General features: G+C 44.5%; 1 protein-coding gene and 1 long non-coding RNA gene across 3 annotated transcripts; one reads left to right on the plus strand and one right to left on the minus strand.

Annotated features, from left to right (window-relative positions):
* Positions 1-17,974: 17,974 nt before the first annotated feature.
* LOC136540431 (uncharacterized) lies at positions 17,975-20,389 on the minus strand. Of its 2 annotated transcripts, none has more exons than XR_010779953.1 (4): positions 19,748-20,389; positions 18,567-18,696; positions 18,266-18,445; positions 17,975-18,113 (listed from the first exon to the last, which is right to left on the minus strand). It is a non-coding gene; the product is annotated as an uncharacterized lncRNA (long non-coding RNA). The 2 variants fall into 2 exon arrangements; XR_010779954.1 differs by having other exon boundaries at positions 18,567-18,910; positions 19,748-19,792.
* Positions 20,390-29,797: 9,408 nt separating this feature from the next.
* On the plus strand, positions 29,798-35,076 carry LOC136540432 (QWRF motif-containing protein 2-like). The gene is made up of 6 exons (XM_066532438.1): positions 29,798-31,386; positions 33,005-33,124; positions 33,237-33,353; positions 33,433-33,522; positions 34,393-34,500; positions 34,590-35,076. Exons 1-6 carry the CDS (start codon positions 30,205-30,207, stop codon positions 34,656-34,658), a joined length of 1,686 nt encoding a protein of 561 aa, XP_066388535.1. The 5' UTR covers positions 29,798-30,204; the 3' UTR covers positions 34,659-35,076.
* Positions 35,077-72,089: the final 37,013 nt, after the last annotated feature.

The following is a 72,089-nucleotide window of genomic DNA, read 5'->3' on the forward strand; positions in this document are numbered from 1 at the left end:
CATCAGCTGCAGAATTCTCAGAGCCTTTCTTATAAATGATTTTATAATTTAGTCCTAGCAATTTAGTATAAGCCTTCAACTGACATGGTGTAGTCAATCTTTGATTAGTTAGATTCTCAAGACTCCTCTGATCAGTTTTAATATGAAATTGGGCATGTTGAAGATAAGATCTCCAATGATCTACAACCATCAAGATAGCAAGACATTCCTTCTCATATGTTGATAAGCCTTGATTCTTAGGTCTCAAAGCTTTACTGATATATGCTATAGGATGACCCTCTTGCTGTAGGATAGCCCCAATGCCTTTTGTTGAAGCATCAGTCTCTATAATGAACAATTTAGAGAAGTCTGGCAATTGGAGAATAGGAGCAATAGTTAAGGCTTGCTTGAGCTGATCAAAGGCAGTTTGATAGATAGAGGTCCACACAAAAATAGTGCCTTTTTAACAGTTCAGTCAATGGCTTAGCTATGGTACCAAAATGTTGCACAAATTTTTTGTAGTACCCAGCCAACCTCAGAAAACCTCTGACATCTTTCACAGTTATAGGCACAGGCCATTGTTGAACATCTTGAATTTTCTTGGGGTCAGTAGCAACACCATCACTACTAATAATGTGCCCCAAATACTTGAGTTGTTGAGCAAAGGAGCATTTAGACAGCTTAATTCTAATTCCATGCTGCTGCAGGAGCTGAAACACTTGCTGAAGGATGTTAAGATGACTATCCCAAGTGGATGCATAGACCAATATGTCATCAATAAAAATAACTACACCTTTTCTGAGCAAGGGTGCCAAGATATAATTCATCTTCTGTTGAAATGTGGCTGACCCACCTGTGACTCCATATGACATGAACGTATACTCATAGTGGACGTGATGTGTCTGAAAAGTTGTCTTATATTGATCAGTTTCTTCCATAAGTATCTGGGGATACCCAGTAGTCATATCTAGACTAGTGAACCACTTGGCTCCAGTCAATTCATCCAGAATTTCATCAATTACAGGTAAAGGAAACTTGTTTTTGACAGTCAAAGCATTGAGTTTCCTGTAGTCCACACACATTCTCCAATCTCTAGTTTTCTTCTTAACTACCAGCATAGGAGAAGCAAAAGGGCTGTTACTCTCCCTAATTAGACCATTCTACAACAATTCTTGTACCTGCTTCTCTATTTCATCCTTCTGTGCTGGGTTATAATGATATGACCTTAACCTAAAAGGTTGAGCTCCAGGAATTAATGGAATGGTGTGACTGATATGTCGTTTTGGTGGCAAACCAATAGGTTTAGCAAACAACTCTTCATACTAAGCTATTAGATCATGAAGACTAGCAGGCCAACTGCTAGATATAGACTGGGGCTCCAATTGAAACATTTCTAGAATACACCAAAGTTGATCAGTTGAACACAACTCCAAAACGTCAGATGCAGTAATAGCGGGGCATTGTTGAAGATTGGGCTGTAATCTAGTCAATTGAATCTTCTGACCAGAATGAGAGAATGAAAGCCACTTGTTTCTCCAATGGATTTCCATGGGACTATATTGGCTCAACCAATCCATGCCAAATATTATGTCATAGCACTGCAAGGGCAATATCTTCATATTGACCAAAAAAAGTATGACCCTAAATAATCACTAGATAGTTAAGCAACTCATGAGTGCACTATAACAGGGTGCCATTAGCCACTCTAATTTGAACAGGTTCAAGCAATGGAGTCCAATTAGGAAGACAACTGGCTAGTGTATGATTGATGAAACTGCTAGTACCACCAGAATCCACTAATAATACCATAGATTGTTGATACAATGTGCCGGCTAACTTGATAGTCTGATGGCAATCAGTACCTTACATAGCAGACCAAGACAATTCCATCAAGTCTTCACCTAAATTAGAGCTATGCTTGTTAGGTTCACTCTAGTGAGATTTCTTCTTCTTTAGGTAAGTTGCCACAACTCTTCCACAGGATTTAGAGCTACAGTGGTGGAACATTTATGTGCTGGATTCCACTTATCATCAGTATTTGAAACACAATCCTTTGGCCCTTCTATATGATTTGATGTTCTGAAGCTTATCTTCCAACCCTAATGGTTTAGAAGGCTCTATAGGTTTTTGAGCTCCAGTTGAATTTGCCCTAGCCATGGCTCTTGCAGGAGACATTGGTGAATAAGATAGTCTTGCATAAGAACTCCAAGTAGATGATCCCCAATCTTGTCATTTGCCACCCTTGGAAGGAATATCTAGTAGCACCTCTTCCTGTAATATAGCAAGGGAGCAAGCAGCATCCAAACTTAGTCAAATGGAGCTGATTGAATATTATCTTGCAACCCATCAATAAAACAACTAATGATGACATGAGGGCTGAAGTTGGGGTCATGGGCAAGTATTTGGTGGATGAAGTCATCAAATTGCTCAATATATAAGGAAACTGTGGAGGTTTGTTTGAGCCTAAAGAATTGACAATTTAAGTGGCTTTGCTGATCTCGCTCAAAGCATTGACAAATGGTGGCACAAAGTTCAGGCCAAGTAGCATGCTGTAACATCCCCGGTGTTACACTACACAGCCATTTGCTAAAACACTGCATGTGCAACATGTTTATATGATAGTGTATGAATTATAACGTGTAAATCAATTTCTGTGACTCAAAACGTTCATCGAAAACATGAAACAAATGTTATATTTTATGTCGCGTTATGTCACTTAGGGTTCTAAATAAATTTCTATTGAACGAGAATGTTATAGAACGCATATACAAAACTTTAATAAAGTTTATAGTACAAACTTCGTAGGTGGCGGTGAAATACTTGCGATTGAGAAATGAATTCCCTAGCTAGCATGGTTGGTAGCTTGGAAATCAAAGTTGACGCAAACCCGAACAAAAACTTAGTCAATTTCTTAAGTTAGAAAACGGTGTGACGAGGCTAAGTTTGGAAATTTTTATAGGAGAATCGGATTTTATGGTCTTAGGCTTCATTTTAGTAGCTTGACATACCATCTCGAGCGTTAAATAGTTGGTTTAGCAATTGGATCATTGAGTTGGATTTTTCAGCAGCTTTAAAACCATGCATGGTACGTTACCAACGGCTGCTATGTTTGGACGTGGTCACCCTTTGCCTCGGCTCAGCGCGCTGCGCTGGTTCACCGACGCGCATGCTCACACACGCTGCACGTGTGCCACCACGCTAGATGGGCATGCCGCTGGCTCCACGCTGCGATCCACTGCCCTGTTGCCATACCCCGGTACGCACTCACGCTCCCACTCACGCACGCACGCGTGCCGTGCTAGCGGGTCTAGCCGCTCTGCAATCGCCGTCGCATCGAGCTGCGTCACTGATCGCGCTGCGCTCCAACCGCTGACCCTTCATGGCTGCACACGCGTGGGCTTGCCTTACCTGACGTCGCCACCATGTTCGTGCCCAATGCCGTGCCACGCTGTTGCTTCCCCGGACCGGTGCCAGCCACTGCGGTGCGCAGGGCCAAGCCGCCATCGTATTGCGAGTCGTGGCACTGCAGTCGCGCGTCATCATGCTAGACTCATATGCGCATGTGGAACCATCACTCGTCGCACTATCATCCTCTCCCATTAAGTGACCGCGCCATGTCAATCTTCTCGTCACATCGCCTTGATTAGCGTCGCGCCAACCGGCCGAGCCACGCCAAGGCAAACCGCAGAGCTAGCCCCATCCTTATAATTGCGCACGTCTGGAGGTTGATTTGGAGTCCAGCCTCGTGCCAAGCTTGTCACTGTTGCAGCCGTACGGTGTTGGGGTTTCAATTGGAGGTTTCCCCAGCCGTCGACCCCCTTAAGTCCAAACACCATCTTCCATCTAATTGGCCTTGCATAGTCCACCTCTGTCCAATTAGCCGAGCACCCAACTAGCTCTGGTAGTTAGCTTGCGATTGGAGTCGTTCCGACATGTCGTCATCCTCCAGTGAGTTAATGTGAGGCATTCTCCTCATGGCGGTCCGTCATGGCCGTCGAGGCGGGTGCTCGGCCAGGGCATCGCTCCTTGATCCTTTGTCTCAATTGAGCAATGCAATTGCATCTCCTTGACTTGGTTGACTCGCCCGTGCAGCGGTTTCGCCAATGGAGCAGTTGGTCACCGAGAACGCCTTCACCATAGTCGGCGTGAACTAGAGCAACCCCACGCACATGGCCAACCACCTTGACAAGCCTCATGACTTCGTTCATCCCATCTATTACGTCTCTGGTGAGGCCCTCTTGCTCCTAGGGTAGATGGCTAAGTCGGTTAGGGCCGAGGCTCGTCGGAGTGCGTGGCCACCGCTAACGAACGCGGTGTTGCTGCTGTGTCTATGGCCGGTTTGATTGGGAGTAGAACCGGTACATCTAGGACCTCTAGGATGTTAGCGGTACGCTAGGCATGGAGTCTAGGCAGTGATGGTAGTGCTGGGCTAGAGGTTTTTACCGGCGTCAGTGTCACCGCGGCCAAACCCCACCATGGTGCGTGGCCACGTCTCTGTGTGGCATCAATCGTGGTGTTTATTACCTCTATTGAATGCGCTTGTGATGAGGAGTGTCGCGGTGGTGAGGAGTGCTGTCGAGGAGGTCCGTGCTCGTCGGCATTGGCCAAAGATGTTGTGGCCTCTGTTAAGTTTTGACCAGGGACCTTGAAACGTGAATTCGAAGTAAACCGGGGGATTAAGTGCGAGCATTAGAGAGAGAGTTAAATAGTGAAAAGGACTGTGGGTTCATTTAGTTGAAAGCTAGGGTCTCTTTTGCATAATCACCGACGCACGCGTGGGTCTCCCCGCGTTGGGCCGCGACGGTGTGCTGCGCAGTGCGCGCGCACAGGGCGCTGGAGTGGGCCGAGCTGCTCGCTTGCGGGCCGCGCTGAGGAATTTGGTTTTCCATTTTTAGTGAATTAATAAATGTTTATTCAATTTAGTTTTGAGCTGAACTTTGAAAAATGATAGTAAATGTTGTAGGTATCCAAAAATAGTGAAACAAAATTTGTTAGGTTCACAAAAATGTTATCTATCTGTTGGTGTAGTTAGTTTATAGTTAGATGTGATAATGATAGGTTCATAAATTTAATTTAGAAAGCTTAGTATTAGTTAGCTTAATATTTGTAGGAATTTTTGTGGCAAATCGGTGATAGCTATAGCCATGAAATTTTTATAGTAGGCTCATTAGATTATTATGTACTCACTGTAAAATTTATAGCACTAGAGTAGATTGATAAATAGAGTAGCTAGTACTCCTCGTTTTATCATATATAGAGTAAATCGGTATTAAGAGTAAGGATGCCTTTAGTTGCTAAGATAGTACCTGCCATGCTTCATACTTGGGTAACTTAGCACATTAATCAGTAGAACTAGCTTAGTAGCTTGATAGATGTATTTTTTATTTTAAGAGTTGTTGTTGTTATATTACTGAGTGTTGTATCATCATTTCATGCATATAAATTATGAGTTGGTAGAGTTCGTGTCTGCGGATGAATATGACTATGAGGAGGTCATTAAGGAGTACGAGGAGAAGATTCTCGTACAGGAGAGAGCCTCGGAGTCGTTTGTTGCAGACTTTGTTGACCCATCGCCTGCCTAAGGCAAGCTCCGATGCATAACCCTTATTTTAAATGATCACTATATATATATATATATATATATATATATATATATATATATATATATATATATATATATATATATATATATGATGTGCACTTACGTTACAGGTATTTTATTAAAACTACATACATAAATATAACTACCTATGAGTTTTACTAGTATAGGTCGAGTAGCTGCTATGCTCAAGATTTCGGTAGCGTGAGTAACCTGCCGTTACTCACAATAGGTGATAATTATGATCACTCATGATAAAATGGTGGAAAAAAATGGTGACCGAGCAGGGATATAATTTGGGTATTGGTGGGTGTAAGAGGTTGTGTCCTATGGCCAATAGGGCATAGCTTGGTTACACTTTTTCCCTGTCTGTGTCGATTAAGGACCGACTATTGTATTGGACGCTAGGCAAGTCACAGACTTTTTATTCCGAGTACATACTTGGGTATGGACGCAGGAAAGACTCGTTGCTCTCTTGTCATGGGTTCTGGCTCTTTCTAGACCGAATGATTATAGGCGGGGATGGTGGAGGTTCTTGCACCGTACTGAGTTCGGGACTTAGGAGCGGAGGCTTGGAGTCTAAGTTTGGACGGGGACCTGGACCCCGGGACAGGAGAGTGATGGGTTGGTCTTGCTTGCGCCTGGGGTACAAGTGGGGCATGTGTTTTTGGGGTACCCAGCTAGGCATTGATTAGCGAATCGCCAAGAAATCCGGTACGGCTTGTCTAAACTCTAGCACCGTAGTAAGAACTAAAAGATGAAAGATGATGAAATGGAACTGATTGCTCAACTCTTGCTTGAAAGTAGAACAGGTGCTTACATAGAATGGCTAGATAATAAATTAATCATGGCTGCTAATAATAACATAAATAAGGACTCACTATTAGTATTGCTTTCTGCAAAAAGAAAACTAGCAAACCATAAAGTTTATCATATTTCTTAGAGTCGGGGCATTATTTCCACTAGTCGGATAAGTCTTGTGAGTACATTGTGCACTTAGGGTTTATTTACCCCTATTGTAGGTACTGCTTGAGACATAGCCGTTGTGTGAAGGATTCTTCTAGTGGGCACAGACGGATCCTCGTTCATTATCGATAGATGTTTATTTTTATTCCGCTGTTTAATATTCCGTACTCTGACTTTAGAAATGTAATAATGTAATTTTTAAGAACTCTAGATGTATGAAATGGATTAAGTATTGTAACTCGTTCTCATTATTAGATCCTTGGAGAAAATGTGAATCTTTCGGGCTCTCCCTTGGGGTGTGCCTGACGGATATCGCCCGCTATAGCTTGCTTTCAGGGTGCTTAGTGTCTAGTGGAAGACAAGTACCTCCGTAAGTGTGTTATTTCGAACGGTTCTGCCACACACGCTGAAGAATGGTTTCTACAGATTGGGACCAAAACGCCACGGAACCCACAAAATTCATGATGCCCAGCTTGACCCACATGTTAGGATGAATGGCATACACATCAAAATAGGATTCACATTGCTTTTGTCAGAGCTTTGGGTTTTTACCATCAAACTTCGGAAACTCAAACTGAGGTATAGCTTTGGTCATGTCAAAGTATAACTGAGGCTCATATGAACCAACATAAGGATGAGGATAGGTGTTCGCACCTTTGACCGAGGTAGGCACGAAGGTGGTGACCACCCTGTTGCCAATGCCCCGGTTACTGGTTTCGACGCCGGCGCCAATAGGCTGTTGTGTGTCCCAAGAAGAAGCCGCATGCTAGCGAGGAGCCACGGACTTCGTGAGGTCGATGTTCTCCACATCGTAGATGCAGGAGGCTGCCGTGGTTGGTGGAGGTTGAGCCATGAGCTGATCCACCTTCTGCTGTAGATTGACGACGGAGTGACGAAGCTCGTCAACCTTGGCATCGATCTGCGGTCGCCACACGCCAACATCATGAATTGCCACGATATTATCATTGAGCGTGCGCTGGATCGAGGAGTTCCACACATGCAACTCCTTCAACATCTGAGTCAGGTTACTGAGTTGAGATTCCATCAGGCCGATGTGCTTCTGGTCTCGGGTTTGATACTGAGGGCGAAGCAGGTAGTCTGGGACTGTCGCTAGGATGGATCTGGAAGCAGAGAACACTCGAACAGGGCGAAACAATGGAATCAGGGTGCTCGCTCGGGGAACGATTGCCGACCAACTCGACCTTGGCACGGACATATGGATCCTCGTGATCAACGCTGAAAACGACGACGAGATCGCCGCCGCCGTACGCCTGCGGGATCGAGTGACCTCCGATACCAATTGTTACGACACTGCTTAGCAATTCACTGGTTTAGAACGAATTCAACACGGAGATTGAGTGGGTTTGGGGATACATCGAGCAGTGCTCGCTATCGCTCCAGATGCAGCCGACTGGTTCTGTTCTGTGTCCCCCCCCCCCCCCCCCCCCCCTCTTCTTCCTCACATCCCAGATAACGTCTCTCACTTGCCGACTCCGCATGCCAGGCTACGGCTTCGTCCAACTTAGGCCGAGATACTTGCTGTTGCCATGTACCTTCCTCTTGGGCCTTTCTTGACAGCTATAAGTCTTGTCCTTATCTACTTAGGATAATTATCTAGAGTAGTTGGTGGCTATGTCAGCTCTTATCTTTATTCCTAGCATCTACTTTAGCATCTCTAGAATATGTTGTAGCTTTCTTAAGGCTCAAGCAAGCTATCCTATATGTATCCCCAATCTGCCATAATTGTGGCATGGCTAATGAAATCTGAAATTCAGCCCTAAACCTGTGTTTTGGTTCTAACATTTCTGGCTGCATTCCTTCTTTGTTTCCCGTCCATCATTAGCTTCGCCGTCATCCGTGCCTCCCTCAGGTTCAGGTTCAGACACCGGCTTCATCGTGACAATGACGTAGGCATGTAGCTATGCTGACTCAATATTTATTAGTCATATCTGGTTGTTCCAATTTCTTTAGTTGAATTAGCTGACTGCAACCTCGCATTGCTGAACCTGTTTTCTATATATATGCTGCCAGGTGTTTGGTTACGTCTATGAGTCTATATAATTCTTAGATAATGGAATAGCAATTGCAGTCTAATGCATGACTCTGTTTTGGTCTCTGTTTCCTTTGTTCATCACATCTCTGAAACAGGTAGGGGGTTGTTTATTTGATTGGAACAGTTGTTGTTTAAATAATACATTCAGATTCAGCTAGCTTTGCCTCTAGACAAACAAGCAACTAAACAAAGGAACTTGTTACGTCGTGTTGATCACATGCTGATTCTTTTATTGCTGCTTTGCCTTAGAAACTACGAGTGCTTAGTTTCAGCCTTTCAGGACGACTCTATATACGAATACGATTGTTAGTCAGAACAAGCAAAGCCTACCGGAGCAGTGTCCTCAACCTGCAACATGTGTTGAAATGAAAAGCATATCTGAACAAGTGAATGCAGTGCCATCAGGCGGCAGTTCTGAATGTGACAAATCAAGTTTCCATTTGACTCTCTGTTCTGATCCATTCAACTCAATTACTCATTTTACTAGCTACGGGAAAATAGATAAAAAAGGCATATTATTTTATCTATCATGAACTAGTCATATAGGGGCGTGATAACTGATATCATGTTGAAATATAGATGTTACTAGCCACCTATATGATGCAATCTTCCAGTTCCACAGAGATGGTCGTTAGGATTTCCAGGATTGCTTTTAACTTAATCTCGGACAAGCAGAACAGACTAATGGCAATGGTTTCCATTAGTGGCCTCTTCCTTTCAAGCTTTTCTCAATTGTCATCCCACTGACAAAGACACACCAAACGATAAAAAAAACGTACCCAGTGCAGAGAGCTCCCGCTCTGCGCGGAGTCTGGGGAAGGGTGTCAGTGGCAAACCTTACCTTCGCCTGTGCAATGCGAAGAGACCGCGACTCGAACCCGGGACCTTCCAGTCACAGGTGGTAAGACTCTACCGCTTGCACCAGGCCCGCCCTTCAAAGACACACCAAACGATGCCACACATATATATACTTTTATTAAAAACTCTTGGTTTGATTTATTTTACGATATATGTCATTATTCTGGCAATCAAAATTTAGTATATGTCGAAAGCAAATTTGACCAAACTGAACTTTGTGCCAAAAAAGTATGTTTCTACACAAAGACTCCGTTTAGGTAGCACGAAAGTGTATCCCAAGTCTAAAGGAAGTAGAATGAGCATGGAGAATACCTCATGTTGAGCTTAGAAAAATACATTCATTTTCACATGCTGAGAAAAGAATCAAAATATTGTCATCAACTTGGATAAAGCTTGAATGACATGAGACCTAATCACCAAGCATCACTTGCAACAACTCTGATTACCATCATGACATGTATGTTCCTTCTGTTTCAAGGAATACCACCATTAGCATTCTAGTTAGATCGACACACCCCATGCATTACAGAATCTTTAAACCATGAAGCATGCAGTTGGTGATCAGTTATCACTAGGGAGTGGGGCATAATTACCTCTCCACTGACAACCTCCATCAGAATTCAGAACTGAAGAATGAATCAGAACCTCAGAAGGCTCTCTTGGGTTCTGGTGCTAACTGACCAAATTGTGTTTTATTGGTGACCCGTACATTCATTGATGGATCTATTACTACTAACTAACTAGCTAACTAGCATTATCATCAGACAACTCTGATGGCTGAGCACCGATGTTAAAACTCAGCAATCAGCAGTCGCTGCTGGGTGACACTTCAGCTAATGCTGACTTTTGTCAAAGTGAAAGCCTGATGGTTTGCTGCTTGTTTCTTTGAACAGTGTTCTTAGTACCTGGATACAGTCACATAAGTTGTTAAGAAGCTGTTGTTGCAGTGAACAGTTTAATTTTTTTCAGAAAATAGATGTGTCCACTGATCGCCTGCTGTACTATGTAGACATTTCTCCAATAGCTTTAGTTACATCGTCCTATCAGACCGAGTCCAAAGTAGTTTCTTGGATAGTTAACATCGTAGATCCTTTGCATGATTCATCATTTTAAATAGCACCTGTCCTGCGTCTTGAAATGAAGCCTGTTTTCACTCTCATGTTCATGCCTGTCCATCCAAATCCTTGTAGATTATGAATTCCTGTATCCAAAGAGGAAATGTATTGCAGATTTGCATTGGATGATATCTGTAACCCATATGTTTAACAAATTAGAAATTTACAACCAACATTTCTTCCTATACAGCAAGAAGGACCTGCCTCACTATCTTCTTAAGGTTGTATTATTCCATTTAGCGGAGCTTTCAAAGAGAAAAGTGGATTCAGCTTTAACAAATTCCTAAGTTTCAGATGAGAATAGATTTCAATACTTGTCAAGCACTACAAACAAGGTCTACTTTCCTTGGTCCATATGTGAAGCGACTGCATTTTGGATTCTTTGAGTGGTCCGTGTCCAGTATAAACAAAGATTTTTTTTCAGGACTATGGAATGGATACTTCCTTGCCATGAAGTATGGGCTTAACCAAACAACTAAGTCGAATAATGATCTCAACAAATTGGAGCATTGAATTCCAAGCTTGTCGAACTTTACTTTGTGCTGTCTTAAATAAATGGCTGTACCATCCTTTGTAACTTGTACGCATGGAGCATGGCTAACACAGAGCGTCAAGCAATGATGAAGCCGTTCGTCTCCATGGATACAAGAGGAATAATGCAATGAACGTAACTGCAAGCAAGGTGTATTTTTTCGCAGAAGATGGCTGATGAACATGAACTCGTGGATAAGGTCAGCAAGAGACTGCATGTATGTATAGTGTATATGGACATACAGAGAAGAGTCAAGTTCCGCGCACACGCTTTAGCTGTTGCCAATTGAGATTGCAAATTGTTGTCCTCGTCTGAAAGTTTGTGCGCGTAGTTGTTGCCACAGCAAATGGTGATGCCCCTTATCTCAAAGTCACTCGCATTCTTCGTAGTCACGCCGTGCTGATGCAAAGGCATACGCATCATAATGCATAAACAATTATTCCAGCCGTGCACAGCTTAGCATAGCAGCTCGAGAGTATGATTGCACATATATCCCACAAGCTCTCTTTTTTTTCTGTAGTATTCGGTATGAAGCCGCGTGAAGATTCGCTTGAGCTTATTCATAACTACTTATCAGTCATGGAATAATATTTTTTTTCACAATATTTTAGCATAAGCATTAGTACAATGGAGTGTTTGGATCCGCTGACTAAAGTCTAGGAGGTGTCACGTAGGGATATCGCATAGGGTATTCGGATACTAATAAAAAAACAAATTATAGAATCTGTCAGTAATCCGCGAGACGAATTTATTAAGCCTGATTAATCTATCATTAGCATATATTTACTGTAGCACCACGTTGTCAAATCATGGGCTAATTAGGCTTAAAAGATTCGTCTCGTAAATTAATCGTAAATTGTGCATTTAGTTTCGTAAATAATCTATATTTAATATTCTATACATATGTCAAATATTTGATAAAACAACGACTAAAATTTAGAAGATGAACCTAACACCTATAAGCTAAATTTCAGCGTCAGCGAACAGAGTGACGGTACTAAGTCCTCTTTTCTTTTCCTGCATGCCACTTCTGCGTGATACTAGTACATAGTGATTAAAAAAAGGAGATCTAGTTTGTTAAGAGTGAGAGAGTCTGTTAGACGAGTACATCAAACTTAAATGCTCACGTTCAGTGAAAGGTACCTGACTACGGTTCCGCGTACCATTTGCTGTAGAGGCAATTCGTCAGTACAGTACCTCAAACTGAACTTCTCAGTTACTACTATCCCAGTAAATGAGGCACTGTTTAGTTTCTAAAAAAATTTAACTTCTACCATAAAAGAGCGTGTTTGCACACATGCATGAAGTACTAAATGTAGATGAAAAAAAACTAATTGCATAGTTCTCGGCAAAATCGCGAGACGAATCTTTTAAGCCTAATTAGTCCATGAAAAGCCTTAAGTGCTACAGTAATCACTAATGACCGATTAATTAGTATCATTAGATTTGTCTCGCGGTTTCCTAGGTTCTGTAATTTGTTTTTTTATTAGTATAAAAAACCCCTCCTAACTTTCTTTCGACACATCTGATGTGACACCCAAAATTTTTTACCTCCCCCCACTAAACACACCCTGAGATGAGTGATGAAGAGATGAGTGATGAACTGTCTGGCTTCTTCAATGTTCTAGTGCTGGCACTGATCAAAGTCAGTGAGTCACATGCTGTAACACTATTATAATTCCATACCAGCTTTAGTCATTTAAACTACTGTGACACTGGATAAAAGACTACAGATCTTCATGAACCCTCGCCAGTGCAATGGTCCAGCTCTTCTAAGACGCTGTCACTTTTACGGTCCGCAGCAGCAGCAGAGCAGCCAGATACCGGCCCTTTGCGCACATGCGCTAGCACATGGCTAAATGCCAATGGGGTTCTGTATTTGCAAATTAAAACATATGTTTTTGGGAAAGTAGATACGCTGTTACATACAGATACAGCTTGTAAATGAACAGGGATACTAATGTGACCCCAAAACTGAATTGATTAAAGGCATACTAAAAAAGATAGAACCTCCTTAGAAGCAAATGGGGAGGACAAGGAAAAGGTACTATTGTGCAGAGAGGGGAGGGAACAGTGTGGGGCCTCACAAAGCTTAATCTGCAAATAATGGCCGCCTTTAAGGGCCCTAAAGCTGATGCTTGCTGGGTTTTGGAGTCTCATTTGTGAGGTTCGGTCGATTATACAGGCAGGCAGGACAAGGAGGTTGGACTGCAGCTGCCGATCGAGCTGCTCCTGGCGTTTCTGGTTCCGGTCGCCAACTACAGCAGCGGACCCAGGATTTAGTAGCAGTGTATGCATATGGCAAGAAAATATTTGGATAAATAACATAAAAAATTTACCTCTGGATTTAACAGAACATAGCAAAGACAAAAAGATTTGAATTTTGATTACCTCTGGACGAAGAAATCAAATCGAGATCGGACAGTCGTACTTCGGAGCAGAGAACTGGAGCAGTCGGGCTCGCCAGCTCCTGCGGCTCGGGTTGCGCCGAGCGAGCAGCTCTGGCTCCGCAGCTACCGGGGGGAGGGGGCGCCGGCGCCGCGGCGCGATTCCGCGTCCGTCGAACGGTCCAAGCTGCTGTCTGCCCTACCCCTACGGTAGCCTGATGGGTTTGGGGAGTGGGGAATTGGGGATTTGGCAGTGGGAAGGTCAGATGGGCCATTGGGCCGTCCGGCTAGGTGTGGCATGTGGGCTACTTTCAGTTAGACGCGAATTACAGCGAGAAAATAGTGAAGAATTGCAATTTTGAGACCTTAACTATATTGTACATGTATATACCTCCAAGAACTATTAAAAATTTTCTTAAAAATATTGGGTATGCCCGGAAATACCCGGACACAACTATAGCTCCGCCCATGCATCAGGTACCGCGGAAACCTTTGCACCCCCTGAAAGTTCAGATTTGCTTTCTACTGCTGTGGCGGTTTGGGTTCTGATTCGGTTTCTTTCGGAGCCTTGAGATGCTCGATCTTGCGAGCTTTCGACATTGCTTTGCTTCTCCTTGCGCCTTTTTCTCCCTTTTATTTAAGGAGCATCTCTGAATATATCAACTGAATGCAATGCATTTGAGTTGTATATAAGCTGTCAGCAAGATGCAGCTCTGCTCAAGATCTTTTTCTGGTTGACGAGTATGTATGGCCCTTGCAAAACGATCATAGGCCCAGAGCCACTTTTATTTGAGGAGATCTCCTCATTTTTAGCTTTCTCAGTATTAACAGACCAATACCACTCACAACCAAGAATTTTGTTTTTCGTTTCAGCAGAACAGCTGCTAGGTTTTCAGAGCAAATATAGTATTGGTAGAAGAGGTAGAATAGTACCGAGTTTCAATACTTTCCCTCACGTGTAGGCTTACTCGCAACTCAGATGTGGAATACTATGTAGAATTTGAGGCCTCCTGTCCTGTCTGGATAGCATATTATACTAGAACAAATAGTTCGTTCACTCACAGAGCATCCAAGAAATCTACGTAGTGATGACTGATGACCACGTACTCTACAAGAGCACACGTTCTAGTTTATGTTCGTCGGGATCGATACAGCAGTTGCGGCCATCGGTGTCAGGTAGGAAAGGATGGTACTTTGGTGCTTTCAGAGAGACGTCGGTGTGTGTGGTAGCAGTTTTTGTGACGTTTACATACGCGAATCACACACACGCGCTAGTAGTAGTGTGAGGCACGTACTCATCACCTAGCCACAAAAGCCAAAGACAATACAGGAACGAAACGTCCACGAGAGCTCACGATTGTTGTCGCATCCTTGTCACCGGGATCGTTGCTCGTGTCGTCATCTTCTTGGGCTCTTGGCCCTGCCCCTGTAAATCGCCATCGGAATATCTGCATAGCTTCTCAGTTACTGATGGTTTCTTCCAAGAATTTTCCAAGACGCTGGAGCGCCGAGACCGAGATGCTGAGACGCTAACGATGTCTGCGGGATCAGAAGGGCTCTCCGACTGCAGCTTGGCAGAATCTCTCCGGAAAAAAAAAACGTATGTGCGCTGGGCTTCTCTTGCCGCTCTGTTGTTGTCTGCGTGAGTGAAAACTGACACACGTATGATATTTTCAGACGAGACACAAGCACGTCCAAAGCACATGGTTACAACCTTATCCTAGCTACAGTGCCTGCAAGTACTGTATATAATGCATGCACGCATTGCAAAATAAGCACATGTGTACTGTTGGGAGTACTAGAGGCCTGAACCGTAGGCAAAACACAATCATGGAACTTTGACGCCTTCCCCTGTCCGATCTCCTGTCCACTGCCTTGCCGCCATCATCTCCATGTAAGGAAGGGTGAATGAAGCATTGGAGCTGATCATTGGGGGTGGATCTGTTCTTGTCCAGGATATGGGAGAACACAGAATATGCAATGTTTTATGGGTAGTACTGTTACTGTACTTGATGTCTGTCTTTTGTGAGGGTATGGAATCTTTCTTGGATTATTTTTGGCCGATCCACACTGCTCTTGGACAAATTCAGGCCACATGGCTTTTGCATGATCTGTGAAGGAACCCCGGACCCCGGTGGTAGTAGTTCCTTCCGGCACATTCGTTGTCGTCATGTTAGGTCAATTTGGAGGGGGAGCGAGAGAGAGCCCATTACTAGCTCAGTGGGTGTGCCCTGCGGGTGTACAGGCCACCCGTCCGGGTTAGATGCCCAGCATCGGCACCGGGTGTCTCATCGGGAACAGTGTATCTCTTAATTACTCTGTTTGTTTGTGGGTTTCAGTCAGCCCAAATCAGCCAGCCAACAGTGTTTTTCTCTCACAATAAACCAGCACCAGCCAGCCTAAACCAGCTCAGAAACCAACCAGCGAACAGGCCGAATAATTTTCGTAGCCTAGCACGGATGTGTCATCACTTTCATATCTTTCAACTGTGCTTTCTTAGCCTTAGATATATGTTATAGGTCTAGCTTGTGCACTTAGATGTGTGTGAGTGTGTTAGGGTGTGTACGTGTGGTGTGAGTAAGTGCATGAGTTCAGATACTACATCATGTAATCGAAGACTGAGGCAATAAAAAAAATGGAGGTGGGAGAGAGAGCGCTAGAAGTAAGTCTGGGCGTTCGGTTAACCGAAACTGATCGGTTCGGTTCTTCAGCTAATTCGGTTACCTGAGAAGAAGGGATCGATTGGTTACTTTGAAAATACGGAACCGAGGAATTTCGGTTTCGGGTAAATCGGTTCGGTTTCGGTTCTAACCGATGGAATCGAATTTTTCAGGAACAAAAAACAACCCATTCAATTGCAAATTTCGATAGCATTTTGCCTGATTTTCATGTAGTCAAAAGGGACAATTTAAACAGCAATGCAGCATAAAACAACAATACACCACATATATGTTATTGTTCTCTCAAATATTCAAGCATAGAGCATTATTCAAGCCTGCATTCTAGGGGCCTTTACATAGTTCGGTTATTTCAGGTCAATTCGGTTAACCGAGTGCGGGAACCGAATTAACCGTAATAATTTTGGTTCCTAGGAACCTGGAACCGATCCTGGGACCGAATATTTCGGTTTCGGTTACTTCGGTTTCGGTTTCGGTTTCGGTTAGTTCGGTTCGGTTCTATGTTCTCGGTTTTTTTTTCAAATTGAGCTAGAAGGTGGCTGTGACTGTGACCGTAGTACAATTTCTGTTGTCACTCACAAATTCTGTGTTTAGTACGCGAAATTTGGGAATTTGGCTACTGTAGCACTTTCGTTTTTATTTGGCAATTAGTGTTCAATTATGTACTAATTAGGTTCAAAACGTTCGTCTCGCGATTTCCAGCCAAACTGTGTAATTAGTTTTTTTTTTGTCTATATTTAATGCTCCATACACGTATCGTAAGATTCGATGTAATGGTTACTGTAGTATTTTTTGGGAAACTTTTTAGAAAGTAAATACAGCCAAAGCACATTGGACTTGGTAGTAGCACAAACCAGGGCCCACGCCAGGTGTACGTCCGTGGCAGGGCCAGCCAGCACGCATGCCGCGGTTAAAACTTCAACGGATGCGACGACGAGGAGGAGAAGACAGATCGAGCCGGCGGGGAAGACGGCGAGACAGAAGAATCCTGCCCGTGTAGCCAGCGTTCTGTTGTTTGAGTCTTACTTTTTCATATTTTTTTTCACAACAAATTAATCAGATACTTTTAAGCATAACTTATCAGCCTAGGCCGGTGGTCCAAACTCACCGGGGAGCGAGGACGGGGAGCATGCGGTTTTCGGCCCCTTTTCCCCGTCCGTTCCACCCATTGCCGCGGTGGCTCGGCGTGCCGTGCGGCTACTGGCTTGGCGCATGTGCGCGCGCTATCCCTTGGTGCTCCGGTTCCCCTCACCATGCCCAAACGCCCTTGCCTTCCCGCACGGTTGGATGGAAAAACAGATAGGGGCTCTTGCGTTTGTACCCTTGTTTTGTATCGAAATTGTGATTTTGCCCCTATTTTTTTGACTTTGTGAATTTACCCCTACTGTGCCATTCACGAAGCACCAGTTTGCCCCTGCTCCGTCATCCACCCCTAACGGTGTTAAACTTTGTACAAAAGGACATAAATGCCCATGCGATTTTACCCCTGTTTGTTATGCCTAATTGTGATTTTACCCTGATTTGGAATTAGAATTTTTTATTGTATGTCTTATTGCAATTATTTGAACTCTGATTTAATATTGATAAATATTCAAAATTTTGGCAGCACATTTGCTATATTTTGCTAGCATCGTGACAACAATATGAAGCACATATAAAACACATAAGAAAAATCATGGAGAACCACAGCATTTCAAAGTCTACCATACAGCATGTCAACATGTCCACAAAAGTTGTGAAAAAAAAAACATGTCCACAAAAGCTACAGGTCTACACCATGTCACATGTCCACAAAGCACAGCACCATGTCAACATATCCACAAAAGAAACAAGTCTGCACCATGTACACATGTGCACAAAAGCTACATCCATCTCATTTAAGGACCACCTAGAGACCTAACAAACTAGCTAGCCTTCCTCCTGTTCGCCCTCCTCTTCCCCTCCCTCTGAAAAGCATTGAACAGGTTGGTTAGTAATGATTACATCAACAAATAAGTGCATGGATCATGATAGTGTGTAATTACATTACTGTAGAGAATAGCAAACTATGATAGGTTGGCAGGCAGAACTAAAATGTGAGAGGACACTGAAACAATACCTGATCAGCCAGGTCATATATCAACTTTGAGTCTTCACCATACTTGCCCATAAGGGTTTCTCTCAGCTCAAATACTGGTGTATCAAGTGCAGTAGCACCATGCATTTTGAATACACTAGTTATAATTGAAAATGCTCGCTCCCTTATCGCCATTTGCTCTTTCCCAAAGTCACGTGTACCCTAACAGGAGTAAGCATAAACATTTAGAAAAACGAGGAAAGGGAACAACATTACAATCTGAATACTACTAATCAGACCATACAAATAAAACAGCACTATCCGCGAATAGTATGATTCTCACCTTTGGAATTTTAGGCAATCTCCTGACTTCATTGCTCTCAACAATCTCCTTCACCTTCTCCACAAGGGACTCCAATCCGGGACATTTGGGATCAAATAGCGAGAAGATATATGGGATAATCAGAGATAACCTGAAGAAGGAAATCAGTCCATTCTTGACTATGTGCTCTAGAACAACTGAAGAGGTGAATATTTTTCCTCTTTTTTTGGTAATTTTAACAAGACAGAAATTATAATCAGCAAGAGAGTGCTAATTAAATTGAAATATTGTCCATAATGCAGTATGTAGGGACATCCTGGGATGAATTGCAACACATTAGGCAGGCAGTCGGGTTCCTGGTATGCCTGAAAACATGCAGTTATTTCAACAGTTATACTAGTTTGATCTGTCTACTTATTAAATGAATTCATATTACAGGTTTTGCATCAGAAGTCACACAAAACCCTGGAGGAAATCACAAATGAGCTTTGCCCTGTAAGCTATAAAGAAAGCATCTTATAAGCGCTTAGATTTTCTTCAAGCTAGCAAGTACAAAATGTTGTGTTTTCACAGGTTTTGAGCATAACTCAAATATATCGCATAGCAACGATGTTCTGGGACGACAAGTATGGCGCACAACGTCTATCTCAAGAGGTAAGTGCATGCCTGCTAACTTCACATGATTAAACATATACGCAATTCCAAGTGCATTCAGCTTACTGAATGCGTGAAATGCATCTATGCGTTGCTAAAGAGAACATCTTAACAAGAGTCAACTTTATTTCAGGTCATTAGAAAGATGAGAACGATGACAACAGATGACTCAATAACTACTCCAAATAGTTCTTTCTTGCTAGATGACGACTCAAGGTATGATCAGTAGTTCAGTACTAAGATGTGAACATGCATGCAGTAGATAACACAACTGAATCTGCAACCGTTATGACTCATCTAACGCCCAAATGAATGAAAATGCAGCATACCAATATCATTGGATGATATAGCTCGACTGATGGGCGACATTGATCCATCTGATGTGGAACCGCCCCCACTACTAAGGCAGAATTCTCAGTTTCACTTTCTTCTACAGCAGCACACAGACTGACTGATATTTACAGATATAAAGAGTAAAACGGTACAGTTACATATTTATCCTAACGAACTAACCAACCATCGCCAGGGGAAAGGGAGGGTCGCATTACCTGACGGATGACGGCTGAAGCCCCGGGCGGTGCTCCCAATCCCAACCATGGAATGGAATCCCCTCCCCTCCCCTCCCTTCCCACCTGCCTTTTCCCTCTCTCGTCTCCGGTGATTGATTGGACTCAGTCACTCAGATGCGGCGTGCTAGGCCGCTGGGCGTCTGCGTCGGGGGGAAACAGAGCGTCACTCGGGCCCGCCCGGGCGGGACTTAGAGCAACGGCGCGCGTGGTGGGGGCGGGGGCGCCCCCGGCGGCCGCGCCGACAAGCTTGGAGCCGAAGACGAGGACCTTGATGTCCCCGCGCTCGGCCTCGCACGACAGCGCGGCGACGGCGTCGGCGACGCGGGCCAGCGGCGCAGCGCAGCAGTCGATCAGCGCCGCGAGCGCGACGGCGGTGGGCGCGGATGCCGCGGCCACCGTGGCCTCGTCGCGGGAGCCCAGCGGCAGCGCGGCGGCGAGGTCGAGCGAGCCCGCGAGGCGGGCGGCCGTGGCGGCGGTGACGAGCGCGGAGGCGGAGTCGGACGACGTGAGGACCAGCTTGTTCAACAGCACCGCCGCAGCGGCGCGGGACCTGCCGCCGGGAGCCGTTGCCGCACCGTGCGCCGTGCGCTGCCAACGCCGCCGCCGCCGCCAGATGCCCCGACGCCCCGGTCTATGCAGCCGGCCCGTGAGAAAGGCGAGGCTGAATACAAGGATAAGGGGGCAATTGGGTCTTTTTGCCTTTGTTTTTTTCAGATTTTGAATTTTTTTAATTCATTTATTCCATGACCATTTGACGGCATCCAAACCAGGGGTAAACGGACGATTCAATTCAAAATAGCAAGGGCAAAATCACAAAGTTGAAAAAACAAGGGTAAAATCACAATTGGACTTCTACATAAGGGCAAGAACACCATTTTCCCAAACAGATACTAGTCCTTGCCGAGGCCATCACCGGCCAACCACAATCTCGTTGGCCTGTAGTACTAAGTCTTATTTAATTCCTCTGCCTAAAGTTTATTCACTGACCCATCGAATACATAAATATTAAATATAGACTAAAAAATAATTAATTACACAGTTTATGACTAATCTTTTAAACCTAATTAGTCTATAATTTGACAATATGATACTACAGTAACACATATGCTAACGACGGATTAATTAGACTTAATAAATTTGTCTCGCAGATTACTAACGGATTCTGTAATTTATTTTTTTATTAGTATCCGAATACCACATATGACATCTAGGACAACCAAAAACTTAGGTCCTAAATTTAAATCAGGTTCTGAGTGTAAAAGAGCCATGGTCCAATCCGGTGAGGGATCCCGTTGTGCATGCAGCATGCTGCAGCACTCTTTCCATCTCCAACCCGTCCTTCCCAGCTGACCCGTCACTTGTGAGCCTGACAGCTGGTCTTCACAGTTTCACTGTAGCCTCAGCTGACGCTGACGCTGCAATAGTCGGTCTGTCTGTCCGTTAGACTGTCTCCCATGGACGACAGACCCAAACTCAAAATGGTCACGGATGGTACTGTATCCACTTATAACATAATATATATATATATATATATATATATATGCTAGACCTATTTTGGATTACAAGGCACAATTTTAATATAAGTATACTCTCTTCTAGAGACTCATTTGCAAAAAGAGTCTCTTTTTTTAGTCCTGTTATTAGAGAAGACTAAAAATAGGTATTAAACCATTTGATTATAGCGCTACCCAAATATAAAATAGCTCTTGTATTTTGGATTATGTCTGTCGGGTACCATGAAAAGGGGTCCCGTAAGCAAGAACCGAAAAAAATCGCTTAGACCTTATAAAAATCAACGCCAAGAGACAACCACCGGCAAACCCCGACCTTATCCGCGGCTCGGCTGGATCGCCCGGCCCACCTCGAACAATATCCGGGCTCACTCGAAGCGGACTCGGCCCAGAACGAAACTACGAAGCTTCGGACGAGGTACCGATTCTCCGACTCGTCCGAGGCCCCGCGCGTAAGGCCTCGAACGAGGTACCGATTCTCCGACTCGCCCGAGGCCCCGCCCGTAAGGCCTCGGACGAGGTACCGATTCTCCGACTCGCCCGAGGCCCCGCGTCACAAGGCCTCGGACGAGGTACCGATTCTCCGCCTCGCCCGAGGCCCCGCGCCACGAGGCCTCAGACGAGAACGTCACATCCAACCAACGCGTCCAACCACTCCCGCGACGTCAGCCGAACGACGACTCGATACAGCGGAGTGGCCGACGAGATGGAAGTCACATCGACGCCATGCCGTCTGGGATAGGACGGGGCAGCGGTTACCAGCGCGCTGTGCTCGGCATTGTGCCCACGGCTGACACCCGTGCTGCACTGTGCTGCCTAACCCCTGCTCCAAGGACAACGCGGCGTGGAGAAGTCAAGTCCGGGTCCCTGTAGCCTCGGAATCGACGTACAAGCCAACTGCTCCCTCCGAGCCTCGGCTATCCGCCTCCGGGCTCCTGTAGCCTCGGGACTCGCGCGCCGTCGAGCCCCCCACAATGGTTCGGCCTCGGCACCAACTAGGCCTCGGCTTTCTACGTTGTCAGCACTCTGGGCCCGGCACGTCGTCCGCAGTACGCGCCATGCCCTGCGTCAAGCCGCAGGAGCCCCACGTCGTGCACAGGTCCAAGCTCCTGTAGCCTCAGAATCAGCGCACCCGCGCTGTCGCACCTACCCGGCCTCGACTCTCCGCGCCAGTCAAACATACAGTGACCAGCATGCTCCAACAAAAGAAGGCGCGCATGCCACCACAGGAGCTCCCACGTCGCACAGGATCAGGCGTGACCGCGCGCGTCGCACCAGTGCACCGAGGACAAGGCCGCTACACCGACCATGCCGCCACAGTGACAAGCTGCAGGGCTCGGACATACCGCCTCTGCTCACAAAACGCCACGTAGCAAAACCATGTACCGCCCCCGTGCCTCCCTTCGACTATAAAAGGGAGTGACCGGGGCCGCTTCTAGGCAGGAGGCACATGTGCAAGCAACGCACAACACTCTATAACACACACACGCTCCCTCACTGCAAGAGATCAACATCTCGAGCAACCCACGCCACTCTACGCAGAGACCTGGGACTAGCTCCCATTCTCGCTCAGCTTGTAAGCCCCTACTACAAGCACCTCGGTGCAAGGAATACAAGATCGCTCTCTCAGACTGGACGTAGGGCACCTATTGCCTAAACCAGTATAAACATTGTGTCTCTTTGCATCACCATCCGGGATTAAGAGCACGCAGTACACTTTCACTAGTCGGTTGAGGACCCGCCGGACCCAAAACACCGACAATGTCATTGGAGATAGTCTCACGGCACCTTGACCCTGATCCATTGTGAGAGGGCAGAGTGAGAGAGATGGCAATGGGCCAATGGCATTGGCGAGGGGGTGTTTGGATTCAATGATTAAAGTTTAGGGTGTCATATCGGATATCATATCTATTGTCACATCGGGTGTTCGGATATTAATAATAAAACTAATTATAGAAGCTGTGACTAATTCGTGAGACGAATCTATTAAGCCTAATTAATTCATCATTAGCACATGCTTACTGTAACATCATATTATTAAATCATGGACTAATTAGGCTTAATAGATTCGTCTTATAAATTAGTCTCACTCTGTATAATTAATTTTATAATTAGTCTATGTTTAATACTTTAAATAATGTTAAACGTGTCGCAATATGACAGGGACTTAATTCTAGGAAACGAGAACCAAACACCCTTTACCCCTTGACAGCGCCATCCGCGGCAGCTTTTGTATCCGGCAAGCACTGTTGCGGGAGGCCGGGCCGGCCGCGGACGCCGAGCGGGGACCAGGGATAACGTGGCTGTTTGCGCGGAGACCAGGGTACCCCTCGCCGGAGCAGTCTCACTCTCACTCTCACTCTCACTCACTCTCACCGCGTCCGCGTGCGAACAGTTCCAGATAAGATCGGCGGCGAAAAAGGCTGTCACCGCTGTGCCGGCCGGCTTGTGCGAGCTGCATCCCACTCCCAGGAGTGAGCACTGATCACTGAGCACTAGCACTAGTAGCAGCGCGACCGGAGTGTTCGGCTGGGCTGGCGCGTTCGCTTTCCAGCCTCGCCGCGGGTGCGGGCGCACGGACGCCGTGAAGGTTTTCGGCTCCAACGGTGGCCCGGGCGCGGGGCCTGCTGCGCCGTCGGGTGAGGTGTGGAGCAGCAAGCAGGAAGACTGGCAGAGTTGGGTGTGGTTGCTTTGCTAGGTGTGTGTTTAGTTCACTGAATTTTGAGAATTTGACTATCGCAGTATTTTCGTTTTTATTTGGTAATTAGTGTTCAATCATGAACTAATTAGGTTTAAAATGTTCGTCTCGTAATTTCCAACCAAACTGTGCAATTAGTTTTTTTCCGTCTACATTTAATGCTACATGCATGTTTCACAAGATTTAATGTGATGGCTACTATATTACTTTTTAAGGAACTTTTTAGAAACTAAACAAGCACAAACAAGCACTAGGCAAACGGTGTGGTTGGGTTGACCTTATTAGCGCGGCCAGCTGATGATGAGATACAGCTACCTGCTGCCTCTGGTAGAGTGGTAGGTGGATGCGCCGGGTCCAAAGTCCAAGCCGCCTAGCCTACTCCATCGTCTCTGATCGAGCACGACAGGTACTCGACTCCAGCCGTCCAGCGGTCTTCTCCCAGTTTTTGGTCCAACTGGGTTTCGGGCAGTAACATGCACTGCGTACATACGAGCAGGTGCCAACCACGTACGTACAGGTTACGACTGTACGTTTGGTTAGAGCTAGCTTTTTTCCGGTGGGTGATCGTGTTTTGTTTCAGTTAGTTATCACGGTAGTGCACACACGCCACCGCTATTATCATGCTTGATCTGAACTCTCCATACGTGACAACCAACTCACACGTACAGTCGTAGCGTCGGTGGTATTAGGGAATTAATAAGCTATAAGCAACTTTAGTTGCTGAAGCAACCACGCTGTACGTACGTGCGAATTGGTACTCGTGAATAGTACTAAATACGAAATATACTTATCGTCACGGATAGTTAGCTAGCGTAGGTTGCAAAACAGTGATCGAGATACGTACACACACGTACTGACGACGATGCCTCTCAACTCAAGTCTCAGCTACTCCTTGGACTACTCGTACTATACTACTTTTTTAAAAACTGACTTGACACACAACTAACTAAGCCTAGGAAAAAACGCGGAGCTGTGAGCCTGTGATACCGTGTAGTGTCAACTGCCTGCTAATCAAGTCACTAGCGATAGCTGAAGCATGTACACACGGACGCACCAGGCATCGATCAGTCACGTGACAAACGGGACAAGGACAACAATCGCGGCAGGGGCGAAAAGATGGTCGATGACTCGCAGCCTGTTCGGCTGCACCTGAAACGATTATTATCGTTGACTGGTTTGATATAAGAGAAAAATACAATTCTAATTAGAAATTTACGATCTTTTACGACAAGTCAACAGGCCATCGACTCGAGAGGGAACTACGGAGTACTACTACAGTACTAGCTTGGCTACTCTACTCCGCGTCGTCTCTACGTCCGGTCTCCACGTCCACAGACGCCGGACGGTCTCCGGCAGACGGCGACACGCGTGGGCGTGGCCTTGGCACTTTGGCAGGCAGGCCTGCCACTCCCCGTGCTCGCGCGCCGCGGGTGGTTCGCGTTCGCGTCGTTGGCGTTGCAGTTGCAGGTGCTGCGGCCGCTTGCTTGAACGACACACTGCCGCGCGCCCAGGACCGTCCTGCCCCCAATACATGACCAGGGCGCGGTGTTGCCCGAGTTTGGTGAGCTGTATTTGTCCAACTACACTTACCACCACCACCGTCTTCATCTTTTGGCCGTCATAGAATACTACACTGATGTACTACCTCCAACACAAAAAATATAAAATTTTAAATATATTATTTGTTAAAGTGTCTAAAGTTTATTAAAAATATTAAGTCACCAAATAGATATAATATGAAAATATATCTCATAATAAATCTAATAATATTTATTTGATATTCGCTACATTCCAAATTATAAAACATTTTAACTATTGTAGATATATAGTTCTTGACATGGATATACACTATGCCTAAATATATAGTAATATATATATATATATATATATATATATATATATATATATATATATATATATATATATATATATATATATATATATAACCAGAACTTGTTACAATTTAGAACATAATGAGTATCATAAATATTAATATTATATATATGTGGCTAGTTAATTTTAAAATACTTTAACTATTTATTATGTATTTTTTAAACAAGGATTGTATTTTTTTAATGAAGGGAGTACAAAGTTACGTTATTATCGACATCAGAGTTTAGTAGTAGCAGTGATTAAATCATAACATTTTATGAAATGCTGAAATAGTGGCTGCTGCCGACTGCTGTTTGGTCATGTGACAGGATGCTGGCTGGATTAATGAGCCTTGTTCGTTGGTTGATTTTTGGGTTGATAAGCCTGATTGATGCTGGTTTACTGTGAGAGGAAAATACTGTTAGCTGACCGATAAGCCCTGACTGAAACCAACAAGCGAATAGGCTGAATAACCGCTCAGCATTTTTTTGTTGTTGCCCATGAATCATGAACCCAGAATTCAATTAATTAGTATAGGTAGCATATATATAGTACTTCTGTGGCCATATTCCTGTGACGCAATAATGTGTAGTACCAGTATCTGTCTTTTTTTAGTTAATGATAAAAACAACTTGGTATGCCGGGCAAGTCACATGGCTATGTGATATATGACCGATCTGGAGTTCATAGTTTGGTCAAGAAATTGGCATGTGATTGACGTTTAGCTAGGCCTCATCCGTCATCCATGTGGCCTGTTTTTTTGTCGGAAAACAAAACTGCCCTGCGGTTCCCCAAAAACGTCAATGTGCTTGGTGTGCGCCCTAGCTAGACACCCACTTGATGAGGATTGCAACAAATTTAAAATACAATCAGTCAAGGTTTGTATGTCAACACTACTAGCCGTGCAGTTTATATTGGACAACAGTTGTAGACTAAGCAGCCGACAACTATATTTTCTGACTTTCTGTAATTTTATTTACCTTGTTTTTTTTGGCAGAACGAGTTAGCTAGACGGAGCATTGTTGACAAAGATAGTTAGATTTTGAGATTCGACCTCTTGTTATTACATCATGACAAGCTCATCTTCGCCCTTTTTCTGAATTACTGTTACTCGACTGGTCTTTCTCCTACGATTTGACATCCTCTTACAATCTCTCTAGTGGTGCCTGCTGGACCTCACAAGACACTCTCAAGAAAAGCAGGCATTAGGAAGGTTAGATGCTAAGCAAGCATGCGATTAGGAAAAGAAAGTGTCCGTCTGAGGACGACTCCTTAGTGAGAATACTATAGTCGCCACGAGACAGATCTTGGCCGTCATAACATAACAGAGAGGGATTATTGTAGGGAGCTAACACGCTGCAAAGTGCAGTTCCAAGCTGTTGTTAAAAAGCTATTGTTTACCTAAAACCAAAGAAAGGGGCGAAAATGACGTTCTTAAACCAGTCTGGGTTCTATTAGATTTAGAGCTAGCGTACATTGAATTAATGGTTGATGCTTATGGCTGTCCATGAAGAAACCAGAACTTTGTGAATTTTATTTCATTTTCATATAGAGTAGCAGTCATGATAACACTTCTTTTTTGTATATTGTAAAGAAAGCAACTAACTGGTGAGTGGTGTGTGTGGTGGTAATATATATGCTGACTTTCTAGGGTGATCATCTTTCTCATGGGTCACATAAGCAATCATATTGCAAAAAGACCTGATGATAATTAAAAAAAATAGTTATTGCCTATATTAAAGAGATCCTCCAGGACACCGACGTGAGAGTGACAGTGCCATTTTGGTGCAACACGAGAATTTCGGAGGTTCAGTACAAAAGTTCCAGCAAGAAAACTTACCTAATTAAAAGGGCCAGCTTTCCCCTGTTTGCTTTTTGTGTCCAATCAACGGCTGTTTTATCATTTGTGCAGAAAAGAGAAGAAATATACTGTATACATAATCATAATTTAACCTGTCATATGTTTCAAGGTAGTCTTGTTGTAGGTCATCTTTTTTCCAAAAATGAAGTTTTGTTCATACTCCATCCGTCCCAAAAATACATGACGTTTTTTATTTTTAGACATCTTGTTTGACTGTTCGTTTTATTCGAAATTTTTATATAAATTATTTATTTTATTATGACTTATTTTTATCATTAAAGATACTTTAACAATGACTTATTTATTTTATTATTTGTAAAAAACTGAATTAGACAAATAGTCAAACATATCTAAAAGTAAAAAGCGTCGTCTATTCTGGAATATAGGGAGTACCATTTTTATAGGTTATATGCTATGTACACCAATTCTTTTGTTAAGCGTACGTAGTTCTGGTGGGTCATCCATCAAGGAAAGGTTGGGTTGTGATTAATGATTATATATATTGTTCAATAATTGTGACGTTTAATCTAAGTAAGCTGAGACCGGTCTCAGGAATTGAGATTGCAAGTAGCCATCAGGATCAGACCACATATAGTGCATGTGTGGTGCAAGCAGCAAGCCATGAGGTGGACTCGTGTTATCGCCATTGATCAATTCGTGATCCCCAGCGATCGGAGGGTCCAACCATAAATCTAACTCGTGAATCAGTCCACTATTCGGTTAGAATCATGCGTGGTGGCTTAACGACTTTAGTAATATTCCAGAGAGCATGTGTTCGGTGTTTATATATGGAGGAACTAGATAAAATTTGTAATGGTGATTTTTTTAAAACAAAAAATCCAACAAAAAAACATTTTCCATTCAACCACTTTTTGTTCAAGCCATTTGCAATTAGCTAGTTCAGTAGTGCGAGCAAGACATTTGCTACTTTTAAATAAGTGATTATATTGTGGATATGGTTTGCAAAATAGACGATAGTACATAGTAAATATATAGCATTGACTCATTCTCTTTTCAAAGAATTGTGCAGCGTGATTTGGCATCTTTTCATCTTATGATAACTATTATTAGTTCTCCAATCTGAGTTTTGTCCCTCTAAAAATTAATGAATTAGGTTAAGAACACTAAAATAACGAACTCAGGTAAGTACATGTTGCGAAACAATGTGGTATGAATTTTCATATTGGCACAGGTAATGAATAAACAATGTAAACGTCTGTCCATTACCTCAATGACTCCCTAAACTATTAGTACTGGTAGATGACTTTAGTTTAGCTAACCTAAACCTACCTAAGCTCTTTAGCTCCCGTAATGCTTTGTCATTCAAAATCAAAACCAAAACCAACCTATATACTTGAACAATTTCTTCGAACTTCTAACCTAATACCTCGATCAACTGTTGCTCCACAGCTATTTTTCCTTTCTAATCCACAACCGCACAAACATTATTTTTCTGATACTTCTAGCGGATTAAAGTTTGCGTCACTACAATTCTCTCATATGACATTAATTTATATCATTTTCGACCTTGTCATAAAACAAAAACATAATAACTAACATCAGTACCAGCTCCGGTCACTTAAATTTGACGTTTCAGACAGTATTTTTGACTTGCACGTAATTTTGTCTTGCTTTCCTGGAATGTCAATTAAAACGTACCGGGGAGAGCAAAACAGAGAGTAGGGAAATAATCCAAGTTGGTCATCTTGATTCAACCATGTGCACACGTGTTGCTTTCCAACCATAGTAGTGATAAAATGGTCAGACGGAAACATCATTTCTTTCATGTTTTCTTCTCTTCTAAATATGTACCCCTTGTCAAATGGCATCTGTTCCTTCAACAACCGTTGTGCTCAAATTCACGGTTTTTACATGCTGCCCCACTGAGAATGTGTTGCACCAAAATGGCACTGTCACTCTCACGTCAGTGCAAACATTTACAACTTTTTGACAAAAAAAGAGAAAAAATTATAAAATAAAATAAAAAGTTAAAGGCTTACACACACCGCCAGGTCTCACCCTCCCTGGGAGACTGGGGACAGCGTCGTGGCCACACCACACCCACACCCACACCCACCCACACAGGCGCAGGCGCGCAGCGCAACTTAAGGGCAGGAGAATCAGCAGCCCAACCCAGGCAAAGATCCCCGAAACCAAAGCAAGACACAAAAACGAACAAACAACAGCAAAAGGAGTGAGGAGGGGAATTTAAAAAAAAAAAACTAACGCAAAATACCCCCACTTCACTCCTCCCCTGCCTCCTCCCATCCCCCTCAAACTGTAAACACTGCTTCACCAGTTCGCTGCTGCTTCTCCTCGTCCTCGCAGGCGCGTCGCCGATCCGGAGGGCGCCCGCCGCCGCCGCCGGGAGCGGAGGGCCCGAGCAGGAGCGGGAGCTGGGTCGGCGAATCTGGAGCCTGGGGGACCTGCATTGCTGCGGGACCGCCGCGCGTAGCCAGATCTCCCCCGTCCCCTGCCGCGGCACCGGCACGGCATGGTGGCTGCCGCGGCGGCGGCCACCGCGCCAGATCCGGCCCACCCCTCGCGCCCGCCGCTCACGCCGGCGCTCGACAAGCCCAACTCCGCCGCCGCGCGGAGGAACTCGCGCTCCAACAAGCCCGTCTCCTCGAGGTACCTGTCCGCCGCCGCCGCGTCCCCGGCCTCCTCCACTTCGTCCTCCACGTCGTCGTCTTCCTCGTCCTCGTCCCGCCGCTCCCTCTCCGCGCAGCGCACCCGGGCGTCTACTCCACCTTCGCAGCACTCCACGTCGCCCACCACCACCACCACCGCGTCGGCGTCGGCGGCGGCCGCGGCCGCGGCCGCTGCCGCGGCAGCATCCGCTACCGCGACCACGATGCGGAGCCTCTCCGTGTCGTTCCAGGGGGAGTCCTTCTTCTACAAGACGTCGCGCGCCCCGCGGGCCTCGTCGCCGTCCTCACCGGCAGCGCGCCGCGGGCCCACGCCGGAGCGCAGGAAGAGCGTCTCCTCCGTGCCGGAGGCCGAGAACGCGCGGCCGTCGGGACGATGGCCGGCGGCGAAGCCCAAGGCGTCGGACCCGTTCGCGCGCAGCCTTGACTGCAGCCTCGACCGCAAGGACTCTATCCTCGCCGCCGTTCACCTCCTCCGCCGCTCTATGGCCTTCGACTCCACCACATCCCTCTCGCCGTCCGACCCGGCAGTTGCAGCCGCTCCAGACCTCTCCGCGTCCTCCGACACCGACAGCGTCTCGTCTGGTAGCAACTCGGGCGCCGGTGATCCCCCGCGACGTGGCATCAGCGTGCCGGCGAGGTTCTGGCAGGAAACCAACAGCCGCCTGCGCCGGCTTCCAGAGCCCGGGCTGCCGCTACCGTCGTCTGGCCGGAGGTCGTTTTCAGACAGCCCAATGTCACCGAGGCTGCCGGGCCGGTCCCCATCTCCATGCCGTGGAAGCTGGGGTGCCGCGAGTCCATCAAGAGGGCGCAGTGGGGAGGCGTCGCCAAATAGGCATATGGCGCAGGCTCCAGCAAATGCGCCATCTATCATCAGCTTTGCGGCAGAGGTGAGAAGGGCGAAAAAGGGGGAGAACAGAATCGAGGAGGCACACCGATTGCGGCTGCTGGACAATCGACATTTGCAGTGGCGATGCATCAATGCTCGGACAGATGCGACGCTTCTGGTTCAGAGCTTCACTGCTGAGGTAAATCAAACCTTGATGTTGATCTTATGTTTATCCATGCATTTCACTTTAGGTAAGAGGGAGAGAGAGAGAGAGAAAAGTAATAATAGTTGGATTAGAGAGGAATAAAAGTAATAGTTAAAACAATTTGTTCAATTTAATGTAGTTAAACATTTTCTTAGGATAGAGTATTCAATTCATACTAAATAGTACTCGCAGCATGAAACGGTATAATTTTTTTCTGTGTTTTCCTCTTTTAGTAACATTGCCAATTTGCCATTGGGAAGGCTGTAGGAGCCTGTGAAGAAATTTCATAGTTGGGACCACAGAACCTGGTCCTTGCCTGCTCTGCTTATGGTTATTGCATTGGAAGATTGGGGCGGATGCATTTCAAGTGTGCTAGGGGCAAAGCTAGAGCAAAATTGATAGGGCTGCGGCACTTCGTTGCTGCTTGCCCGCTGGCTGGTATATAGTGTGAAAATTTGATGGTAATAACTGAGTTTTGATTTGGACTTGGGTGGAGCCACACCCACAGCCCACAGCATAGACCTGCCCCTGAAATGTGCACTAAAATAGAACAAAAGGAGTTATCAATAGCTTGGTCATTATTTTCGAAGAATGAATTTTGGTAACACTTGGGTGCAGATAGTGAGCAATCATGACAAAAAACTTCCTACTATGGATGGACCTTCAGACTGTAGTAATCACACACAAGTTCCACACATAAACAGTACACGAAATAGCAGGGCTAAAATTTGTTACTTGGTGTTTTCAGCGAGAAATTATAAATTAGGGTGTCATCTAGGCATGCATAGGTTTCAATTGAGTAAATATCTCTAGGCTTATGCTGCACCAACTAGTTTGATATGCAATATCTGTTCATGCCCACACTTTCTTTATTGATTTATTGGAACCCGAACATACCTAAATTCCACTTTTAGTTTGTCATTAGTACAATTCTTAGTTTATTGTTTGGCCCATACCCATTGCCACTTTTCTGTACCATTAGGTTATGAAAGGGTACTATGCTATTTGCTACCATACTGCTAGGGAAGCAACCGCTATCGCAACTTATGTGGGAAGAAGTGGTGCCAACTGCCAAGGCAGAATGCCAGATATGCAATGTTGCTTGGCAGTTACCTGAATAACTTGGTCTCTGGAATAAAAGAAAAGGATGTTGTAGAATAGTTTCTTGAATAATGGTATTGTATGCACTATCCACAACACAAGCCATCAATCTACCTGTGGTACATGTGTTGTGATTACTTGCATGTCTTGAGCTTTTGATGCATCACTGTGTATTGTCAAAATCTACGCGAGTCTAGTCGCCTGAAACCCCAGTGTAGTGTGCATACTGCTTACAAGTCAATGCCTTGCGCCCTTGCTATATTGGATGGTGGTTTATCTCTTGCGGTGAAACATAGTGAAATTATTCAATTTACTGTTTTGCATAATAATGGATTATGTATAAAAGAACGCGATGAAGATATGCAGATTTTTTTACACTGCGATACTCAGACTGTAAATATACAAATAATCATGGTCATGGTGGATTAAACAAATACGATAATTTTGTGGTAAGAGAACAAAAAACGGTTAAGTCTTATAAACTAATGTTTCTTATTGCTCCTTTTTTCAGAAAACCCTTCACAGTGCATGGAAAGAAATATCAAGATTGCGTGACAATGTCAGTACCAAAAGGAGCAGACTCCAGCTTCAAAAGCAAAAGCTCAAGCTGTTTGCTATTCTTAGGGGACAGGCAAGTGATATGTTATATTGTTGTTTAAACTGTTTATGTGGCTTGCACTAGGATTTTGAATTACTGGTTGACTTTGTATAGCTTATATATCTATTCCATTTGACATGTTCAGATGCCATATCTAGAGGACTGGTCTCATATCGAAAAACATCATTCAAGTGCTTTATCAGCAGCAATCAAAGCTCTGAAGGCTAGTACTCTTCGTCTTCCAGTTGTTGATGGTGCAAAGGTTGGCAACTGGCTGATCAAATCTAATTATGTAGCATGATTTGATGTTCACAAACTAATACTTACCTATATCTGTTCAGGCTGATGCGCAAGCTGTGAAGGAAGCAGTTAATTCAGCAGTGGATGTAATGAACACAATGACGTCCTCGATATGTAATTTGTTGTCTAAGGTTTGTATATTTACCCTATCTTCCTACAGAGCTTTGATACTTTTTCTCTCCCTTGGATCATCTCTTATTATATTATACCAATGGCAAAAAAATCCTCAGACCCAAATCTGAAAATGTTTCCAAATAAATATATGCTCCACCCTGTCCTAAATTGTAAATTCCTCCAGATAAATACTCCTATATGACCCCCCTGATGGATTGCTGTGTTCATACAGAAATTCGTATTGATTACCAACATTATGACTGTATTTTATAAAATGTAATGGAGAGGACAATGTTTTGGTGTGTTTTGTAGTAATTGTGCTGCTTGGTGTCCTCTGATTTCAATACCAGTGTATTTCATCTTCTGATGTAATATATCTGCGTTCAATGTTCTGATTCCTTTAATTATCTTGAGTACGGACTGTTTAACTCTATATCTTGATCTATGTAGCATTGCGATACCTTCTGAAGTTTATAACTTCAAATTAAACCAGGCTTACGTTTGTGGTTTTCAGAAAATAAAAGGCAGGCCAGCGGCATGGACTTTGTTCTAAGCGAACTATTGTTTCATGTAAAAATTTAATGGAAAAGAACACATGCTAGACATGTTGAAATATGATATCACTGTTTTCTGGCTAAATAAGCAGCTTACATTGGCTGCCCGCTGGACAACAAGCAGCTTCAAATCTTTGGCAATATATTGTGCATTCCTATGGTTGTAGTGACCACAAATAGCAACTATGGATTCATTGCCTTTTCTGTTAGTGATGTGATTCATTGCTTCATGAACTCAGTTTTACAGGCATTTAGTCTTACATGGATACACATTACATATTGATGTCTAACGTTTACTGCAGAAATCTCTAATGATATGCTATTCATCTTCAGGTCGAGGGAACAAGCTCTGTGGTGTCTGAGCTTGCCAAACTTGCAACACAAGAACAAATGTTGTTGGACCAATCAAAGGATCTCTTGTCCACGGTTGCAGCAATACATGTAAAGACATCTTCTATGATCATTCTTACTCAATTTCCTTAATGTCATTTATATTTAGTTCGGTGTTAATTATCTCCTTGGAAAAACAGGTCAAAAATTGCAGTTTGCAAACTCATATGCTACAACGAAACCAAAAGCAGAGCCCGACACAATTGTAGATCAGTTTGCCTCGCCACGCTGGTGGTCACTAACATCACACGGCCTCATGTTTTCTCACCGGAGACTGTGCTACAGGTAATAAAAAGTTGTAACCATTTGATGGGTGTGAAGCGTTTCCTAATCTGCTCGATCGACCTCACTGAGTGTAGCTGATTCATGTAATTTTTTGAGTGCATATCAACCATAGAAGCGGCCCCCTCGTACCTGCAGTCGCTGCAGTTGTATACAGAAATCCCTAGCCTTGACCCAAAGATAAGCTTCCTGTAGATATGAAAAGAGCTTGTCGTTTGCGTGCTTACTCTTCTGTGTGGAGTGCTCGAGTGGTGATGAGTGTTTGTATTGTGAAAGGGAGACGGTTGTTGGCTTGATACAAGTGTTTTCATGGCAAAATATTAACACGGAAGTTGTTTATCCTGACTTGCTCATGGAGTTATGGTATCTGCTTTGATGCATCCTGATTCCTGAAAGGGTGGAAATCTAACTCTTAGCGCTGTAAAGCTTTCTGCCTGCTGCAAGGGCCATCAAACTTTTGTGTTGCAGTCGTGGTCCCAGGTTTAGGGCCGTGGCTGCCACCGTGCCACAGCTGTTTTCAGCGAGTTGTTTTGTCGTATGCTGATCCAGTTGGGGACGCAATGCAACAAAGTGAAACGCCGTTGCCACCGGGGCCTCCACGGGGCGAAGCCACCAATAGCCGTGTCAGCATTACCAGGGCATGGGCTGACTCACGACTAGCAGCTAACATCTCGGCCAGGTCATTGGAGGCGGTGGTGGTGGCGAAGGACCACCAAGGAGTGGGGCCTCGCAGCTTTCCCCCCGTTGGTATTGCCATGATCATCGCCACGACCATTTTCGTCTTGGTCTTCACCCATACCATGGCCTGTCCTAGCACTGGTGCTCCCAAAACCAGACATCAGGTTCATCTATAAATAGATAGGAACTCACCGTTGGGCTGATTCTGGCTTATAAGCTCAAGCGAACAAATTCTTCTTTTAAGGTTTATTTATAGGGCTATGCCCCAGTCTCTTAACTAAAGTCAAAAGACGGTTCAACCGTTGCAGCATAGGGGGACTGCATACCGCATACCAACCCTGAACAGAAGCGTAGACAACTCACAAGACTCCACCTAAAAACCACGTACAAGAAAGAACAACACAAGCAGAACAACGACTAGGACGACATCAGTACATCTAGCTTTGAGTGGCAGCCAACGTCAGAGAGCTTAGCATGGTTGGTTTCTCCAGCTCAGAGATGCACCATGGGTTCTGCAGCACTTGACCCCGGGATGTTCAACAATTGAAGATTCTTTTTAGAGGCTAAACAACTCTTTTAGAGCATTTTTAGATTGGGAGGCCATATTCAAATACGTGAAGAAAGATCCAGTGGCAGTGAGCTTCCGTTTGGCGCCTCGTCACATCACCGTGACATCGTCTGCCTCGAGGCCGACGTGGCCGAAACCAACTCGCCACCTCGTTACTTTACCGGCTTACCCACACACGTACCGACCGCCTCCGGCCCGAGAGCGACGCGAGCCGTCGCGTCTTGCTCGGGCACAGCCACGATTAAAAGGTCGCCCCAACAAGGCGACTACTACGGAACGGGCACCACCGCGCCATGCTCTTTGTGGTCCGTCGAGAATTTCTTCGGCCGCTCGCGCTCACCACGGGCCGTCCGATCGTCACCTGCATATGAAGCCCGTGGGCAAACTGGTCCAGCCTGTCTTAGAACAGGCCCAGTTCTTGGACGGGCCAATAGCCCAGGCAAGCCGAACCAACGCTTGCTCCATTGAGGATTGCTCAGAGTCGTTGATTGTTAAGTCACAAAAAAAAAAAAGAGTCGTTGATTGTTGAATGATGAATGTTCATCGTAGCCAATAGTTGATTAATGAATTCTAAGTAATGGATTTGGACATATATCACCCTAGTGCTATGTGCATGTATTTGAGTATTTATGTTCATAAATTTTCTTAGCCACATATTTCTATTCTATGCATAAAATAATCAAGAATTCTCATGTTTCCTATAAAAACCGTTATATGGAAATATTTTCCACTATATCTTGTTGTAACTTTTTATGACTTTTGAAGAAGACTTCAGCTGGTTTACCGGTTATCTAAAACCTTGGTTTCAAGGTTTAAGTTGACAGTATTTTTGGACCTGAAAAAAAAATAGACATGCAGCGTCGCATCCGAACACGCATGATTGCGCTATGATGATCTACACCAGTTTTTATACCTGTTATCAATTGCGTATGTTTTTTTCTCTCAAAAAATATCCATTGCATTTACACGTACGGTTAAGAGTTCACCCCGTCGGCTGTCCTTTTGACATTGCAAACTTTTGTCAACTGTCAAGTCGTCTCTTAAACTTTGACGAATTAAAAGTGGCGTTTCTGGCAGACAGCGTTACCGCAGCAATGTGCTCCGATCCCGTCCCATGGACCATGGCAATCCATTGAAGCCAGTCAAAAGCACTGTCGAGCTGGCCTATCGCCCGCCAGTCGGTCCACTCTTTCTGCATCCTCCAAGCCTTTCTCACAGTTCGCCCGAGCGGTGAAGCGTCAAGTTCTCTTAGCGTCAATGATGAGCCATCGCCTTGGCCCATAGTGGACTTTGATCAGCCCACTTGCTGAGAGAGCAGCAGGCTCGCTGAAAACGGTCCGGAAAAAAGGTAGGGCGCAAACGTCTGAACAACCCATAAAGGTGGACGGCCACTTCGGCCTCGCACACTTTGTTGACCCAGCACTTGTCACGCCTTCCAAGATTTTCTTTTTAACTTGATCTGCTGCCATGCAAATATGCAATGCAACGAAATTGCCAGATATCCAGAGTGCATGGTACGAACGGTCATGTTCCCCTCCCCTGTTATGGGTCTGAGCTGCGTAGTACGCATTGACTTGAGCATTACAGCAAGCAGACTGGGAACTGGGAAATGGCCTCCCCATACACTCACGAGTCACGACTTGGCGTCGCCCGTCTAGCTTTTCCCGTTTGAAATCAGACCTGATCGAACTGAATCCGAGATTTTCTAACGTCCGAGATACTCTTCTGGACCCCCAGATAGTAACTCTGAACTGATTCACAATAAAAAGCGATTCCTCGGTGGGCTTGCGGCTTGTGTCAGCTTCAGCTCTCAGCTGGCTTTCCTTTCGTCCCGGGGAAGAAAAGGAACTGTAACAGAATGCATGGCAGCAGCGTCCCGAGCAGTTAGATGGCCCGATCAACGCCAGCGCGACGACGAAGAAGCCCCGCCCTGGATCGCGCGCATGCATGCAGGCGGTTGTTTCTTGGATCGATGGCAAGCGTACGCGCGCGTTCGGTTGTGTGTACTTGATTCTGTTGCTGCAACGGACGGGTGACACGGACGACGATCTGGAAAGCGTCGGAGCGGTTGCATGGTGAGCTCATACCGTGCTGCTTTGCTCACGACATGCATACGGAGTATGGTGCATTTGATTGCTGCCTGAAGCCTGAAGATGAGGAGAAGGTTCGTGTCCTGTGGGCTTTTTTTCTTCTTCCGAGAAGGTGCGTTGGCACGTATTTTATTAAGCAGAGCAATAGAGTTTTGTTACACCCACCGCCCTAATACAGTAATCCCAAGATTACCGTTACCCTTCCCATCACCAGACTCGCACGCGGTTGTAATTATGCAGTAGACATAACAATAAACATAATACGTGTCCTGTGGGCTGTGGCACAGCACGTACGATGCCTCGTCTCGTCTCGTGGGAAACAAGCATCAGCGCATGTCGCGTGAATTGTGGACGAGAGCCGAGAGGTCGATCAGCTTGGACGAAGATCCCAGCTGAACTTCCAACTCATGATTCACGCGGGGTGCACGTGGACTTCACAAGGAAGAACGCGTACTGGCTCCCGACGGCAGAAGCCACTTTACGGCTTTCTCTTAGTTTGGTCCCGGGCGACATTTTTGTTTGGCACACATGCCTGTACAGCAGTAGAGCGCGGGGCTGCATAGCGTCAGCGTGCTCGTTTTGGGGGCGTTGTGCATGCGCGTTTATGGACTGAATATGTACGCACAGCGCCGATGTTGCCTGGGTGGGATATCGTAGTGCTGTCTTGTCGGTGTCTTTTTCTCCTTTATTAATAACTACTTTGCTTCCTCCGTAAAATGAGGTGCTGTTTAAATTCAGCCACTAAAATTTAGGATCGTCACATCGATCATGAGAATGTTCAGATAGTAATAATAACACAAATTATAGAAGTCCTCGGTAAGCCGCGAGACGAATTTATTAAGCTTAATTAATCCGACGGCAGCACATGTTTGCTGTAGTTTACTGTAGCATCACGTTGTCTAATCGTGGACTAATTAGGCTTAAAAATTTTGTCTCGCAAATTAGTCGTAATCTATATAATTAGTTATTTTTTTTAGTCTATACTCTCTCCATACTAAAAAATAAAGTCGTTTTGGACAAGGCTTAGGTCAAACATTGGGAATATAAATAATGAATAACTTTTAAGTTGTTGAGTTTAGAAATGTGAAAACCATATGTATAGATTTGTCTCGAAAAATACTTTTACAAAAATATATATATCACTTTTTGATAAATATCTTTATAAAAATAAGTAGTCAAAGTTATGATTTGGAGAACGTGTCGCTGCCCAAAATAACTTCTTTTTTATATGGACGGAATATTTAATACTCTATGTGTCTAAACATCCGATGTGATAGAGACTAAACTTTAGAGAATGAACTAAACAAGGCATGAGTGAGTGCAGTGCTTGTATATTTTATATTTTATATTCTTTCTCCCTTAGGTTCATCATGTTCACATTAAAAGTAGCATAGTGTGTGCAGTGTAAATACAATTATCTTTGTTCCTGGTACGTTCTTTCCTGGTGACATTTTTAAATAGCTAGGAAATCTATTAACTTTATTTGTAATTTCAAATGTATTATTAATTAAGAAAATATATGGATGATTTATTTATTTATTATACATTATAAATGTAACCATATATATTTAAATGTGGTATTATACCTTTTATTAGCCTTAAAATATGGTATTATATTTTAGGCGCAGCCTTCTAACCAAACGAACCATCTTCTAACTTGTCTGGCCAGGCAGATTCTATCGAATTTCCAGACAATTCTACAACACTTTTTATCAGAAAAGCACTCCAGGCTTCCATCAAACAGGCCCCTTGTGCCAACTCCCCCGCGCCATGGCATGGCGTGGCCAGAGTCAGACAGAGAAGCCCGTGATTAGGGTCAGCGTGCACCCAGGCGCTCATTTTCCGTCGCCTGCTGAGGCAGCCCCTGCCTGGCCCAGTCAGCTACCCAGGTCCCAACCAAATGAAGGACAGGCAGCACCCAGGCACCTCTTCACCCAAGCAGAATTGATCCTGGCTTTGAACCAAACAAGCCCAAGCTACGGTCTACCCACCTGGCTAAGGCTGAAAACAGTCAGAAACGATCGATAGGAGGTCAAATCATTTTCAGTTTCACATTATTTTTTTTTGAAAACGAAATCCATATGATATTGTCAGAACTGAGAATGGCATCGATATTCTGGTAAATCCGGAAACGAAACTATTTGATCAAAAGTACATCGATAACGATCAAAAATTATGAAAGCGATATCTAAAATATAATTCGCTTGTCTTAAAAATGGCTTGTTCGGCTTCTTTTTTTAGCCGGAACAGTGTTTTTCTCTCACAACAATTCAGCCGGAACAGTGTTTTTCAGCCAGTTTCAGCCAAGTTTCAGACCAGCGAACGGGGCCAATAAACACACCAATATGCACAGCATGACAGTAGCTATATAAATTAACCTAGGTCACATAAAAATAATAGTGTATTAGTAATGATTCATGGCATAAGACAAAGACACACATATTATATAGCAATAAAATGACACGACATAAAGGCTGTACACTGTGCTGGAGTCCGAGGGTGAAGATGTGAGGTGCCCTCAAGGCCTCAAAGGCTGAGGATGCTTAGCGCCGTTAGCGGGCATGGCCAATGGCCCTGAGCGCGCCTGGCCTGGGTGCTCAGCGGAGAAGAGATCGTGTCTCTGAGTTCGGTAATTATTGACGGTAGATTATTGACTAAATATGGTATTTTTAAAAATGATTGGAAGAGAGCTAAATCACTTTTGTTTTCATTTTCGGATGTTTTTACCGTTCTTGTTTTCATTTTATCGGTTACCGTTTCCATTTAAGGGGAAGAACGTCGGTAATTTATCAAAAATGATTTCCGGTTATCGAGAATTATCATTTTGGTTTTCGGCCCTACACCTGGCACCTGCCGAGAGCCCGAGACGCGCGCGTGCTATCAATGTTCCCTGCTACTGAACGTCTCTGATCCATTTCGTCTTTCCTCACTGTGCACACGTCATCGAGAGCATTTTCTTTCGAAACGACGCCGGCTTTGAATCCATAGGCTGACTGGGCTACTAGTTTGTTAATCTTACTATTGTATCAACAATACATATTAACTTCGCCTATGTTGTCTCAAAATAGCAGGTCTCAAGCTCTGATAAAGAAGGAGGGTTGCGATAGACGTGGCAAGCCAACGTTAAATCTAGTCATTCTAATAGAGATGAAACCCGAAATAAAACCATTGGGGCGTAACCCTCTTAGTGACGCGGCATATCAAAACCCGGGTATGGTGTTAAATGAGTAAAGGTCGGGTCGTCACCTCCGTGACGCGCCGTGTCGTGATTTGGGCACGGTGTCAAGTAAGCAAGGATCGGGTCGTCGCATCCTTAGTGGCGCGCTACATCGGTGCCCGGGTGTAGTGAAAAATGAGCAAAGGTCTTCACATCTGAGTCGACGGGTGCGAAGGGTAAGGAAGCTAGTCGAACCAACTAAGATCCGTTTAGGTAGTTGGAATGTAGGGTCACTTACAGGAAAGTTAAGAGAATTAGTTGATACCGCGACTAGGAGATGTGTAAATATATTATGCGTTCAAGAGACTAAATGAAAGGGTCAGAAGACAAAGGAGGTGGACAATATAGGTTTTAAGCTTTGGTACATAGGGACAATTACGAATAGAAATAGAGTAGGAGTTTTGATTGATAAGAGCCTCAAGAATAGTGTGGTGGGAGTGAGAAGGCAATGAGATAGGATTATCTTAGTCAAGCTTGTCATTGGTGATATGGTCTTGAACGTAATTAGTGCGTATGCCCCCTAAATAGGCCTCGACGAGAGTGCTAAGAGACAGTTCTGGGAAGACTTAGATGGCCTGATTAGAGCAGGTTTTGAGGCAGTTCATGGTGGTTTTGGGTATGGTAGTAGGAATCAGGAGGGGAAGGAAGTTCTGGACTTCGCGGTAGCTTTTGACCTGATGATAGCCAACACTTTCTTTAGAAAGATATAATCTCATCTAGTGACCTTCAGTAGCGGACAACACTCTAGCCAGATTGACTTTGTCCTCACAAGAAGAAAGGATAAACGAGCATGCTTGGATCGTAAGGTGATAACAGAGGAGTGTGTTGTTTCTCAACATAAGCTTTTGGTGGCAGACTTTTATTTTTAGATGCGTGTCCGTAGAGATAAACAAGCTAAGATTAAAAGAACAAAGTGGTAAAAACTGAAAGTGGAGACATCAGAGGTATTCAGGGAAAGGGTTATCAAAGAGGGCTCTTAGAAGAAAGAAGAGGACATAAACAACATGTGGGAGAAGATGACAACCAACATTCAAAAGGTGGCCTCAGATGTGTGGAGTAACCAAAGGAAGTGAAGGCGAGGCTAAAGATACTTGGTGGTGGAATAAGGAAGTCCAAAGAGCTATTAAGGAGAAGAAAGAATGCTATAGATACTTGTACCATGACAGGAGTGTGGGCAACATAGAGAAGTACAAGGTGACAAAGAAGACTACAAAGTGAACTGTAAGTGTGGCAAATGGTAGAGCGTACGAGGATCTTTACCAACATTTGAGTATAAAGGAAGGAGATAAGGACATGTATAGGATGGCTAGGGTTCGTGAGGGAAAGATAAGGGACTTCAACCAAGTTAAGTGCATTAAGAATAAAAGGGAGCATCTCTTGGTAAAGGAGGATGAGATCCGACATCGATGGTAAAAGTATTTTGACAAATTATTCAATGGTGAGAATACAAACACAACCTTTCAGTTGGATGACTCTTTTGATGACACCAATAGGCCCTTTGTGCGGAGAATCCAAGAATCTAAGGTCAGAGAGACGTTGAAAAGGATGAAATGAGGTAAAGAGATGGGACTGAATGGTATCCCAATCGAGGTGTAGAGATGCCTTGGGGACATAGCTATAGTATGGCTAACCAAACTGTTCAACCATATTTTTCGATCGAACAAGATGTCTGATGAGTGAAGGAGAAGTATATTGGTACCGATCTACAAGAATAAAGGGGATATTCAAAGTTGTACTAATTACCGGGGAATAAAGTTGACGAGTCATACTATGAAGATATGGGAGAGAGTTATCGAGCATCGCTTGAGAGCAATAACGCTCTCTATGAACCAATTTAGTTTCATATCCGGAAGGTCAACCATGTAAGTCATTTTCTTAATAAGACAAGTGATGGTGCGGTATAGGAAGAAGAAGAAGGATCTACACATGGTTTTTATTGACTTGGAGAAGGCTTATGATAGAATACCAAGGAATGTTATGTTGTGGGCTTTGGACAAACATAAAGTCCTAACGAAGTACGTCAGGCTTATTAAGGACATATACAACAATGTTGTGACTAGAGTTCGAACAAGTGATGAAGACACGGATGACTTCTCGATTAGGATAGAACTACATCAAGGATCAGATTTGAGCCCTTATTTATTTGCCTTAGTGATGGCTGAGGTTACAAGGGCCATACAAGGGGACATCTCTTGGTGTATGTTTTTCGCGGACGATGTAGTGCTAGTTGATGAAAGTCGGACAGGAGTGAATTAGGAATTAAAGTTATGGCGGGAGACTTTGGAGTCCAAAGGTTTTAAACTCAGTAGAACTAAAACTGAGTATATAAGATGCGACTTCGGCACTACTACTCGGGAGGAGAAAGATATTAGTTTGGATGGTCAAGTAGTGCCTAGGAAGGATACCTTTCGATATTTAGGATCATGCGAGAGACAGGAATATTGATGAAGATGTTAGCCATAGAATCAAAGCAGGGAGGATGAAGTGGCACCAAGCATCTGGTGTCCTATGTGACAAAAGGGTACCACATAAGCTAAAAGGCAAGTTTTATAGGACGACGATTAGACCTGCTATGTTGTATGGTGCAGAATATTGGCCTCCGAAAAGATAACATGTTCAACAGATAAGTGTCGTGGAAATGCGTATGTTGCGTTGGATTTGTGGTCATATAAGAAAGGACCGAGTTCGGAACAATGATATACGTGATAGATTAGGGGTAGCACCAATTGAGAAAAAGCTTGTCCAACACCGGTTAAGATGGTTTGGACATGTCCAACGAAGACCTTCAGATGCATCGGTGCATAGTGGAATCCTAAGCCAGGATAGTAACGTGAAGAGAGATAGAGAAAGACCGAAGTTAACTTGAGTAGAGGCAATAAAATGAGACTTGAAAGGATGAAATATACCCAAAGACTTAGCCTTAGATAGGAGTGCTTGGAAGACAGCTATTCACGTGCATGAACCTTGATTGCTTCTGTTGGGTAACTCTAGCCTATCCCAACTTGCTTGTGACTTAAATGTTTTGTTGTTGTTGTAGTATATCAACAATGCACATTGACCGGAATATTATACCATAGTAATATTGGCGATTTGATTAAGTACTCTATGTTTTTATAAAACAATACCACTACACATATATTGTTTTTATATAGAAAAACAAATATTTTGAGGGCAGCGGTGAAGGCTTAAGCGACTATTTCTATGCCACTTTTAGCAATTAAGTGTGTATTATATGATCTAGCAAAAAATTTAAAAATAAAATAACATTTTGAACAAAAAATATATAAAATGCCACAGTACTGTTACTCAGGTAATTTGGCCCCTTTAATTATTTAATTAGTTTATTATTAGGAACCAGGTACATAACCGGAATGTATAGTACGGAACCATTCCCAAACCTGTACGCATACGTGGACGCGAGCAGTGCGTAACACGACGTCCGGCGAGGCACGCTGTCGACCCAAAAGGTGGGCGCTGCGCGGCCGTCGCGGCCAGCGAAATAATTGCCGTTGGCGCACCCGTGGCTTGATCTGGCCGTGTGGCGTGCCACCAGTCGCTGCCGGGGGACGGGCGGACGGCGACGCGTGGAGCCGTGGAGCTCTGGTCTGCCGCACGCGCGGCCGGCATCGCTCTCAGGTCGATCGCCACCGTCGCGGTCCTTCTCCGGCGCGTCGACGTCGATATGTACAACACGTAAGCCCGCCCTGCTGGTTCTGCTGGCTTCCCCGACTGCTAGGGCAAAGCATAAATTCGCGGATGGTGGTGGATGTGCCTACGAAGTCTGACGGGACAATGTGCCTGCGAAGCAATGCACTTCTTCATCATCGCCACAGAAGTCTGACGGGACAGACCTATACATGCGCACTCGAGCCAAACAAGAGTAGGCTACTAAAATGAGGCGGCGCAAGCGTCGTGTCGTGTAGCCGCGCCGCCACCGTGAAGATGGAACATACGTTCTGGACTCTGGAAGTCTGGAGCTCGACCATCTGCAACTCTGCAAAGGCGGTTTGCGGCCGCACGCGGGACAAGTGGAAACCAGGTGCGCAGGTGGCAAACCGTACACCATGCGCCGCTCGTACCCCCACAGACACACGGCCACACTGCATCAGTTCCTGTCGAACTGCCCTGCCTGCCGTAACTGCGCTAGGAGACGACCGACGGCACGTGTGCGGGCGTGCGCCCACCATGGCCGCGGGGTCACGTCTCGGCGCGTCACGTCCTCATCCACCTGCCGCTATCTCTACGTATCTTGCAGCCGTCACACCACGCCGCCCGCTACCTGAAACGACGGCGGCGCTGCTCCGTGCGCCGCCCGCCTTTGCACTTTCAGGCTTTCAGCTTTTATGCCAGCCAGCCAGCGTCGCCCTGTCTTCGGCCTCAAAACACTCGCAAACCCCCACCTTAACTTCACACCTGCGAGTAGAAATAGAAACTAACCTTTTCCGATGGTTGGTTCGACTTCGACGACCGAGCGCTCATAAAACGGAGCTAGCGGCGCCAACAGCAACGAAAACATGAGACTCACATTGAAGGCAATGTCAGATGAGTGGAAAAAACCCAAGCCCAATCATCCTGATCGTCTTGGAGTCTCCGGTCGAGTCTATATATCACGCGAAAATATCCGAACAGTGCCGCGTACGCCGCCAGCCGCAAAACTGAATCCAACCACACAACAAACTCGCTCGCCAGTACGGGACACCGCCCACCTTTCCACTTGTAAAGCTGTCGTGGCCTTGTTTTCTTTTCTTTTTTTTTTCTCCACAAGGGGCAGAGCAGAGAGGATGCGGGCAGCGTTATCCGAACCGGGCGGGCGTACGGCCACCAATGATTGGTGGCTTCTTGGCGAAGCGGAAAAATCCCGGCTCGGCACGACAGGACCGCGATCGCGAGTACCGTGCCATCACGTCTGGTCCCAACTCCCAAGCGCGCGTAGCATCCGTTCAGAAAACGAACGAACCCTGGCCCCGGCGAATTTTTTTTATTTTTAACACTTTTTAAAACTAATTTTAAATATAATACTGTTTATTTTTTCTTTAAAACTAACACTTTTGTCCGCGCCTATTACATGGTGCATGGTGGTGCGGCGAACGTGCGAAGACCGGGGGCTGCTGACCGGTGACACGGCAAAGCCGGATAAAAGGCCCGCGGCCCAGTCCCGCCCGCCGCGTCTAGCCGCCTGCTCGCCGCGCCTCCGCGTCTTGGCGCCCGGCGCGCCTGCCAGCCTCCCTGCCCGCCTCGCCTGCCCGCTACTCCTGCCGCCGCCGCACGTGCGGGCGCGCCATGCACGTCACCAGCCGCTCCCACCCCACCCGCACGCCGGCGTGCCACCCTCTCCAGTCGCCCGCCGCGGCCTCCGGCCACCGCCCTCACAGTAGCGCCCGCGACTACCGCCGCCGCGAGGTACTCCCCTAGTGAGTCTAGTTATACATTACTTGTTGTAGTTAGCCTTGTATATATGTTAATATTAGATTAGTTAGTATAGTTATAGTTAGAATATGTATTAATATTACTATGGACATTACGTACGACGATTTCGACGAATTGATGAAGTTTCTTGAAATGCTTTTGTAGATGGATTGTTGTGTTAGAGTTTTATACGGAGAAAGTGTTAGGAGAGAAGATGGTATGTTTGAGGATATGAAAGAAGAATTGGAATGGTTTGATGAACCTCCTAGCTTCAACGACCTTTGTGTCCGTTTGAATGCAAAGTTTGACGCTGATTTCACACTGAAGGAGATGTTTGATACTGGGAAGACTAGGGCACACTATGTCCTCGTGCCCTTGTGTGACCCTGCTCACTGGTCTTGCTACACTAGGGTGCTCCAAGGTTCCAATGTACCAATGGCTGAGGTGGTGGTGGAGAATGGGTACATGATGCAGGGTGTCTAGGACGGCCCGTCCATTGATGATGTTAGAGGCAATGAACAAGAATTAGGGGTCGAAGTGGAAGCAACTCAGGATAACATGGATTTGGATGATCAGTTGACGTAGGAGTAGTTTCATTCAACTGTAGTAGGCTGTATAACTGTATAAGCAATGACTTCGATGTGAACGAGTTCGAATGGAAAGAGAAGGAGCAGGAGGAGGAGGATAGGATCGGTGATGTAGTTAGCAGTGATTCAGACGATTCTGATGATGCCAAATGAGGTACAGATGCTTTGCCAACACCGATTGATGCCATGCCAGTACCGGTTCATACTATGACATTACCAGTACCAATTGAGGTTTTGCATGGTATCCAGGTTCAGGGTAGACTAGTTACAGATTTGGTAGCAGATGATGCCCTCTATGATTCATGGGGCAGAATTAGCGAAGCGCAGCAGTATGTTCACCACCACCTTAGACAGCGACTGAGCTTGAGCAACTAAGGTCGATGAACGTACCTTTCAGGGGCGTTCCAAACTATTGGGATGTTAGCATGACGGATATGGCAGTTTGTGACACCGGTCTCCAGATGTGTAGGAAAATAATTGTATGACCATAAGAAAGAAACCCTTAGGAAGAGGATGATATTCAATACAATGTTAGAGATAAAGCTCTTCCTTCAGGACTATGTTGTGTATCACCATAGGCCGTACATCGTCACTCATTCGGATTAGGAGTTGAGATACCACGTGATATGCAAAAACGGTTGTATGTGGAGGTTAAATGCATGAAAGAGACAGAGTGATGACAAGTGAAGGATAAGTAAAGTTGTCGAACCCCACACTTGCCTAACAAATAGGGGGAAGGAAAATCATCAGCAGCTCACTGCACGTTACCTTGCCCGTCGTATATTGGGGCTCGTTGATGACAATAACGATATTTCAGTGTCTTCTTTACAATAGTCCATATCTGAATTCGTTAAGTACGATGTGAAGTATAGAAAGGCTTGGTGTGCTAAGTAAATTGCCCTGGCGATTCAATGGGATAGTTGGGAGGAAGCGTACAACAGGGTGCCCCGCATCTTATGTGCAATGCATTACTACAACCCTAGCTTGAAATGGTTTGTGGACATCGGAGGGATGTGTTTTTGAGACCCGGTGAGTCATGTCCTCTATCGTGTGTTCTAGTCGTTCACACAAACGGAACATGCATTCTAGTTTTGTCGGCCAGTCGTACTTATTGATGGCACTTTCCTGACAGGAAAGTACAGGGGCACCTTGATGATGGCTGCTGCTATTGATCCTGAGGACCAGATAGTACCCATGGCATTTGCTTTGACAGAGGGAGAGAATAATGAATCGTGGTCATGGTTCATGCGGCTTCTATGTATACAAGTGCTAGGCCCATCTCGGACTATATGTTTGATCTCGGACCGTCATCCAGGGCTTCTTAATGCTGTAGTTGAGCATATAGATGGGTTCCTGTCTTTTGTGCATAGATGGTGCATGAGATACTTTGCCGCTAATTTCTGGCGACGTCAGAGGAAGCATGAGGTATGTGATAAGGTAAAGGCTCTATGTTGTGTACGTATAGAGCACCAATTCAAGGATACAAAGAGAGAACTAGACAACTATAACACCCCTGGGGTTACGAGCTTATTTAGCACCGCGATTTAGGCCTAAGTAAAAGTTTACGAAACAAGTTTCTTGAATTTTTTTATTTAAAACGTACTCGACACGATAAGCGAATCCTATGACTTAGTTTCGTAGACTTAAGTAAACGCTCAAGTTAAATCACGCCGGGCGTAGAAATATTTAGGAATGTCGAACGTCAATTCTGGCCCAATCGATAGCAAACGGTTTGTTCTATTAGATTAAGCATGAAAAGCAACGTTTATAAATAAAATAAAATCCATTAATAAATAGAACGACACACACACACACACACACACACACACACACACACACACACACACACACACACACACACACACACACACACATATATATATATATATATATATATATATATATATATATATATATATATAGCTTTTGAATCAAATTTAAATTCGAGCTTGCTGAAATTTTTCTATGCCTAGATGTTGCAAATTGACTAAAGTAGTAAACCGTTATATATATGTATATATATATACACGTTACGACAATAGCTCTAAATCAAAGAACATGTAACGGTGGCGCTATTATTGCGGTAAACGTCCTGCCACGCCGTGTTGATGAAGAAGGTAACCAAGCTGCTGTTGTCTCCTTCCCACTCGATTTTGAAAAGTCAAATATCAGCAGTTGCCATGCCTGGCATCGTCCTGTCTCGTCAAGAGCACTTCACACCAGTCGTTTGCCTGTTCCTTCCACGTGCTACACTCCGGGTCTCCTCAGGTCTTCTTCTTTTTTTTGAAGCACTCCTCGTTTACTCCGGATACCACAGGACATGTGGCTTTGCAGTTCAGCTGCTCAGTAACTTGTGCTTTGCACGAACGGGTGCTGAGTCTATTAGCAATTTGATTCAGTCTTTCTATCTGGCTAGACCTATGCCGTGACAAGCACAAGCTATGAACTAGCCCTTCCTTGCACAAGCGCCTATTATGCTAGCCAGATGCTGTTCCTCCCCCTCTCTGACTTGCTGTCTTTATTTCCATCAATGTCTCTGTCTGCCGTGTCTCGGTCTATCTTGGCTTGTCGCTACGCCACTGTTCCCTCTTCCTGGCATGCAGGCTGGCCACCATATGGTGCTGCTGTTGTTCCTTTTTCTCCACCAGGCTGCCACTCCTCCTGACCACGCCATCGCTTTACTCTTCTCTTTCTCAGCTGCCGTGGAGGCGCGCTAGCTCTAGTCCGCCGTCGCCCGAACACAGAGCGTAGGCGCACTGAGCCCCACGGCGCTGCTCCTCACGCACCCCGCTACTCATCGCACACGTAGGCACGCCGAGTCCGTGCGCAACTCCTCTCTACCGCCTCGCCAGCAACCACCAACACCATAGCTCTGCTCTCCCTCGGCCCTCCCCCACGCGGGCGCACACGTCGCTCCTACCCACCCTTCTCGGCCGCGTCTGTTGTCATGCCTCCCCGCCGTCCGTCGCCAGTCCTCGCAGGCACGTGCGTGAAGCCCACCACCACACTAGACCGAGCCCTGCACGCCCATGCCGAACGCGGCCACATCGCTGGTGCCATGGCGTAGCGCATCACCGGTCCGCCCGCGCCGAGCTCGACCACCGCCGTTCACCTCCCATCACCGGAGCCGCGCGTGTCTCCATCGGCTAATCCATTGCCGTGCGTGTGCGTGGCCAGGGTGCTGTGGGCCACCGCTGGCCATGTTGTCGGTGCCTGCGTACATGGCCGGGCCTGCTGTTGCCCCACGACCGGTTTTTCGCCATCACCATGCAGCCCCGATCGGGATTGATCGTCGGCCGGTGCTCCCTGTCCCGTCCTCTGCTTCTGGGGAAAAGAAAGCAAGGTGAGGAGGATATAAGTCCAATCCAGAAATTTATACGGGGCCTTTACTACGAATACGTGAGCCATTGGAATAGTACTGATTGTACTACGGCGTGATTTAGTAGAAGCTCAGGGATCGTTTTGCAAATATTCCGCGCCATCAGCCACCTAGGCTGTCCGCGCCACTACTGCGCGTTGGGCCGCTGTCCCCACCGCTTGGGCCGGCCGGTTGCCGTGCTGTGCGCTGGCCATGCGCCCGCCTTGGGCCACCGCGCCTGTGGGCTGCCTGGCCAACCTGCTTCTACGCTACTGGCCTAGCCGCACCGCTGGGCCGCGCAACGTCGTGCTTGCCCCACGCTTGGGCTGCTTGCACCTACGCGCGCGTGCCCGCCACCTGGGCTGCTTGGCTCGCTGGATCTGGCCGAGCTAGGCCACTTTGGGCCCAAAGACCCTTTTAACTGTTCCGGTGTTTCGTTAATTTCAGCAAATGTCTAAATACTTGAAAATTGATAATAAAATATAGGAAAATCATAAAAATGCCTAACCAGTTTTGTTAGTCTCTAAAATCAAGATCTACCTATTAGTATATTTTGTTCACATAGTTCGATAATATTTTTTGGAGCTATATAATTAGTTTAAAGAACTTAATATTGTTAAAAGGAGAACTTGTAGGAATTTTCATGATAAGTTGGTAATGTTGTTGAATCTGAAATTTGTACAGTAGACTCCTAGCAATATTAGGTACTCACTGTAATTTTTGTAGCTCAATAATAATTAGTTTGCTAGGTAGATAATGGTGCTCTATTTCGAATAAGGATCAAATCGATGGAATAAAATAAAGAAACACCTTGGTTTATATAACTTAAATGATTGTGGAAAATAACGCCTTATCTGACAACGTGTATATGTAGCCTAAGTACGGTTGTCGTTAGAATTAGCCCATTAACTCGAGAGGTGTACGTCGTATTTTATGAGTTGCGATTGCAGTTGATGAATTACATCTTTGCATTGCATCGCATGCATATCATATAGGTACGATGATGGATCAATGGACCAATTGAAGGATGATTGGGAATCCGAAGATGGTGTAATGGTGTTCTCTCTAGAAGATGATGCAATGGGCTTTCTATTCAGATGATGTGGATGATCTGAAGATGCAAATACTAACTTTTAAATATATCTTACCCAAGCAAGCCCCGGTGCATAACCCCTACTTTTCTGCATTTTAAATTATATTTGTGCATTAAGTTTTAAGGAGTTGAATGAAACCCACGTGCATATATATCTTTATCTTATGAGTCTTACTAGTATGATAGGGTCAGATAAATTGCTATGCTACAGGACTCCGATAGAAGTCGAGTGATTGCCTATCACTTGTGAGATATAGGAAATATATTACTGGATTATTATTATCACTTGGAAAATATAAATGGTGGAAAGGAAATTGGTGACCGGGCAGGAATATGGTTTGGGTATTGGTGGGTGTAAGAGGTTGTGTCGCCGTGGACGCGGGGCATAGCTTGGTTACACTGCTTTCCCTGTCTGGTCGGTTAAGGACCGTTCGTTGCATAAGACTCTAAGCAGGTCACAAACTTATTATCCCAAGCACATACTTGTGTATGGGCGATTGGAAGACTTGTTGCTCTCTTGTCGTGGATCCGTCTCTTTTCGGACCGACTGTTAGGGTTTTATTTTGGTGGAGGAGGTCCTTGCACCACACTAAGTCTGGGACTCAGGGGTAGGGGCTTAGAGTCCTAGTTTGGACAGGGACCTAGACACCTAGGACAGGAGAGTGATGGGTTGGTCCTGCTTGTGCCTAGGGTACAAGCAGGGCATGTGTTTTCAGGGTACCCAGCTGGGGGCATTGATTCGTGAATCACCGGGTGATCTGGTACGGCTTGTCTATGATTTAGCATCGTAGTAAGAACTGAAAGGTGAAAGATGGACAAAGGAAATCTTATTGCTTACCCCTGCTTGAAAGTAGTACATGTGCTTACATAGAATGGTTAGTTAATGAACCAATGTGGCTATTAATAAAAATCGAATATAAGGACGCACACTTAGTAATGCTTCCTGCAAATGCAATAAACCCACAAGCCAGATAGCCTTGTATATCCTTAGAGTCTTTTCTTTTCTCCTATCGGGTAAGTCTTGCTGAGTACAATTGAACACTTAGGGTTTTATTCCCCCTGTTGCAGGTGATGGGTGGATGCTTGAGCTGACTCTTGTGTGTGGATTCCTCTTGGTGGGCTCAGCAAGGATTCCTTTACGCTGCGATTGTAGTTTTTACTTACAACTCTCACAAAATATTTTGTTTATAAATGGAAGTTGATAATCTATTGTCAGGGTTTATTTATCAATGCTTCGTCATGCCTTGAAGAGCTAGTTATTTTTCCGCTGTAACTCTGATCACATGTTTATGTTCCACTATTCAATTAAATTATTCATACTCTAATAATATGATTTCATTCTGCTGTCAAAACAATAAGTGTTATACTCTGATGTACATGTAAAGCAATGTAAGAAATGGTTAAGAATGATCTAAGCTATATTCTCTCATTTATGATCCTGATGGTAAAAATGTAGATTTTTGGGTTCTCCCCTGGGGTGTGCCCAATGGAACCAAGTAATTTAGTGTTCTCCTTTGGGTGCTTAGTGTCTAATAGAAGACAAGTACTCCTAGGAGGCATTAGATTAGGCGGTTCTGCCACAACAATATGGTAAATAAAGCGGGAAATGCCTGGTTAGAGACGTAGATGGAACAGAAGGCTCAGTGGGCATTAGCATATGACGAGGGGGTTTCAGGTATGGCATCATAACCACTAACTCCTCAAAGTCCTTCAATCATATATTCATCGGAGTTCGATCGTTGCCTGTGTCTGGAATTGTTGATTTCTCCTTTCATAAGTGCAACGAATATTTTGTCAAGAGGTGGGAACTTGGGTAGAGAAATATAGCTAAGCAGGGGTGTTTTGGAAAAGGTCGGAGTAGAACATTTGAAGGAGGCTGAGGAATTGGCCAAGCAGCACACCATCGAGCCATATGGACCCTGCCGCCATATCTTTAGTGTACGGGGCAAGGGTGGCACAAGCTTGGGCGGCGAACATTATGGTAGACGAAATTACCGAGTTGATTTTGAAAAGGTAGAGTATAGTTGCAATGTCCCTCAAATCATGCATGCCCCTTGCTCTCATATGATCACGGCCTGCAGGGTTCATGGGTACAACTATGAGTTGCGTTCAAACACCATTAGTATTTGGGAGATGAGCTTCGAGCCATACCTTGACCCGACACAGTGGCCACCTTATAATGGTTATGACTACATGCCGCATCTAGATCTAATGAAGGTAGGGAAGGGTAGGGGGAGGAAGAAGTGACTCAAGGGGGACATGGACGCTATGAGATGGTACGATGAAGACATGTACGGAGGGGGAGACTTCAACGAGACCCATGGCAGGAATCTTTGCTCCATTTGCAAAGTCCCTAGTCACAAGGCTAGCATGTATAGAAAACGAGGGCAGCAGGGTGCTTTCATATTGTAATGTTAATTTGAATATATACATGTGCTTTCATATTGTGTTCGTATTTGCATAACAAGTAGTTCAAATTTTGTAATGCTACATAATATTAATTTGAATATTGTTAATTTGAATACTCTAACCCTATGTTTATTAATTTGTAACAGGATGGCCCCTCCCATGCAGCACCTAGTTGTACCCCCTTCTTGAGGTGGAGTACGATAACCCTGCACCTGAGCACACTTCTTGACTGACACCGACACAGAGGTGCTCTTGCCCCACACCGATGTTGGCTACACTCCCACTGTGTTGCCTACAAATCCAAAGAGATAGAGGGATCCTTATATTCATGGGACTTAGTTGGTTATGTCGAACGAATCTTATCGTCCAAAACTTGTAGACTCATGAACCTAATAAAATTGTTATGTGGCAACTTATCAACTTGCGCACGAAAGTCCATTTATTTGCTTCATATTTGTTTCAATGCGTCGTGACAACACTTGTAGTTGTTTACAGCACCGACAACAGCTCCCGTTCAATTGGAATTGAGACGGGTCCTGCCACGCCGTGGGCCTTGGTGCGTCACTGCCACGCCATTGGCTATGGCGTGGTAGAACCTGGGCTTAGGGTTGCGTGCCAAAGGAGAACATCGATCTACCAAACATGCCGCGCCGTGTGCCTTGTTATTTTACATTGATCTGATGCTAATAACATAAATTACACGATACTATTTTAAAATACATGGAAAATATGCAAGATATATATGCTAGCCAACCGTATTCAAAATAATTTCACTTGATTTTGTTTGTTTTAGAAATTCTCAACGCATTCGCTATTATTAAAAAAAGTTGGATGCATTGGAGAGCGACAAACGGATGGGTCGGAGGATGAAAAACGGATGGGATCACTTAAGATCGACCATGGGTAATCCAAGTACATGATAAATGGGTACAATACATCAATAGTTCAAAAGGAAAATAAGACAACACAATGAAAGTTTTAGTACATAGCTACATTGATCATTAATAAAGTATGGAACTAATAGACGACGCTGAAAGCATCTAGGCCCCTAATTAGGTTTCGGTGATTAATGACAATACGAGATTACTATGACTAATATGTGTTTTACAGATGCAATTAAGTTAGGTCATGGTAATGGCAATTGATTGGGCAATCATGGTTGTCATGCCCCTACGATGGAAATCATTTTGATTTTCAAAGGATGGACAACAAGGTTAAGGATGGACTAGTTCTAAGTGTCGTTTGGTATTGAAGAGACACTTAGAGTAGTTTAGGACTTTGTTTTTCCTTTGGCCGTACTATTAAGGGAGGTATGGATGGGTAACTTGACCTAGGTTAGTCTAGTGGGTTAGGTGTGGCGCACACTTATCAAATCTAGCACTAGGTAGCTTCTAAAAAGCCCTTAGATTAATTGGAGCAAACTTTATTCACATATGATTGCGAGTTGGAAGTGAATGGAGGGTCAAATATTGACTGGACGCTGGTTCCGGTGTGACCGGACGCTGGCGTAGAGTCCGGTCAGTTCATTTAATCAAGGTGAAGTCGTCTGGACGTGACCGGATGCTGAGAGGTGAGTGACTGAATGCTGGGTGCTAGAGTCTGGTTGACTCCAGTAAGGGTTTAGAGAGGGAAAATTCTGATCGGATGTGTCCAGTCAATGCTGACCAAACGCTGGTCAGGTTCTGGCTACTGACTAGACGCTGAGCAGCAAATGACCGGATGCTGGGTGCTAGAGTTCGGTCAACATCAGTAAGGTTCTAGAGGGTAGTTTTTATGACCAGATGCTGGCCAGTGTCCAGTCACAACTTAAACTGCACAGAGCTGGGTGAACTAACCAGAGCGTCCGGTCACCCAGCAGAGGCACATAACAGTTCGTTTTGAATGAGGGGTTATAAATACTTCCTCTATTCACTCAAGAGATCACTTTTGCTTATTCCAATAGCTAAGAAACGCCCTTGAGAGTGCCAAGAAGAGCAAGGTCCTAGTGAGGTGATTGAGATTTGAGAATCCAAGAGAGAGGCCTCATTAGTGAAAGCAAGAGTAGCAAAGTGTGTATCCACCCTTCTTATTAGGCTTGTCGTGGTCAAGTGAGAGTTCATGCTTGTTACTCTTGATGATCGCCATCACCTAGATGGCTTGGTGGTGATTGGGAGCTTGGTGATCATTCGGTGGAGTTTGTGGATGACCCAACTCAAGTTGTGAGCGGTTGTGGGTGATTCACCATGACGGAGTGTCAAAGAATCTACCCGTAGAGAGCACTTGATCCTTACATGGATAAGTGGGAGCTACACTCTTGTGCGGGTGCTCTAACGAGGACTAGTGGGGAGTGGCGATTCTCTGATATCTCGGCAAAACATCACCGCGTTCCTCCTTCTCCTTTTACTTTAAGCATTTACTTTGAGCAATTCAATTCTTGTCTTTACATTCATAGAATTGCCATGCTAGAGTAGGATTAGAACATAGGTTGCTAAACTTTTATGCGGTAGAATAAAAAAACACTTTCTAGGCACAAGAGGTAAAGTGGGCTAACCATATGGTTTAATTATTGTAAAGAATTTTAGAATTAGCCCAATTCACCCCCTGTCTTGGGCATCTTGACCCTTTCAATTAGTATCAGAGCCTTGTGCTCATGTATTTAGGCTTAACCACCTAGAGAAAGATATCTCATGGGGATGGACCTCCTCCTATTTTTGAGGGGATGATTTTCCTTATTGGAAAATCCACATGGAGGCATATTTAGAAGCTCTAGATGTTGGAATACTTAGAGCTGCCTCACAAGGATTCCCAAAACCTCAGGATCCCACACACCTTCAAGGCGATGAAGTGAACTATGAGAAATGGAATGCAAAGGCTCGAAACACCTTCTTTAGAGACCTTTGCAAAGATGTGTTTAACCGGGTGAGGAACCATAAGGACGCCCATGCACTATGGTCGAACATTTGTGCGCTCCATGAGGGAACTAAGAGCGAGTGTGAGGAATGCTATCATCTTGTTATGAAAAAGCTTAATTCTTTTGAGATGCTTCCTAAAGAGAGTGTTAATAAAATATACTCATGCTTGAATGTTCTTGTAGAGGAAGTTAAGGGGCTTGGACTTACTCAAATGCAATCATCTGATGTTGTGAAAAAATTTTGAGTGTCCTCCGCATTGACAAATATGGGCATATTATGACCGTGCTCTATCAAGGTGATCTTTCCACCGCTACACCAACTCAAATCTTGAGAAAGATCAATGCTCATAAGATGTACATGCACATCACACCATAAAATGGCTCATCCTCTACCAAGAAGAAAATAAAGACGTAGCATTCAAGGCTAGCCAAGAGAAGGGCAAAGCAAGAATTAAGTATGAGAGCTCAATTGATGATGCAAGTCTTGCTCTTATGGTGAGAAGAATCACCAAGATGCTAAAGAAGCTCAACAAGAGTGGCATCAAGTTCGATGGTAAGAAAAAGAAGTTCTTTACTAGCTCTAGAAAGAAGCCAATCTTTGAGATGGATTGCTACAATTATGGAGAACTTGGTCATCTAGCACACCAATGCTCAAAGTCCAAGAAAGACAAGTATAAGAATAAGAACAAGGGCAAGAAAGATGACTCAAGTGATGAAGATGAAAAGAAGAAGAACAAGTCATACAAGAAGAAAGATGGCAAGAAGGACTTCCACAAGAAGAAGAAAAATGGGAAGGCATACATCGTCGGTGATTGGCTCACGGACATTGATTCATCAAGTTGCTCATCCGATGATGATAGTGATAATGAGAAGGTTGCCGCCATTGTGATTGATTCTTCATCATCTTTACTGACACCACCACCATCATCCTCTACACACCTATACCTTATGGCCAAGGGTGAACGAAAGGTATCAAATGATGATGATAGTAGTGATGATGATCATGCTAACAATGATGATAGTGATAGTGATAGTGATGATGATGAATTTGAATCACCTTCATATGATGATCTTGTCAAATTGCTAAATCAATATACTAAGATCATTAGAAAGTCAAGAGCTAAGAATGAAAAGCTAGAAATTAAGAATGACTCTCTTTTAGCTAAATGTGACATAGTAGCAAAAGGCTAGTGTTGAGCTTAGAGAAGCAAATGAAGCTATGTCATCCAAACTCAGGGAGCTCAAATCTTCTAAGAAAGAGCTTAAAGAAAAACATGATAAACTTGAGAGGATAAATAATGAGCTCATCACTAGCCACAATATGCTAAAAGAAAATACACAACTCTTAAGATTAATCATTATAATCTTGTTATTGCTCAAGAATTTTTATCTAATAAGCCACATGATGCTACTAACGATGTTGTTAAGATTGATATGGCTACATCATGTGATGATTTAATTATTGAGAGCATTGGGCAAGGATCTAGTGGCAAAGGCAAGCAAATGGTTGAGTCAAATGACTATGATGAGTTTGTCAAGATCAAGAATGAGAATGAGAAGCTAAAGAAAGATCTTGAGAAGCTATCAACCACCAACACTATAGTGTTAGAAACTCTTGATCATGATGGTGATTTTATTTTTAAGAATGAGAATCTCAAAGAAGAGAACAAGAAACTCAAAGAAGAGAAAAATAATGATGCACTCAAGGAAGAGAACAAGAAGCTCAAGTTGGAGAAAGAGCATCTCAAGATTTGATTGTGTAAGTTCACAAGAGGCAAGCATCTTCAAAATGAGCTACTAATAAACACCGTCATGAAGATGGATAGAAGTAGCATTGGGTATTTGGCAAATCAAGAGAAGAAGGCTCAAGCTCAACAACAACACAAGTCAAAGCCAAAATCAAAGAGGTGTTTTGAGTGTGAACAAGAAGGTCACTTTGCCTATGAGTGTCAAACTCTACCACCACAACCTTGGCCCAAACATGCTAGACCCTTTACTTTTAATGCTCATTACATGCTTTGAAAGGACTTTAGTGGAAAGACAAAAGTTATATTATTAGGACCTCCCAACAAGAATAGGCCTAAGAAAATTTAGGTAACAAAGTCACTTGTTGAGAAAGTCAAGGGCCCTCAACAAGTTTTGGTTCCTAAAGCTTGATCTCTTGTATGTAGGTGAACTACAAGACTGGTGGAAGTCATTGGGTAATTGATAGTGGTTGTGCACAACATATGACCGATGATCCTCGTATATTCACCTCACTAGATGAAGAAGTAGATGGACAAGAAAGAATCACATTTGGAGATAATTCAAAGGGCAAAGTTAAAGGATTGGGCAAAGTGGCAATATCAAATGATCATTCAATCTCAAATGTGCTATATGTTGCTTCATTGAGCTTCAACTTGCTATCCATTGGACAATTATGTGATCTTGGCTTCCAATGCTTGTTTATCGAGAAAGAAGTTGTTGTATCTAAGAAGGATGATGATTAAGTGATATTCAAGGGATTTAGATACAACACCTATATCTAGTGGACTTTACCTCTGAAGATGTTAATTTGAAGACTTACCTATTCACCAAAACATCACTTGGGTGGCTATGGTATAGAAGACTTACTCATGTTAGGATGAGCTCACTCAAGAAGCTAATGAAGATTGATTTGGTGAGTGGGTTGAAGGATGTGAAGTTTGAAAAGGACAAGCTTTGTAGTGCATGTCAAGCCAACAAGCAAGTTGCAAATACTCATCCTACAAAAGCTTTCATGTCAACCACAAGAGTGCTAGAGCTCCTTCACATGGATCTATTTGGACCAATGACATACAAGAGTTTGGGAGAAAATCTTTATTATCTTGTGATTGTTGATGACTATTCAAGATACACATGGGTATTCTTCCTTTATGACAAATCAGAAGTTGCATCATGTTTCAAGAAGTTTGCCAAGAGAGCACAAAATGAGTTTAAAGTGAAGCTCAAGAAGATTAGAAGTGACAATGGAAAAGTATTTGATAACATAAACATAGAAGCCTATTGTGATGAAGTTGGAGTCAAGTATGAAGTCTCCGCAACCTACACTCCTCAACAAAATGGTGTAGTTGAGAGAAAGAACCGAACACTTATCACTCTTACAAGAACAATGCTAGATGAGTACAACACATCTGAAGCTCTATGGGCGAAAGCTATTAACACCGCATGCTATGCATCCAATCGCCTATTCCTTTAAAAGTTTCTTGGCAAGACACCTTATGAGTTGCTCAATGGGAAGAAGTCAGACGTCTCATTCTTTAGGGTGTTTGGTTGCAAATGCTACATCTACAAGAAGCGGCAACATCTAGGGAAGTTTCAAAGACATTGTGATATTGGCTTTCTTATTGGTTACTCATCAAAGTCCAAAGCATATAGAGTATTTAATCATGCCACCGGCTTGGTTGAAGAAACATATGATATGGAATTTGATGAATCTAATGGCTCCCAAGGAGCATATGAAAATCTTAATGATGTAGGTGATGAACCATTGAGGGAGGCCATGAAGAACATTCCGGTTGGAGACATCAAGCCTAATGGTGATGAAGATGATGTACAAGTGATCAATCCACTTTCTTTATCAAATGTACCACAAGATGATGATAAAGATGGGAGAGTAGAAAATGAAGATACTCATATCTTCCATAAGCAAATGGTGATACAAGCATAAGATGTTGATGCTCCACAACCTCCTCCTCAAGTGGTTGATAGAAGAAACTCACCTATACTACAAGCTCATCCATAAGATCTCATCATAGGGAGTCCATCTAAGGGTGTAATGACTTGATCTTAAAAGCTTGCTTCATTTATTGAACATCACTCTTTTGTCTCTTGCTTTGAGCCTACTAAGATAAAAGAAGCTCTTCAAGATCCTGATTGGATAAATATCATGCATGAAGAATTGAACAACTTCACCCATAATAAAGTTTGGACTTTTGAAGAGCGACCACAAGGTGCAAGAGTCATTGGAACAAAGTGGGTGTTCCGCAACAAGCAAGATGATCAAGGCGTTGTTGTGAGGAACAAGACAAAACTAGTTGCAAAGGGGTTTTCTCAAGTTGAAGGGTTAGACTTTGGAGAGACCTTTGCACCGGTTGCAAGACTAGAAGCCATTTGTATCTTCCTTGCATATGAATCACATCATGAAATAAAACTATATCAAATGAATGTGAAAAGTGCATTTTTAAATAGCTTTATAAATGAACTAGTCTATGTTGATCAAACTCCCAGGTTTGAAGACTCTAGATATCCTAATCATGTTTATAGGTTGTCCAAGGCACTATATAGACTTAAGCAAGTCCTAAGAGCTTGTTATGAGCGCCTTCGGGATTTCCTCATTGAGAAAGGCTTCATCATTAGGAAGGTTGACACCACACTATTCACCAAGAAGCTTGATGGATATATCTTCATTTGTCAAGTGTATGTTGATGATATCATTTTTGGATCATCAAATGAAGATTCTTACAAAGAGTTTGGTGAATTGATGTCGAAGGAATTCAAGATGTCAATGATTAGAGAGCTTACATTCTTTCTTGGTTTTCAAGTCAAACAAATGAGAGAAGGGATTTTCATCTCTCAAGAAAAGTATACCAAGGATCTTCTCAAGAGGTCCAATATGGATGAATGTAAGCCAATCAAGACACCTATGCCATCTAATGGACATCTCGACCTAGATGAGGGAGGTAAAACGGTTGATCAAACTCTCTACCGCTCTAGTAGCTTATTATATTTAACCGTATCTAGGCTCGACATCATGTTTGGTGTGTGTATGTGTGCTAGATTTCAAGCTAATCCTAAGGAAATTCATTTGATTGCCGTTAAAAGAATCCTTAGGTATCTTAAGCACACACCAAGCATTGGCCTTTGGTATCCCAAATGAGCTATATTTGAATTAGTTGGCTATTCCGATTCAGATTATGCCGGTTGCAAAGTTGATAGAAAAATCATATCCGGAGGGTGCCATTTGCTTAGTAGATCACTTGTGTCTTGGTCCTCCAAGAAGCAAAATAGTGTGGCTTTGTCCACCGCCGAAGCGGAATACATTGCCGTGGGTGCTTGTTGTGCACAAATACTTTACATGAAACAAACTTTGCTAGACTATGGTGTAGTTCTAGATAAAGTACCTCTTTTGTGTGACAATGAGAGTGCGGTAAAACTTGCTAATAATCCAGTTCAATGCTCTCGCACCAAGCAAATAGATATCTGCCATCACTTTCTTAGAGATCATGTTGCTAAGAATGATATATCGTTAGAAAGTGTAAGGACCGAGGATCAATTAGCGGATATCTTCACTAAACCGCTAGATGATGCAACATTTTGTAGGTTGAGGAATAAGCTCAATGTGCTTGATTTTGGCAATTTTACTAGAAAATAAGCTTGTATTGTCCCTTGCATTGCATTTTAATATACAACATGTTTAATCTTTGGTAATGCATATAGGGCTTGTCTAACATGATTAAGATAACCATCGAAAAGCGTGTCAAGAAGCTTAACCTTGGATCAAACTTGATAAGCAACTAGAATTACTTTCAAGTATTGCATATGCATGAATGTTGTATTGTTGTTTCTCTTAAAATCACCCTTTTATTGCCTATTTTCTTAAAAAGAATTATAGCCTAAGGCAAAATATTTTGAAAATTTTGAGGGTTTGAGAGAGGTCACTCACATCAGTCCCAATTGGTGTTTATTTGGATCTTATCGAAGTTGGGACTTGATTGGGAACAGGCAGCACGAAGAACTTTGAAGAATTGCTAAAAAGGAGTGACCGGACGCTGGACCAGACTCTGCTCCCCTGTGTCTGGTCAATTCACAGGAGGTGAACTTTGCTGTAAAGGAGTGACCAAACAATGGAATAGTGTTCTCCCTGTGTCCGGTCAAAAGGTGATCCTGCGTTTGGTCAAACGAAGAAGACAAAGTCAGGATCGATCGGACTCTGGCAGCGTCCCATCAGTGGTGATCAGACACGTCCGATCATGACTCCAGAGGATTTGGACCTCTCTAGAGTCGACTGGACTGTAGGTGGCAGCGTCCGGTCATTACCACCGGAGCGTCCGGTCAGTAGAAATCATGCGGGATTCAAACTCTATCTTGTTTCCTTTTCTAATCCGTTGGGAGCCACTATTTAATCCAAATCAAGCCATGCTGTGACCTAATTCGTCAGCACTCGTGCTGGCATCACTGCATCACCGCCACACAGCTTTCGTACCACTATGCCGCTTGTCCCATGCCCGCGCCACTGCTCCGCATGCCTCGCTGATCTCCCATGCACCGCGCACCTGCTCCAGTGCTTTCGCACCACCGCACTCTACGCTTCCACGGCCTGCTCGCGTTGTGCCTGCGCTGCTCCTGTGCCACCATGTCCGCACCACTGGAGCTCGACTGTGCCATGCCCTAGCGCCTCTGCCTTGTCATGATCCACTACCATGCCAGTGATCAACCACAGTCATCGCGCCACATTGCCTTGTCGGAACCCTAACCCTAATTGCCATCCCGGTGGTTTCTTGATTCGTTCCTCTTCTCATCGTTTCCCCAGCTCGTTAGGTAGCAAGCCCTCGTTTTCAATGTCGTATCTATTGCTTGCTTTCTTAGGGTTTTGTATCTCTAGATGTATATTTAAATTATTCATATGTATTCGATCTATTCCATCATGTAGCGAGTTGATGTCTCTGAGGTCACTTTGGCAGTTATCAGTTAACTTGGGGCCAAGCTCGAGAGTATGGATTGAGGCCAAGCTTTGGAAGTGTCAGTGACAGTTGGATCTTGTCCGAGGCAATAGATTGTTTCAGATGGCACGTGTCAAGAATGCCGGAGGTGGTCTAGGTGATGAGGATCCAAGGCCTCCTCCTCACTTGCCTACTGATGTGAAAGGTAAGGCAATGAAGAAGATCACATCGAAGAAGCGAAAGTATGTAGATGCTGATACAGAGAGAACAGTCATAGTTGCAGCCGCCATAGAGCGTGCAGAGAGAGGTGGTGCTAGGAGTGGAGTCCAGATTGTAGATCAACTTTCACTAGCACAGAGGACAGCTATAGAGTAGGTTGAGTGTCGTCATGGTAGTCTAGCTAGGACTATCATGCTTAAGGGACGACGTATTGCTTTAGAGGAGACTCAGCCTCAGGGGGAGCATCAGCGGCAGGCAGAGCAGACAGAGGAGATAGAGCAGACCAAGGAGACAGAGCAGGCACCTTAGCCATAGTTATGGCGCTCTGGTCATACCTGTACCTAGGTGACACCGAGGGTAGAGACACAGTGGAGGGGTTCTCGTCCGCCTCCTAGACCATAGGGTCTGCCTCCAGTGACTCATCTGGATTTGAGGGCCGCCATGGCCAAACAGGTGCAGCAACTCAGATTTGTGCAGTTTGAGGATTGGTTTCTACCTAGGAGGGATGAGCATGCTTCAGAGGGGTTCTACACACCACTGCAGGAGGATTTTTATAATGCATATCTTAGCAGTGGGGTTACATTCAGGTCTTAGAGGGTCTGTTCTATTAAGGCCATAGTAGGAACAGCAGGAGATCAGATACGTCCTCACCTTTCTTACCTGCTAGGGCTGATAGATCTACTTGGACGGACAGGTAGGTATGTTCCATCTTGGGTCCAAGAGTTTTATGCTACGCTATGGATTGACTCAGCTCATAGGTTCATTCACTTTGTATTCAGAGGCCAAGATTATAGGCTGATGAGCTTTAGGGTTAGAGAGGTACTCAGGTTACAGGATTCACCCATCCGTATACATGAGGTTTGCTATGGACATACAGAGCCCCCTAGACACCCTCACGGTGGTCTTGTGCCTCCTATAGATCTGGTTTGTCCTTGCTTCATAGAGCTATTCGGCGAGGGGTCGAGCAGGACACCTAGGGATCTTACTCCTATAGCCAGACTACTAGATGTTATCATGAGGAGGACCCTGCTACCGAGGATAGGATATCATGAGGGTAGTTTTTGTGATCGGATGCGTCTGGTCAGTGTTGATCGAACGCTGGCCAGTGTCCGGTCACAACTTAAACTACACAGAGGTGGGTGAACTGACTGGAGCGTTCGGTCACCCCGCAGAGGCACATAACGGTTCATTTTGAATGAGGGGTTATAAATACTTCATCTATTCACTCAAGGGATCACTTTTGCTCATTCCAACAGCTGAGAAACACCCTTAAGAGTGCCATGATGAGCAAGGTCCTAGTAAGGTGAATGAGATTTGAGAATCCAAGAGAGAGGCCTCATTAGTGAAAGCAAGAGTAGCAAAGTGTGCTTCCACCCTTCTCATTAGGCTTGTCGTGGTCAAGTGAGAGTTCATGCTTGTTACTCTTAGTGATCACCATCACCTAGACGGCTTGGTGGTGATTGGAAGTTTGGTGATCATCCGGTGGAGCTTGTGGATGACCAAATGAGTACAGGCCCGATCTTCCGAGAGGTAGCCGGTAAGTTCGATTTGTGGAGATCTCGACGTTGGCGATCCGGCTTCAAATCAGACACGATTCGAACCCTACAACCGTTACACCACTGCTCCGTTGGTTATCAACCAAGCACAACTTGATTGACCTCGCCAAGAAGGCTTTTCCTGCAAGTGAATCGAAGAGCACAAGCAAGAAGGTAAAACACGCAATCTGAAATTGCAAATATAAATGACGTGAATATCAATAGAGGGTTCAAGAACTCGGTTCCAAAGGACTAATCGACACAGTGGAGGAGATCAAGAATGGGGGCCCTGGATCACTGTAAAAGGATTTGTCACCACAGTTACAATGAACGATTCAGTTTCTCAATGGAAACAAAACCCAATTGTGTAGCAGCGGCAGCGGCTGTGTTTATAGTCTAAGACTCAACCTAGGGTTGGGGACGGCCAGGGGTTGGGCGCCCACAACTTGGGCTTAAGGCCCGACACGATACATGGCCAAGTTGGCCCAAATAGGTGACGCAGCACCTTGCCGTGATCACACAGAATGATCCACGAGCCTTCTGGAGCTGGGACCAGATCCAAAACGACGGCATCGTCGTCCCCTTTCCAACGCATCCAAGAACGGCCCGTTTCGATGTCGTATGAGAGAGTTATGACTGAAATAGTGATGACGTGTCTGCTGAATCCGAGGGCGACGTAGCAGGTGAGTTGGGAACAAATTGCAACTTGGGGAAGACCATGGCATCGATGTGTCCAGCGTGGCGATGTCCTCATCATCCTCCCCTTCTCGAATTGGAGTCGTCCTCGACTCCATCTTGGCGATGTCCTCATCATCCCCTCCTTGTAGAATTGGAGTCGTCCTCGACTCCATCCCATCATCAGCGAACTCCTGCAAAAGGTTAGTGACAGCAGGCAATGCACCAGACATAAAAGGTTGACAAAACATAGTATAACATGGTGCATCAGGATTATCACATAACTCAGCAGTAGCAGGAGTTGTAGCAAGAAAAGCACCTCTTTTTAACTTAATCCCATTATTTTTAGCAATGTCTGTTGGAGGTTTATTTTTTATCTCATTAGCATGTTTAATAATATCCGTAGGAGACAAAGGCAGCAATGTAATTTTCTTATCCTTATGTATGATAGTGTATGTATTAGTTCTACCATGGTGTAAAGCATCATTATCAAATTCCCATGGGCGACCTAACAAAATGGAACAAGCTTACATAGGGACAACATCAAAATCAGCAGTATCATGATAAGAGCCTGTGAAAAAGCTAATGCGTGCTGATTTAATTACCTTAGTCTTACCACTATTATTGAACCATTGAAGTTTATATGGATATGAATGTTGTCGTGTGGTCAAGCCAAGCTTGTCAACCAAATCTGAACTCACCAAGTTGTTGCAACTCCCGCTATCAATGATAGTGAGAACACGACAACCCTGCACAATGAGATACATATGGAACAAATTGTGGCGTTGGATCTTCATCTCTTCTTCATGTCCCACACGTGTACTCAATACACGCTGCACAAGAAGGCTAGGGTAGTCCACGGCAGCAGCCACGGAGTCAATGGTGATGGCCTCCTTGTCATGATCGCCCTCGGTGGGATCTGCATCAATGTTAGCAGCAAGGACTAAATCATCTTCAACATCACTAGCACTTACATATCCATCCTCGGTAGCAATGAAAGCGCGACGACTGGGGCATTCCTTCATGACATGTCCCATGCCTTTGCATCGGTGGCAAATGATTTTAGAGCTGGACGAGGAGGAGCTAGTAGAAGCACCCGGAGTGCCACCTTTCTTCAGCTGTGGAAACTGCACATTAGACAATTTACTTACCCCGGAAGAAAATGGAGGTGTAGATGGCTGTGGTGCAATAGGAAGCTTGGGCGTCTCCGGCTCAGAACGCTGCTGAAAATTCCTCCCATTGTTAGACCTAAAAGGCTGTGTTGTTTGCGTCCCTGTACTTCTCGTTCGGCCTTAATAGCAAGATGATACAATTGGGAAAAATTACGCCATTCTTTGTAATCAAGTATGTTCTGTATATCATGGTTTAAACCACCAAAAAATCTAGCACTAGCATCATCATCATCTTCATTTATACCACAACGTGCTAAACCAATAAGCAATTTTTGATAGTATGCTTCTACTCCTTTATCACCTTGTTTTAAAGTTTGTAGTTTCAAACGTAAATCACGTTGGTAATAAGGAGGAACAAAACGAGATTTCATACGTTGCTTTAAAACATTCCAAGTTTGAGGCACAGCAGCAGCATTATTGGCATTGCAAAGATCACTCCACCAGAACAAAGCAAAATTAGTAAACTCACTAGTAGCAAGTCTAACTCTATGCTCAGCAGAAACATTATGAGAATCAAATTTTTGTTGAACAGCAAGCTCCCAATCTAAATATGCCTCTGGATCAACATTACCAGCAAAAGGAGGTAGACTAAATTTAATTTTAGCAAAAGGATCATTATTACCATGATTATTACCTACCATACCGCGACGATTGAAGTTGAGGCGGCGACGGGCACCACCGTCAGCATACGCATCTTCATCACCAAAAGCATCCGCATCTTCATCATCAGCACGATAAGGTGGAGGGCGTTGCTCAAGCTGTTCAATGCGGGTGACCAGATTGTTCACGTTGCGCGTCAGCTCGGTCATAAGATTGCGTTGTTCAGTCATGAACGTTGTAAGCTCGCCCTTGGACACACACTCATTGAAGTCCGTCGGAGTTCCTACCATGGTTAGAAGATAGAAAAAGACAACACCGTCTTGCCTATCAACTAAAAGGAAACAAGTGATGGTGATGGTGGTGAAAGTGGAATGCAAAATCACAAGCAGCTTACCACCGTCTTGCCTGTATTCTTACCAACGCCAAACAGGAGCAAAACCAAAGTGGCGAAGCAATCTGTTGTTGAGCGTGGGTAACAGTTACAAGATGAACCTATGCTGACAGAAGAATATGTGGAGCTATGGGTAGGCACACAATATGACAGCAAGGATTAGCAATTAACGAGTGCAGAGTAGCGATTGTTCAATATGGATCCAAAGTACAAATCACAGATGCTGGCTAAGACGTGTCGAGACGTAGCGCAACAAGGTGAAAATAAAGGACGATCGAAAGAACTCACAGAACAAGCAAATAGCCCAGATATCTCCTTTTTCCTAAATTTTTTCTGGATTTTTCCAAAAGGCACTAGTAGGAAATAAACTTTTTTTTACTATTTTTTTATACTTTTCTCTGAACAAGGATCACAAAAGATGCAACCACAAAAATTAGCACCTACAACTGAGGTGGGATGTGGTCTATAGAAATTCAGCACGTTCTCTGAAAAGCGTGCAAAAACTTTGACAATTTTTTTTTCTATATTTTCCCAAATTTTTTTGGCAATTCTGATGAAACTAAACAAGGCAAAGCCAAGTTTGGGTCGGGTCCAAATGGTGTTAAGAAGCTGCACAAAAAATTTCAGATTTTTCTGATAAACGAGCGAAAAGTTATACCTGTTTTACCGAAGGTATCTCAAGGTATGTTTTCCGGGAGGCACAACACGGCGGCGGCAGTTAGGGCAAAGCGTCCCAAAACTCTAACACCGATCACAGCAGTAGGTATTCGCCTGATGATGTAAGGAGGGCTACGATGCAGGCAAAATAAGAGCGGCTGGCAACCTATCTAGGGTTTGCGCGGCGGCGAGAAGTTATACAAGGCGGCTAGCGGGGCAAGTCGAGTAATGTGGTGGCTTCGACTTGTAGTTTGGGAACGGTGGATGGGATAGCGGCGGAAAACAAAATCACAGCAACGGGCGATTGAACTACGACCACGAACACAATCCTAAACCAGCAACAAGACTCGACCACGGACACAAACTCAACAACACGAATCTGAAACAAAATTGCAAAGGCACAAAGGGCGATAGGACAGCAGAAATTGAAATATTTTTGGGCTTTTTGTGGACTCTAGGTAATGAACAAATATGAATCTAAGGCAAATGAGATTATACCTCGCGGTAAACCTGAAATATCTGATACCAATTGATGAGTACAGGCCCGATCTTCCGAGAGGTAGCCGGTAAGTTTGATTTGTGGAGATCTCGACGTTGGCGATCCGGCTTCAAATCAGACACGATTCGAACCCTGCAACCGTTACACCACTGCTCCGTTGGTTATCAACCAAGCACAACTTGATTGACCTCGCCAAGAAGGCTTTTCCTGCAAGCGAATCGAAGAGCACAAGCAAGAAGGTAAAACACGCAATCTGAAATTGCAAATATAAATGACGCGAATATCAATAGAGGGTTCAAGAACTCGGTTCCAAAGGACTAATTGACACAGTGGAGGAGATCAAGAACGAGGGCCCTGGATCACTGTAAAAGGATTTGTCACCACAGTTACAATGAACGATTCAGTTTCTTGATGGAAAACTAAACTCTAAACAAAACCCAATTGTGTAGCAGCGGCAGCGGCTGTGTTTATAGTCTAAGACTCGACCTAGGGTTGGGGACGGCCAGGGGTTGGGCGCCCACAACTTGGGCTTAAGGCCCGACACGATACATGACCAAGTTGGCCCAAATAGGTGACGCAGCACCTTGCCGTGGTCACATAGAATGATCCACGAGCCTTCTGGAGCTGGGACCAGATCCAAAACGACGGCGTCGTCGTCCCCTTTCTAACGCATCCAAGAACGGCCCGTTTCGATGTCGTATGAGAGAGTTATGACCGAAACAGTGATGACGTGTCTGCTGAATCCGAGGGTGACGTAGCAGCTGAGTTGGGAACGAATTGCAACTTGGGGAAGACCATGGCGTCGATGTGTCCAGTGTGGCGATGTCCTCATCATGACCCAACTCAAGTTGTGAGCAGTTGTGGGTGATTCACCACGACGGAGTGTCAAAGAATAAACCCGTAAAGAGCACTTGATCCTTGCGTGGATTAAGGGGGAGCTACACCCTTATGCGGGTGCTCCAACGAGGACTGGTAGGGAGTGGCGACTGTCCGATACCTCAGCAAAACATCACCGCGTTCCTCCTTCTCCCTTTACTTTAAGCAATTCAATTCTTGTCTTTACATTCATAGAATTGCCATGCTATAGTAGGATTGGAACATATGTTGCTAAACTTTTATGCGGTAGAACAATAGAAACACTTTTTAGGCATAAGGGGTGAAGTGGACTAACCGTAGGGTTTAATTATTGCAAAGAATTTTAGAATTAGCCTAATTTATCCTCTCTTGGGTATCTTGATCCTTTCAGGCGCAATAAAAAACCCTCGGTCAGAAATATACTGAGTAAGCAACTCGTCATCTGAGTACCAATCCTCTATGACAACCCAGCTGCTGTGGCTAGGGTCACCTGCATTGCCCTGATCTGCCTTTCGCCTGTAGTAAGCAGCCTCCACTTCATCTGCGGCCTCTGTGGCCTGAGTGAAGAACGTGTCGTCATCCTCCTCCGTCCGTAAGCCCGCCTCTGCTAGAGCAATGAGCTCGCTCAGTCTGCCAGTATCGTTCTCAGCCTCCTCCACCTATAAGTCCACCTCTGCTAGAGCGATGAGCTCGCTGAGTCTGCAGTGTCGTCCTTAGCCTCCTTTGCCTACAAGCCCGCCTCTGGTAGAGCGATAAGCTCGCTTAGTCTGACAGTGTCGTCCTCATCCTCATCCTCCTCATTAGACAACACAGTCGGTGATTGAACGGTGCGACCAACTCGCGTTCTATGCTCATCTAACTTCTTTTCCTCATACCTTGCACGGGCCACCTCTCCGTCATGGTCCTCTTTGTATCCAATCCCTTCATGTATAAAATGCAATCAGTTAGCAATACGATTAAAATGCAATCATGTATAAAATGCAATCAGGCAACGAAAAAAGGCTTTCAAGCACTCACTGGCACATAATGCAACAACATGCTTATTCAAGACCTGTATCTGTACTCTTATCTCCTCCCTTGTCTCTTTCCTTGCCCTCTCCTCCTCTAACGTTATCCGTCTCTCCAATCCCTATTTGTCAAGACCAACATCGATCAGGTTACAAATATCGCGCTGTCTAGCAAATTCATGCATCTTATCTTTGTGATGTTTAACAAATAGGTTGACGTAGTCAGGTCAATATCCCTTCTTCCGTGTAATTACTTGCTTCCCCTTCAGTTCATCCAAGAACTTAACTTGATTATCATAACATTCCCACTTGTATTTCTAGTGCTCTGTTTAAACGAAAAATTATATCATATATGTCTTAGCAAAAGAAATAAAATATGATTTCATGTTTATTACAAAAATAACCAACCTCATCATAGTCAACCATATGGCCGCAATAATGGCCTATTTCAAGCTCTGAAGAAACTAGACCGTAGTTGGATTTAACACCACATTCGCACTTGACTAGAGGTGTTTTGTAAATTAACATTTCTTTCTTCTTTTGCTTTGCCTTTGGCGGTTCTTCCGGTCATTGGTTCTTAGGACCATACAACCACTCCTTGAAACGACACTTCACCATTGAAAACACCTAAATAAGGTGACATTAGTACATAAACACATATAGCTCAATATTTTAACATATACACTTTGCACTTACTTCATGCTTGTTTGGTCACATAAACTCCAACGTATTCTCAGGGTTTATCATAGCTCGATCTCCGCAATCGCACAAA

The sequence above is a fragment of the Miscanthus floridulus genome, chromosome 2, assembly GCF_019320115.1.
Source record: "Miscanthus floridulus cultivar M001 chromosome 2, ASM1932011v1, whole genome shotgun sequence".
Lineage (NCBI taxonomy): Eukaryota > Viridiplantae > Streptophyta > Magnoliopsida > Poales > Poaceae > Miscanthus > Miscanthus floridulus.

Coding starts and splice junctions, on each gene's coding strand:
- LOC136540432 (XM_066532438.1), top strand. CDS start 30,205: ATGGTGGCTGCCGCGGCGGCGGCCACCGCGCCAGATCCGGCCCACCCC. Junction 31,387..33,004: donor TTCAGAGCTTCACTGCTGAG/GTAAATCAAACC, acceptor TCCTTTTTTCAG/AAAACCCTTCACAGTGCATG. Junction 33,354..33,432: donor CAGTTGTTGATGGTGCAAAG/GTTGGCAACTGG, acceptor ATATCTGTTCAG/GCTGATGCGCAAGCTGTGAA.